Consider the following 60948-nt stretch of genomic DNA (forward strand, 5'->3'; position numbering starts at 1 on the left):
CCTCTCCTGTTCAGTAGAAACATAGACTGTATATAAAGAGATGGGCGGAGCCTCCGTGACGTCACCCGTAGGTTTCTGAAGAGTTGAACTGAAGCTCGGTGGGCGGTTCCTACCGTCGCCATCTTGGCAGGGTCATGTGCGTCGTCTCACCCAGCAAATATAAATATGGGCAAAGAGGCGGAGCTGAGAGGGGGGCTGTGAGCATCATGGTGGATGATTGACATCAAGCAAACTCTGAGCTGCCTGTAGCTAAGAGCTAACCTGGAGATAACAGGAGCTAACCAGCTAACGGAGGTAAGCAGGCTAAAGCTAAGTCCTGTTGTTAACCGGCTAATAACCGCAGTTGTTTTACGTTCTTCTTACTTGAAGCGGGAGATTGGTACCTGTCAATCAAAAGGACACGCCCCAAAATATGCCGAACTTCAAGATTAAATTACTTCTAAACAGGTGAGTTAGACAAAAAATTCACTCTCCCCATAGTTGTCATGTAGGTAAACCTGACCTATTAAACCTAAAATGATTTTTGAACCATGCTGTAAACATGTTTATTTCTTTTGTGAAGCTGGTCTTTTTAACATGGGAGTCTATGTTGATTAACTCTGTTTTGCAGCCCCTAGTGGATGAAGGGGGAACTGCAGTTGCTGCTTGAGTAGAATACAGCATCCAGAACAGGCTTCCACTTCAGACCAGGTGAAAGAGCTTCGGTCCAGAGAAGACTCTGGATGTGTTCACACAGCTTCTGCTTTGCATGATAGAGCTTAAACCTGCACTAGCGGATTTTAGACGGAACTGGACAGTCATTCTGGAGCTGTTCCTCAGCCAATGCAGCGACTTCTAATTACAAGCAGTCCTGACCTTTATGCTTTGTCCCTTTGCACAGAGATTCCTCCTGAATCTCTGTGTAGATGACGGGCTCTCCACTGTCTCATTTTATTATTACAAAACATATCAACCCTGTTTGTTGCAGATGAACGAACCTCTGAGAGGCTGTGCTTCTCTGAAAGGCCCCATTTATACGTTACTGATCTTTTTCCAGTTAGCCTAATTAATTATAACACACTCCTTCACTTGTTTTTGATTTGTGACGAATATTTTTTCAGCGTTTTTTCATGTTTCAACTTCCTTACAGATGTGTTGCTGCCATCAAATACAAAATAAATGAGAAAAAAATCTCAGTTTCAAACATTTGATGTGTTGTTTTTGGTTTCTTGGGAAGAAAATAAAAACAATTGACAGGATCATTCAATTATTTTTATTTAGATTTTATACATCATCCTAATTATTAGTAATGAATAAATGTAATTTCACTCCTGCTTCATATATTTATGGTTAAATCCAGTAAAACAAGGTCTTCGTTTGGACAAAAACCTAATGCAAATAAGTAAGAGAACATTTATTTTCTCACTAGTAAAAACAGCAGCCAATAGGTCCCAATTCCAATCATGCAGCTAAAATCTGCAACACGTTTGACTCCAAAACAGTGTCAAAACTCAATTCGAACCCTAAAAATAGCTCATAAATCCCTTTATTTACATAAAGTGAACCTACATGGGAGTATTTGTTTCTTACATCTTAAAATATTTTTCTGTGAACATTATTGTATAAAACTACATTACTTGAATCTGTATGTAGGACTTCATATGTATATAAACAGATTATGTGCACTGAAGTCTTTTTTTTAGACCATAATTCAGTAAATGTTGCCAAAATAACTTTTTAAAAGCTGTCTTATTGGTGAGTATTGTTTGCCTTTTAAATCAGAACTGAGCAAATATGTAGAAACACATATAGAAACACTGATTTAACTGCATTTCAGCTGCTTAAAAAAGAAGGAAAAATGCCCCAAAACCAGCATGAAGTTTAAGTTTTTGCTCATGTGCAACTAATTTCTCAATGTAAGCATCTTTTTCTGAGAATTTCTGCTTCTGTAAGAGATGAAAATCCTCCAAGTACGTCTTTGATCGACCGTTCAGCATTAACATGTACGTTGTTGTTCAGCCTCGGATGTTTGTTTTCCTGAAACATTTTATTTCCTCAACTTCTCTCCCATCATATACAGTCATTCCTCTTGCTTTTTCCCCAAATATGAATTCCTGCTGATAAACTAAAGCAGCTGTGGAGCCTGAGTCACTGTGACATCTTCCAACATGTTTAGCCTCCCGATGGCCTGCATGGCTGAAGCCTGTTAACAATAATACAGTAAATAACTTCTGTGTGTGATTATTGACCATGTTGCTGTGAATTACATAACAGCATCATGGTATAATCTAGCAAAAGAACTGCTGTCATGTTTGTTTTTTCTTTTTTATAGAAAAAAAAGTCTCTGTTTTTTACAAACTCTGTGAATAATCAATTCTTTATTTATTAATTAGTCCTTAAACTGTCTTTCCAATCCTACAAATGAAGAAAATCCTCCTTTAAACCACATGATTTGTTTTCAGTCACATGAATATATCTTAAATACGGGTCGATCTGGATATGTCTGCTGGAGATTTATTCACAGAGCACAAAAGTCCTGACAGAGCAGCCATGGAAATCATTCGCCTTGAACCAATTATGACAATTCAATAGATCAAATGATACTGCGTCTTCATTTGAACGGCCCTCATGCCTGAGTGAATAAGTGGCCTTCAGATCGAATATACAAAACTGTATATCATTTGCAGAGGAAGACTTTTTCAGCAAATTCTCCACTTTCCTCCCTGAGAGACGGTCCATCTGTAGAACCTGGGCGTCTGTCAGCACCGCTTCCTCCTGCACCGAGACAGGCCTGAAACTCACCACCAACCCTCATGAATTATTCATGAACACATATAATGTTGGCAAATTATTTTATATAGTTGGGAAAGATTCATCTTAGGAGCAGGAACTGGGTAGGGAGAAGCTAATGTGTTTATTATGCCAAGATAATAGCATGAAATAGAGGCCAGGGGTGGAAAATTTGGAGGAGTGTTTATACTTTATATTCATTGGAGGGTAGCATCTGAATGCCTTGTGGTCACATGATGGCAGATGTCTTCTGAATGCAATTTGTGTGTGTGTGCGTGCAGAGCCACATTTCAGCAGACGTCTCAGGTGTTTTGCGAGGACGCATGTGTGTTTGTGTAAGGTATAGATCTGCCTTTAGCTTTCAGCGCACAGCCAGCGTTGTCTGCCTTTATGGTGCTGGCTGAGAAAAGAATTTGATAATCATTACGCAGGCGCTTCTCTGAGTGGCAGAAAACACCATTAAGGGCAAAACAGCGGCTGCTGTTCGGCTTGCTTACCTAAGAAAGGCAGACGCGCATCCATACATGGATAATATCACCGCCATAACGACATCGCACCATCAAATAGAAAGGCTGGATTGGATCTGAAGGTCGACTGCTGTGTTGAAAAGCAGAGACGGAAGCTCCATACAGATGTAAGGAGTGTAGTGTGAGAGGAGATAGGAACTCGCTGTTCAGTCACCCGGAAATAAAAAGCTTTCCTCCATTATTTATTTATTTGTTTATCTTCCATCTGCACTCTTGGCCGCATCTTTTCCAGCTGCGTTTGACAGGCAGGTTGCGGCTCCTGGAAGCACGTGCGCAACTGTTTGTTCTGGTTTTGCATCTAAATAAAGCAGCTTTGTCTTATTTAAGTGAAGGCTGTTTGGATTCCTCTCCTATCCTTCAATATTACTCTCAACAGCCCACTGCAGGATGATAATATATTCATATTGTGCTGCAGGAATGTCTCTCTTCTACGCCTTTCGTAAATTGGGGTCAGGTGATATCTGTCACAGCAGAGAATGTGCTTAGAGCTGACAAAGTCGTGTTGACATTTTTTTTTCCTTTTTGTTGGTGGGAGAGAGAGAAAAGCACAAAAAATATATATTCTCCCAGGAGGCAGGCAAGAGGAGAAGAAATTAAATTGCCTCTCCAGCGCTTGTGAAGAATGAAAACCAATCAGCCAGCCCTCAATTCACACTCACAGCTCCACAAAGATTATGGCAAATATTGATATTAGCATTAACAAATGTTCTGTCCTTTTCCAGTCTGACGCTTTAGTCCAGTAGCAACTACACCGATAAGATTTTTTTTCTCTCTTTACGGTGACAAAACAGCTTAAACTGATGGATTCATTGGTATTTTACAAATATGACCATCAACCATGTGTGAATAGTCTCATAGGTTTTCTGAGGCTAAACAAAGATCCCTGCACCAATGCATCCCACTTCTATTCTCCACATTTCTGAACTTCCTGTCGGAGGAACCAGATCCCGATTGCAAAGCTCTGCGTGGGATTTTCTCTTTGAAACGTTTATGATGAGTTTTATTTTAGAATGACCAAAACTGTCAGCACTTTTTAACTGTATTCCCCACAGAGAGCTTTGTGCTTTTGTTTGGCCCAAATTGAGAATTCTCAGGATTATTTCACCATGAAATCCCTTCCAGTAACATGAGCTTACATTCAAAGCAATGGGAATGGGAAATAATGAGGTTTATGGACAGAAAACCAGTCACAGGGGCTTCAGAAAGGAGCATTAGCAGTGGTTATTACAGTTCATTTCACAGTGATCAGTTCAGAGAAATTCTATGACTTAAAACTGTGTGCTGGTCAATATGTGGCTTAGTGATGTGTGTGTGAAGGAGGACAGAGCGTTTGTTTACAGCCACAAACAACGAATAAATGTAAGCAGTTCCCTGTGAAATGTATTAGCTCAAGATTAAAAGCTCATTTTACAAAACACAGACTATAGCTATTTATTTTAATAAGTTCATCATCATTAGAAAACTCCAAATGAGTCTGCAGACCGGAGTGAAACAGGGAAATAAAAATTAATTTACATATAAAATATGTTCGTCATCACACAACAACTTCCAAAGAAAATGTTTAAGAATGCATCAGACACGTTGCTGTTGTTGACACAGGTAAACTCGCTAGAATTTAAACCTGGACTCCTTCCTCCAATCCATCCAGGATTCATCCATTTACTTCTTACTTTCCTTAGTTTACAATGAAGGTCACACACGACCAGGAAGAGACAGAGGCAACATCCCTTTTCCCATCAACACTCTCATTCACGGGTACATGACAACTTCTCACCTGATGTCTAAGGGTGCATTCATTCAAGGATAGTCCGCTAGACTCGGTCTGACTGGGGACTCGGCTCAGTTGTGGGGGTGGGGGGGGTATCTATGCGTCAGAGCTCGTGTTCACGCTGCATTCTGGTCACACGAGCCAAACCATTAGAATAATAAATCCCCATTCCCACAAAAGGAGGCGCTGCACTAGTATGTAGCAAAAGAGAGAAAAAAAAACACATGAGGAAGAAAACTTTTTCTTGTTTCTTCCACTTGCGAGTTAAACATGGAGATGAAACTATCACAGTTTTTATTTTGTTTTTATTGTGTCTTGTGCAAGTATCCTGCAGAAATACACTGCAACGATGGACGAGAGAGAAGACTCTTGACATGATCGCTACGTATTTACCCACAATGTAATATTACAATATACAATGCAGGAAGTAATTTTTTTTTGTAGTCCACTTCCTGTATTTGGTCCGCTTGACACAGACTGAGACCTGACTTTGTAGTTGGACTGAGTCTGCTTTTTAAATCCGAATCAGAATTTGTTTGGTGCATTTACGTTTCCTAAAAAACAGCGGACTTTCCAGGCAAACAGACTCGGATTCGGATCAAAAAGGCTGATGTGAAGTTGCCCTAAAGCTGAGCCTTCTCAAGGAAACTCATTTCATCTGCTTACATCCATGATCTCCTTCTTTCTGTCAGTACCAAACTCCTGTAACCACACGGTGAGGACTGGAGAGAAGCTCCGTCTTTGGTTCAGCTCACTCTCCACCATTCTGGTGCAACATCCTCATTACTGCTGACAAGCCCCGACCAGTCTGTCCATCTCTCACTCCTCTGCAAGATTTTAAGACACCTGAACTCCTCTGTTTGAGGCAAAGATAAATAATGCATCATTTCACAGAGCAAAAAATATGCATTTTAGCTTAACTGGGAACTTTAAGTTCACCCTGAGAGAAAGAGTGATTGATTGATTGTCTTATTTTTCTCTGTGTTGGCTCCGTGACGAACTAGCAGTGCGTCCAGGGTGTATCCTGCCTCATGCTTGATAGCAGCTGGGATGGCTCCAGCCCCGCCATGCAAACTTGAAGTGGGTTAAGCATCTTCAGCATTACTTCAGTCCCAGCTGCTTCACACCTCAAACAGTTTGCAGACGATGACGCGGTTCTGCTGGTTTAAAGAAACCAATTGAATCCAAAAAGCGGCTCTACAAAAGATGAAAAGATGCTTCCCAAACCAGACCCCTTCCCCCCCCACCAGTACCTCGACATTTTCTCTATTTACAAAAAAAAACAAATCCTAGGTAAGAAGTTTCATTTGTGCAGAAGCATAAAGACGATCACTCTTCATAGTGATTTCAGACTCGTTATTTTCTATCCCATCCATGTTTGCACACTTCTCCTATGTTACATTTTTCTGTCAGTCTATTTAACAAATGATGTGTAACTTAAAACTTTTGCATATGAGCACACTGCAGATATCTGTAGAAAGCCTTTTAAAGGATTTTAACCACTAACAGAAAAGATGCGTCTTTTTTGTTGCTGCTGCAGGCTCACAAAACTCTGAATTTATCATCTTGGACCTTAAGAATCGTTCTTACATTTCAGAGCAGACCTTCCAGTGATTATAAAGTTATTTTCTCTCTGAACCAGCAGGGACAAATGCTATTAGCATTCTTCCTTTGGATAACTTTGCCAGAAAGGCCTTAATGCCTGACTAAAGACATATTTCTCAGCGAGCTGAACAAGCCTCACAAATATTATCCTCAGTGCGAATCGATGCCTCTGCCGCTCATCTCGATGTAAAGCTATATCTCAAATTAAGGTATTTGATTTTGTGTCGATTTTTGAATCACAGGGGATGCAGCCGCTTGGGCTGTGATGAGAATCCAGCCTTTGTTGTATCAGATGTGATGGTTTGCATGGCACATTGTGCACAGATCTCATCATCACGCTCATTTGGGATGGCTTAGGCAAATCCCGAGCACAGACGGTGTTTTGCAGCTGAATGATAACTAAGATGTTATGCTGTGCTTGTTACGTGTTGCTGCAACTTAGGAGAGTTGGCAGGGATAATCCATTTTCAAGCATATTTCTGAAAACAACCAACAGGCACGCTTGAGGAAGTTCTTTAAGCTTTTATTATCAGTTTGCAGCTTTGCATGACACCTTGTAAAACCGGCACTGTGAACGATCTCTCTTCTTCTTTTGTCAAGCTGCTGCAGCAGGAATCCCTGCACATGCCAGTGTAACTCCTCTTCACATTACAGCGTGTGACATGCTGCAAGGACTGCTGTGTACACGCCAACCCCTCTGGTGTTCAACAGGATCAGCGACGGAGCTACCGATGGGCTGTATGAAGAACAGGAGGACGGCAGCAGCCGGCGCGGTGCGTCGCAGGGTGGGTGGGACTCTGAGAGCAGGGCTCGATGGTATCGACATCGAGCAGTTTCAACTTAATCGTAGCACCCGTCAATCATAATTGATCCTGAGTAACAGGAGTGGTCGAAGATGATGATGAAGCTAGAAGGAGAGAGCTAGCAAGCGTGCTCCCTGGAGGCAACAAGCACCTTTTAAGAAGCAGAGGCCTTGAGGGCTCCCACAACCTCTCCTCGCCTCAAGATCAAACCCAGTGCTCCTCCATCTCTCCTCATCCTCCTTTTCAAAAGACCTCTTTATTACAGTCTTTTGAAAAGAACCTCTTAACAGCTGGAAGTCAGAGCTGAGTATTAGGAGGCATCTAGACAAACTTCTCTTGAGACTTCAGTGTGAGATCAGGGCAGGGTGGAATACATACTGCAGCGTTTCCCTTTTATCTGCACGCAGAAATCCACGATTTTCCAGCAAGATGTGTGTTGCAGCCGCTTTTGTTAGGTTGTCTGTGTGAGGGAAAAAAAAAAGGTTTATTACCATATATCTTACACTCTCACTGTTATCATCTCTAATAGACTCTGACAAAAGCTTTTTTACTTCCTGTGTCCCTGCAGCTGCTAATACACCCAGCAGGGTGGGAATGCACTAATACACATCTGGTTACGCTTTTCCCTACAGTTACCATCATGTCTAAGACCTCACAGCGTTTGTGTCAAAGCGTACTTCATATCCTCGCGTTCATATGCTGCAAATATCATTTCCTTCTTGAGGATGAAAGCAGTTTCAGGTACACATAGGAATTTGTCAAATATTCTCTTCAACTGTGTCTTTGTGAAAAGTGAAACTTAACCAAAATACTGAACTAGAATCACAAATGTTCCACCTGCTGACTTCATTATTGTTGTAAGTCGGAGATATCATCAACATATTTCTCCGTTTTAAGCAGGTCTTACTGAATAAAAGCTGCTGTACATGTAGATCTGTCTTTCCTGTCCTCTCCAGCCCAACCAGTCCAGGCATATGGCGCCCCTCCCTGAGCCGGGTTCTGCTGGAGGTTTCCTTCCCACTGTCGCCTCATGCAGCTCAGGATGGGGGATTGCATCAAAGTCAAAATTCGATGCAATCTGTTGCTTTCTTTAGCCAACAGATTATGAATCAGCTTGAACTGATGTGTCTGTCCTGAGACAACATTGTTGTGAAGTGGCGCTGTACAAATAAAGCTGAACTGAACTGAATTAAATGTGTAAATGTTTCTGCAGATGATCCCAGTTATCTGTAACTGCGCAAACCCAGTACCAAAATGAACAGAATGGTTTGTAAAACCTTAGTAAAAACAGAACAGAAAGGTTTTCTGAGCTGATAAACTATTTTTTATTCAATTCAATTCAACTTTATTTGTTTAGCGCCATTTCACAACAATGTTGTCACAGGGCACTTTACATACACGGATCAACATACACATCACTTCAAGCCAATTCATACATATACTTTAATAGAAACCAACTGATTGCATCGAGTCATGACTTCGATCCAATTCCCCATCCTGAGCTGCACGCGGTGACAGTGGGAAGGAAAAAACTCCCCTTTAACAGGAAGAAAACCTCCGGCAGAACCCGGCTCAGGGAGGGCAGCCATCTGCCTCGACTGGTTGGGGTGGAGACGATAGGAAAGACGGAACAACATGTACAACTGCACTTATTCAGGAAGACCTGTGGAAAAAAGGAGAAATAAGTTAGAGACGGCAATAATGACATATATTTACACATTAATATATTAGAGAAATACAGTGAGGTACTTCTCAGTGCATCAGGTAGCATCCCCATTGCTACATAAGTAATGGTTGGCTAGACTACCCATAACTATCAGAGCAATGAGCATAACATGGATAGTTGGGTCCCGTACATGCAGACTCCAACTCAGGAGATGTTCATATCCTAACTATAAGAATCATGAAAAAGGAAGGTTTTCAGCTCCATCTTAAAGGTGTGGAGGGAGTCTGCCTCCCGAACCCACAGTGGGAGCTGGTTCCATAAGAGAGGAGCCTGTTAGCTAAAGGCCTTTCCTCCCATAGGACTCTTAGAGACTCTGGGAACCATCAGTAAACCTGCAGTCTGAGAGCGAAGTGCTGTATTTGGAATATATGGAACTATAAGATCTTTTATGTACAATGGAGCTTGGTTATGGAGAGCTTTATATGTGAGGAGAAGAATTTTAAACTTTATCCTGGATTTAACAGGGAGCCAGAGTAGAGAGGCTAAAACTGGTTAAATATGATCTCTCCTGCTAGTCCTCATCAGAACCGTCGCTGCAGCATTTTGGATCAGCTGGAGACTTTTCAGGGCATATTTGGGACAACCCATAAATAAGGAATTGCAGTCATCCAGTCTGGAAGTAATAAAGGCATGGACTCATTTTTCTGCATCTTTCTGAGACAAGATGCCCCGAATTTTTGCAATATTACGCAGGTGGAAGAAGGCGGTTCTAGAAACCTGTTTTATTCATGATAGAAGAAAGGAAAAGTATCAAATGTTGAAAGTGTTTTATTTAATTTCCTCATAAGCAGCATTAACGCAGCTTAAATTTGATGTTGTGTCTCAAAAGCAACAACATGGTGGTTTTTGTCAGGATTCTTGCTGTTCAGCAGTCCGGGCTTTTCTGTCATATTTCTGCATTCCAGGATGTGCAACATGTTTCCAGCTGTGTTCAGATCCAGCACTGGACTCTTCAGCTATACTACAGAATATTGTTGCCAGCACAGCATTGTCTTGCTGGAAGATGCAAGTTCTTCCCTGAAAACAATGTTGTCTGAGTCAGAGCAGATGTTGCTTTAAAATCTCTGCAAACTGAACGGAGGGACTCGGTTCTGATTGGTAGGAAGCAGAGAAGCTGCAGCTTCATCTGGCTTGTTTGGTTTTACAGTTTTTACTCGAGCAGACCAGACCGCCAGGTTGCATTTACAACAACTGTTTGCTGGAAGTGACATTTCCCAGGAAGACCCGGCTCATCAGTCGGCCAGGACAGAAAACAGCTCATTGGCTGCAAGTTAACAGGGCAGCAACAATAAATGTATTCTGTGTTGGGTTTCGGATTTTATCACAAGCTGTCCAGTGTGAGCAAAATACTGTGTTCTACATCACCCCTCTCTTCGGTTTGTTTATTTTCACACTGAAGTGAACCCCCCCCCAAGGTTTCCAAGAACTCCAGAGTTAGCTTCTATGGTCTGGATGAGCCTGGATGGGCCTGGATGAGCCTGGATGAGAGGTTACACTGCTCCAGACAGTCCGTACCATCCGTGGAAGCCAACAAAAGTTTATCTAAAGCAGATCAAACACCTTCAGTGTGAATTCCTCCCAAGATGCTACTTCTAGAACCAGTAACGGACCCCCATATTGTCAGAGGTGTGAAAAAATGGATGGTTTCTGGGTTGTTTTTTTTAAAATAAAATAAAATTTTAAATCTTTGGACCACAGATATTTTCCACTTTGCTTCAGTCTATTTAAAGTCGCTGAGCTTCCTCTTTGTACCACAGAGCTTGAACGGGTTTGTGGGTGGCACGGTGACTTCAGATGACAGACAATGACCTCCGGGGGTGTTCCTGACTCCATGCAGTGTTATCCATGACAGAATCACGCCTGTTTTCAACACAGTGCTGCATCTCGTGTTGACTGCATGTCAACGTCCCTGTCCCGCAGATCTCCATGACAATCAAATAGTCAATACGAATGTCTTTGTCTTTTTTTAGTTGAGGAAAGTTATTCTAACATGAATTTGTTTTTGGCTGATTGAACATGCGTCCATCTTTACTCCTGAAAGACTGTTATTTATCATGTTACTGTCTTGTTGCCTTACTGGCAGCGGTTAGCTTTTTTAATCACCGTCTAATTTTCCAGCTTTTTCTTACCTTTTCCATCAGCGTTTATGTTGATGCAATGAAATTCAAAATAAGCCATTTTTTAAATGAAATTTTTAAATACCATATGTTCAGCACTTTCATATGTTTTCTATCTTCTATTCCTGATAAAATATTAGTTTATGACATTACCAGATAACTGCATCATGGTTTTATTCCCAGTTTAAAAAGAACGCCCAGCAGTGGTGGAATTAGCTTGTAATTTTCTGGTAAAACCGAAAGTTTTATTAATGGCTCCCTGGAGTAGGGATGGTGCTTGATTGTGTGAGCCGTGGTGAGACTCTCAGCCTCCTCTAACCCCAACTAACCATTAATCAAAGTAGAGCACCCTCTGCCTTTTATCCCAGTCTCTAGTCCAATCTACCAGGAGCCCCGGGGTGAGGTAAGTGAGCCTAAATGAGAGCACCTGGGTTGAGCCTCATTAGGTTCAGTATGAGCACATGCTGTTGGTCTAATAGTGCTCATAAAAACCTGGGATGGAACGTGAAACAACACAATAACATAGGTTAAAAAAAAACAAAATCATTTGGTCAAGAAACAGCTTAATGTTAAATTAGAACTTGATCAAGTTGTCAATCCATCCAGACAAAGAGAGAAAAAGAGACGGAGTGCTTAGACGGCAACTTGTAATAATTTCCATGCATATGGAAATGTAACTACAGAGAGTAAGACTCCTCCAGGCAAGACATCTTCATTATCCAGCCATGCATTTTCTAGACCCATTTAACTCTGTTCAGGGTCAGTGGAGGGCTGGAGTCTACCCTGATAAAGAGGGGGGGTACAACCTCTACTGGTCCTGGTCCGTCATGGGGCCAAAAGAAAGATTAATGAGACAATCAGCTACTTGCACCCAGAGTCAGTTTAATGTGACCACCAACTAACATGCGGGATTTTGAAGCCAAAGTGGTGAAAAAATCGTGGAAAATCCACACAGAAAAGCCAGAATAAATAAAAAGAACCATTTTGCTGCAATGAAACACCGTTAATTATCACTCCACCGTGCTGCTCATCCACATTTCATACCTGTCAGTAACTTTTAGAGATATCTGCCATTACAAACCAGGAAGCAACCTTAAAATTTGGCTTGAATGGAAATTCAGACGACACACGTTAAGTGTAAGTACACCCCCGACTTTTAGCATAACTTCCACCCACCACTGCCAAAATTGGAAAAATGCTGGAAACTCCAGGTTGTGGGGGGTGTGAGGTCTGTAGGAATCAGGGGGCAGAGAGTGGGCGGGTCTTGAACACACATTTCTGCATGACAGACAGCTGGTCAACAGCCACTTGCAAAATGACAAGCGATTCAGATTAACAAAAGGACCGATGACGATGGCAGCATGGTGGTGACCAAACACACGGACATGGTGATCACGCAGCAGCAGAGGATAGACCCATTATGATGGAAATATCAGAAATAATGAATATATACAGCAGGAGAATTACCAAAGACACATGGAAGAACTGTAGAAAATATGGAAGGTGAAGATAACACAACCACCACCAGTAGTCATCGGAGCACTTCCCCCACACTGGAGAAATAACTCCAACAGAAAAAATATTAGACAGACAGACAGACAGATAGACAGACAGACAGACAGACAGACAGACAGACAGATAGATAGATAGACAGACAGACAGACAGACAGACAGACAGACAGATAGACAGACAGACAGATAGATTAATGGAGCACAAATCAGATTTGGAGGCTTTTATGGTACAGTTTAAACGTCACACATTAAGGCTTTTATGCCTGATTTTATCAGAGTTTAGTCTTTAAAAGTTGTTTTAAAAAAGTCTGTCAAATCTGCATTTTGATTCAGTATTTGCAATTCAAAACTACTTTCAAAGTATCTGAATCAAGTGTGAAAACTGCCTTTTCTTTGCTCTTTAACTCTTCCAGGGTCAGTTTAAAGTCAGTCAGCAGGTTATTTGCTGTTAATGGGAAATAAACTTGAGGCTAATGTTGGTGAAATCAAGCTCTGGTGGAACTTTATTTACCTCACAGCCATTTTGGCAGATGGCCAGCTTCAGCTTAGAGGCTTTTTCAGTCCAAAAGGTCAAACTTTGCTCTTGAATTTAGGATCTCAAAGCTGTTTGAGCCCGTGAGGAAAATATGTTAATTTCTCTCAAAATGCAAATATTCAGATATTTGTGCAGAGTGAATCATAAAGAGTTCAAGTTCAGTTTGGGGAAACTGAAATGAAGCTGAGAAGTAAAAAAAAAAAAAAAAGAAAAAAAAAAGAGCTGCTGATCAGTTGCCTAAGAGCCACAAAGAGAACTCCAGCTCATTTTTTCCTTTCACTCCTCTGCCACCCCTCATATTCCCCTAATGAAATGACCACTGGCAGAGTTCACCAAGTGTGTCCTTTGTGAAACAGGGATACTGTTGCAGCACAAAGAGTGTCGGTCCTCCCCGGCCTCTCTTTCTAGTTAATTTCCTCAGAGCCTGCAGGGCCAGCCGGCAGGGGGATTTGACAGAAGACTTTTGACAATCCTGAGGAGAGCTGACACCCAGAGCCTAAGTCTGTCCATTGCTTGAGGCCAGATTGGAAGATGCTCAGCATGCAGAGAGCAGATGAGACAACTATAGGAGCCAGCAGAGCTGTCCTTGCAGAGCTGGCTAAATTTAAAACCGTCTAAGAGGGGCAGTGTGAGCAATTACTACCACATGCAGGCTACAACTTACACTTCAGCCACTGCTCATAACGACATAAATCTGTCTTCGCAGTCATTTTAAAGCCCATTTTTCTGCCACTCAGAAATCAGACACTTATTGTAATAAATGTAGTAAAGTGGCTAAATAGACCATTGCATATTCGGGATGTTCAGTATATCTGCTTGTGATTTCCAGGAAATAGTTGAGTAAAATGCAGCTCCGCAGAGATGTCTGTCACTCCCATCTGATAGGAAACGTAATAAAAGCTCAGTAAGTGAGTAACCTAGCTTTTTGATGGAGTACCATTTGAAAAGCGGCACCATTTCCAGCCTGCAGCTCAGATACTTCAATCTTTTTTTAAAGCTTTAAAAGATGAATTTTCTCTTTTTCTGAAATAATAAAAATGTTTAAACATCCAATCAGAAATTCAATGTCCAAAGATGATGTGACCCACTTCCCAACTATTTCCACAAGTGTGCTATACTTGCAGTATAAACGTGACGGGTGTGATGTGCATACAGCCATTTGCCCCCATCAATGTCAATTCACAACAGTGTGTTTCTGACTCCAGGGAATACAAGCTAGGATTTTCAGACAGATGTGGAATACAGCAAGAAGAACAGAGGGAGTTGAGCTCAAACAGACAAACGAAGAGCTGCTGAAGGTCTCTCAGCAGACAGAAAAAAATACATCACTCATGTCGTTGAGTCAGATTAATTCTATCTGCAGCGTGGAAACAGCAGAATCTGTATGCAACAAAAAAAAATTTCTTCACTCCAAGAAAAAGTGGAGGAATATCCTGACAATAAGATGAAGGAATATTCTTCCTCTCTTGTGTTACAGTTATGTTTTGTATTCAGCTTACATGCTGCAGAGTATGAATAAAAATAAGATTCATTTGCCAGAGAGTAGTCAAACTGAGGCTCCAAAGTTTCCACCAAGATGGTTTAAACCAATTATTCCACTTGTTACGGCCCATTTTAGGAAATTTTCAAAGCTTTTTTTTTTTTTTTTTTTTTTTTTAATAAGCAGGGGGTGGCATTTTGACTAAAATTAGTACATATATTTATAGTAGGGGGCAAGTGAGATGCAACTGAGGAATGTCTCCAGAAAAAGTGTCTATTGAGCTTTTTTTACTGTTAAATGACATGTTCAGTGACTCAGAAATGAAAACAAGACCAAGATGATGAACGTTTCAGTTCTAGTTTCATGTAATGTAACTTTGTAGGGACTGGCTCTAAAAGAGACACCAGCAGTGAGCAGAGCTGTCTTTGGGTGCATTCACATCAGGACATTCAGCTAGACTCGGTCCCATTGGGGACCTGGTTCAGTTGTAGGGGGGTGTATCCAATGGTGTAGTGAAAAAAAGTAGCCTAGAAAAATGCTGTTTCAGAAAAAGTGACATGTAAGACTCGATTTAGTCTACTTAAAAAATCCATCAGTATATTTGCTCATTGTCACAGATTTTCTGCTCTTCGGTTTCAGGGAGAAAGAGTTATAAAATGACAAAACCAATACTGGCACACAGACTGGTGAGTAACAGGCTCATAGACATATACACATATAGCTCTATTTTGTCTATGTTCAGGCTAAATTCAATGCAGCTGTTAACTAACTGCACCAGTATAGCATTGGTAACCTTAGCTTATCTGCTGGGCGACGTATCTACATGTGTAGGGAAGTTTGTAACTGTAAAAGTTGCATCACAGGGGATCTAGAAGTGGGTATACTCAATACTGACCAAAAAAGAAGTGGGTATACTCCATATACCCGCATATACCCTGGACTACACCACTGGGTGTATCCATGCGGACCTGAGATCACGTTCATGTTGCACTCAAACGAGCTAAAACATTAGAATATTTATATTCTCACCAAAAGTGGTGCTGCACTAGTATTTAGCAAAAGAGAAGACGAAACCATATAATAGTTAGTGCTTTAACTTTATCACTCTACCTTTGACCACCAGCCATTTGTAGAGATTCACATTCGTTTGTTGTGATAGCGTTCCTCTATCATGCCCCACATTTTCCCACAATGCAACACTACGCATATTGCAGGAAGTGACTTTTTTGTGTGACTTTGTAGTCCACTTCCTGTATTTGAAACATAGGTGGACCGGTCCTCTTCTTTGATCCAAATCAGAACGCATTGCGTGCATTCACATTTCCCCAAACGAAGTAGACTTTCCGAGCAAACAGACCAAGATTTGAACCAAAAAGGCTGATGTGAAGGTGCCCTCATACGTTCCAGTCTTTGAAGCCCTATTGAGGCTACTGTACATTTTCATACTCGGAAATCCTGATAACAAAGACAATTTTAGCATCCGTCTTGCAACCTACCGTTACTCTGAGCTCTTTCTCTCCAATTCAAATCCTAGTCCGTTTGCTCAGAAAGTCTGCCTTGTTTGGGGAAACGTGAATGCACCAAATGAATTCTGACTGGATATTGGGCGTGGTTGGATGTCAAATGGGCGTGGTTAGTGTTAGAGTCAGGGTTAATCCAATCAATATGTTAAGGGGGTGGGGTTGGACGTCCAACCCGGACCAATATCCAGCCCCACCTCTTTCTCCAGGCTTCAGCCAAGAGCATCTCTAATGGTTTGGCTCGTTTGACCAAAATGCAGCATGAATGCGGTCTTGGTCTGAATGAATACACCCCCCTACAACTAGGGTGGCCAGATGTCATGCTTTGTGCGGGATAGTCCCACATTTCTATTACTTTTCACACGTCCCACAAAACGGGGCGCTGTCCCGCATTGTTACAACCAGTCTTCACTTTTGTGAAGGAAAAAACAAACAAAACAAAACGGGCTTTTACTAATTCTGTGTGGCAAAATATTTGACGGATGTCACATCACACCGCCTGCTGATTTGAGTAACACTCATATCAATCAAACTAGGAGGCGGGACTTAATGCACATCTAGGATGCACTGGTGCACCAACTAAGGAAAATAAATAAATAGAAAAATACACCGATCGATCATGGCGGACAGGGAGGCAACCGCTGTGAAGAAATAAAGTTTTGTTACAGCAAAGACTGGGAAAGCATATATTCCTGGGTTAGACCTGTTCGAGGAGACTGTGATGGTATTTTGTGATGTTTGTCAAAGTAATTTTTCCTTGCCACACGGTGGGGAATATGATGTGAAACGGCACCAAAAATCAGAGTCACAAAAAAAAAAAAAAAAAGCGCTACTCAGAGGGAGGCTCCCCAGTCAATGGACATGTTCCTGATAAAGCCTCAACTGCAAATTCTGTTTGATTCTTGATAAGAAAGGAACAAGGAAATAGTATGCAAGCTTTTACTGTTTCCCTTTGTCAGAGAACTTAAATTTCAATAAAAAAATAAAATAGTAAGAGATTGGTTATGTTTGGATAGTAATTTTATTACCAAAGAGCAGAATAGAAAGGTTTTTTTTCTTTAAACTTTGTCATGAAAGAGTGAAATCACACATTGTCCCACATTTTCATCATCTTTGTCCCACAATTGGTGGGAGAAGATCTGGTCACCCTACCTACAACTGAGCCCAGTCACCAATCGGACCGAGTCTAGTAGACTATCCTGGTGTGAATGCACCTTTACTCTTTTCTTTTCTTTTTATTCCACTTGTTCAGATAATGATCTCTTGCACTTCTATGATGAGCCAGAAGAGATTTTTGTTCAAAATGGTTAATGTATTGATATCTAGCTACTGGTGTTAAATGTGATTCCTTGAAGCCAAATGCAGCTGTGAAGCTGTGATGCTCCAAGTGCAGCATGTCAGAATGCTGGAGGGCAATAACAGCTCCATCAAAACAAGCCAGGAGCAAAAAGTTTGAAGGTCCAACAATGATTTAGGGTTGTCACAGCGTTGCTCTTCATTTGCATGAAATATTATCAATGCTGAACAGCGGGGGGGAAAGGGAAAATATGCATTTAAAAGACTGGCTCAGATACTTGATGGCAAATGTTTCTTGTTTCTGTGCATGTAAACAAACGGTTCTACAGACTTGTTGAAACTTGAGACACCTGGATAATTTACAGTTTACGTAAAATTATTTCACCTTGCAGAGCCTGAAGACTATTTCCTTTTTTTTTAAGTATGAGATTACAAGGTTATATTATAGTTGGCATGCTTTCCAAATGTGCCATTCACATCAATACTATCTTGGAATATCAACTGTACTTTCAATCAGGATCAGTCATCTTTGACCAGTCAGTCTGTCACAATAATGCAAGCTTTAAAAATGCACTGAAGAAAGAAAATCTTTAAATTACATACAAAAAAAAAAAACGATTAAAGGGAAAATCACTCGTCTTATGTGTTCAGATTGGTTTTCAGAACCATAAATCCAACTTGAGAGCTGTTACTCTTCTGGTTTAATAACATTCACCTCACAGCTGATCTGTGAGAGTCACAAAATACATTTAACTGGATTTAAATCTGAGGTTATTTTATGTTCAAACAGCTGTTAGTCTTGGTAATAGCCCCCATGAGGTCTTGGAGATATCTCTCTCCCTCTCTCTGTTCTGAATCTGTGTTTTCACACCTGGCTTCAAGGTGAGGTAGCTGGAAGGCAAATAATGATGTGTGGGAGTGAGAATATTTCCACAGCAGCCCTGGCCCTTTCAACTAACAGTGGTCATGTCCAGTTTCTGATTAATTAAACACTCCTTGGGGGTCATGGAGTCATGGAAGGCAATGCAATTTATCATCTGGCTCATGCGTAATGGAGTGTGGCCTACTGCAGAGTCTCTCATTAAGAGTGATAAACTCATTGGTTGCATCCAAGGCCTCTCCAGAATACAGCAAGGCCAGAAAGGAACAGGGCAGGAATAATCGCCTTGCAAACGCCTGACTTTCACCATCAAATGAATGCAACAATACCAGCTCTGACCATTTCAGAAGTACTCACAACCCAATGTGTCATTGTGAGGAAAAAATCTGTTTGAATTTGAGGCAAGGCAAACAAAACACAATGCATTGGATGGTTGAATTGGGCATATTGTGTCACATCCAGTATACACATCCCACCATCATCTGTGTGTCTTCAGATATTTGGAAAAAGTCAATTCAGTTCTGTCAATCTAGAAAATATTCACATTTATCAGCTAAACTGGCCTTTTCATCAACTCTTGAACAGTGGTTCAAGAGTATCAGGGGGGTCATATACTAAGACAGGAAACACTGTGTTCTTCACTCGAACACACACTAACATGCATTGCTGTGATAACAACAGTCACATTAGAGTGACATGAGAAATGATCTGGATCACCGAGTGGAAACGATATATATATATACACATATATATATATATATATATATATATATATATATATATATATATATATATATATATATATATATATATATATATATATATATACACATATATATATATATATATATACATATATATATATACACATATATATATATATTTATATATATACACATATATATATATATACACATATATATATATATATACATATATATATATATATATATATATATACACATATATATATATATACACATATATATATATACACATATATATATATACACATATATATATATATATATATGTATATATATATGTATATATATATACATATATGTATATATATATGTATATATATATATATATATATATATATATATATATATATATATATATATATATATATATATATATATATAAAACATATGTAAAGCATCTTTTATCCATTCCTCCTTTACCATTTCACACTCATAGCATAGTTTACTGGTGTATTGTGTAATCTGGTCAGTCCACTCAGATGGCATTTTTTGTTTATTTCCCATCGTCTGTGTGGGATTAATAAAGTATTTTTTATTCATACCAGACTTGCCCTATATTAGATAGCTGATGTGATTGGCCCAGCCTGGACCATGCTGGGAGGTAATTTGTTTGAAGGCAGGGAACAAACACATCCTGCAATGTGCTGCCAAGTTAGTGAATTTTCAAGAAAGCCCCATGCAGCAGATCCAGGGGGTCTGGTTTTCTTTGCATCTCCTATGAAGCCAGAGAAAGATGAAAATGTTCTGCACATTTCTGTGATAGAAATAAAACAAGATTGTGTTCCCTGTGAGAGACCAGTTCTGATGTAACTCAGTCCAGTTGTAGCCTTCCACTTATCTGTATGGGGACTTTGTCAGATTCAAGTCATGGTTGGAAATTCAAGTTTCACAAAGCAGCAGCTAAAAAACAAAGCATTCTTTTCCTGAGTGGGTCTGTAAAAGACTAAACTCACCCTGCCCACATCACCCCTCAGATGACACAGCTTGCTTTGCCTCATGTTTGAAGAGCTATTCTCAAGTGGAGGAAGCTAAATTATACAAGACTGCATGCACTGCCTGGCCAAAAAAAGAACCAGATGACCTATTTTTTGGCTGCATAATGTTGCATAACAAAAACCCTGACCAACTGCATCATCCTCAGATTGCGACACTCTCCCACACTGGCTGGTAGGTAACAGGCATGATGGGTGCAGCACCTCATCAACAGCCCTGGTTGTGCCATCTCTGAGAAACAGAACAGTCCAGATTCATCGCATCACCTTTTTTCTTCACCACTCCAGAGTACCAGCGTATTGCTCCCTATAGCAAACTGAAGCCTTTTTCTTTTCCTTTTAATTGGCTTCACTGATAAGTGGATTTCTTAAGGCTACAAAGCAATTTAGTTCTGTTCACGTTGTGCATGTGGAAAACGCTCCTACTGTCACTGTTGAACATTATCTTGAGAGTACCTGTTGATTTCCTTTTGTTTGGTTGACAAATATTTTTCTTCCAATTTTTCTTTTTATTGTCATTGTTATATTATTTGATCTGTTAGGGACCATATATAGTTTCATACGAATGTTATCCCTTGGAGCAGGGGTGTCCAGATCCGGTCACAATCCTGCAGACTTTCCAGGTATCCCTTATGCAACACACCTGACTTAAACTAATGAGGTATTGTGCAGAACATCATAGGCTGTTGGAACCATTTAATGTGATTCATGTATGTTGAAGCAGAGACACACTAAAACCCTGAAGGACAGCAGCACGTGAGGACAGACTTTGGACACCCCTGCCTGAGGGTAATTTACACTCCACTCCAAAACTATTGGAACACGTGACAAACAGGTGTGTGTTGTTGTCCAGGTATGTCCCATTATGCTGATTATCCAAACAATAAATAGAGCTGAATCTCTGCTCAGAGAAGCTGCAGAAAGCATTCATAGTGACTCGAGTAACCGTCATGACAACCAGAGAGCTGTGTATGGATGAAAAACAGGCAACTATTGCCTGAACCATTGCATCCTGAAGAAGAGAAACCCTTGGTGTTCTAATTAACACGTACAACAGGTAGACTAAGGAAAACATCAGTAGTTGACAACAGAAAAACCTCCAGAGGTGAGCAACATTGGCAACAACCTCCAGAGGACGGGATTGAAGGCACCACAAGCTAACGTTAGCAGAAGACGTTGGGAACAGAAGTACAGAGGCTACGCCAGAAGATGCTAACTGCTTGTTAGCAAGGAGAACAGGATGGAATTTGCCAAAACATTGTCCCAAACATTCTGGGAAAAAGTTTCAAGGACTGATGAAACAAAGAGATGGAAAAGTGAAACATCTACTCACGATCCCCAAGCATACAAGTTAATCTGTGAAACACATCATAGGTAACATCATGCTTCTAGGACTAATGATGTAGCATGACGGCAGCAAAGAGAACTCTGAAGTCTACAAAAGCTCTTTTTCTGCATCTTTAAAGAAGGATGCAACCAAAGTGATTGGAAGATTCTTCATCATGCAGCAGGACGATGACGCCAAACACACAGTTCATCTGAAGAGTTCTGATTGGGCAAGTCCGTCTCCAGATTTAAACTCCATATAGCAGCATCTTGCCTGCTAAAGAAGACACTGAAGGGAGCAACATTTTTACTACAGTGTCTCTGAATGGACAAACTACTCACACACACAGTGAGAGCAGAGAACCCTTTGAGCTTTAAAATTGCAGCATTGGCTTTGTTAGATGCCAGAGCACCGTTGGGGATAAATAAACCTTTAAAGACACATGGAGGAAGATAATACACATGTACACGGTTTTAAAGTAGTGACTCATCATGTAGTCATGGCTGCATCTGAGGCCGCTGGATCCACTCATAGATGAAAGAAAACATGTTTATATCTGGAGGGATTTTGTCCACTTACAGCTACCGTCCATTCACACCTGTGTTTGTCATTTGAAGTCATTTCTAAGCTTTACCACTAAATAGTAATTCTTAAAGATGTATCTTTGAAGCACAATCATGCAGGATTATCTTTCACTCATACTAATTTCTGAAAGATTATGGTTCATCATTATCCTTTAGGGTTTAATTATGCTTTGGACAGTTATTATACTTGTTTTAATGGCTTCAGAAATCTCTAGTTGTTCTGTTTGCATATGCAGATCAATAATATAACCTTTCTGAAAGAGAATAACAGCATTTCCATGACAACAGGATTAATAATAATAACCATTGCAGTCCAGGACAGAGAAGAGAAGCAAAGTGACTTAGAAGGGCAGACGGCAGCTGGCGTTGTGTCGTCTGCAAACAGGACTTAAGCCAGCACTAATTCTCCAAATGACCCACCAGCTCTGAGATTGATCTGGTTTCCCGGCAACTCTGCATGGCTGAGAAAAACTTAATCTCACATTCTGAGTGAGTTCATCATTATGAGCAACCAATTTCCCACGAAATTCTACTTTAAGCAATTTACTTGATAAAGAAATTAATCATTAGCAGCATTAATGTTGCTCAAAACATAGCCTGGAGCTGTTAAAGTAAGGCAGAAACACCAACATCTAGCTTTGCTGACATGTGCACAGGCCATGTACGTGCTGAATGCATGTGCAGAAGTGACATGGATGAACTTTCCCTCCATTAGACTAACGCAACAGAAGCGCAATCTGTTTCCCATTTCAAATGAGCCAAATGCAACCAGGGAGCAACAAGTTGCAATGAAGTCGGCACTTCATGCAATAACCAGGCAGCTTTGACAAATTACACATCACCATGTTTACCTGGAGGCTGAATCTGTAGCCAAAACAAAAATAGTCATCCTTCACTTTCAGTCTCGTTTCAAATATGAGTCATTTTGACATTATTCTGCATTTAATTTTTAGTCTAGCACCCTGACTACTTGTGTCTCTGTGGTTCATAGTCTGGCAAAGCAGATGTTTCTAACAGCAATTAGTCATCTTTCCCAGACAGATTCAGTCTACGGGCATCCGGAAGCTGTCTCCTTTAGTGACGGCTGATTCTAAAAATCCTTTACTGGACTAAATTCGCTCTCACTCATCTGGTTCAGGTTGGGGTCATATTTTCCTTTTACCGTGCAAAGCTTTACTCATCTACTCCACCATAATGGACATGTAACGCCATACTTCAGAGTAGACAAAGGGATGGACCGCGACCGATGTGATGTAACCATTACGAGAAGAGAGACTTTGAAGTCTCTTTCATCTCTGTGTAATGATGTGCTGGGAGAAAATCTCAGCCTGCCGCTTTCTAGAGGTCAGTCTTCTGCGCCTTATTAAATAATGAATTATTGATCATATTTACTCGATTGAGAATGTTATTTTAAACAGAGTCACTGATATGTTATAATGTCAGCAAGAGAAACATCATAATAATCTTCCTGCCTCCATACCTGCTTCTGTTTACTCAGATCCAACAGGCAGCACATGAAACGGATTATTTTGTTTCATAAAGGTCAAAAGCTAAATAATAACCTTACATTTTATTGCATATTTGGACAAAATCACAAGCAGAACACAGACTCCCTGATACTTTATAAAACAGTGTCAGCTGTGATCAGATCTTCCCTCATGTCCTCCATTGTATATTCAGCATCGTGACCTGGTGAAGCGCGCTGCTGCTCATTGCCTGCCATTTTCCTGGTTTCGCCCGCTGAGCTGCGGAGGCGTGACTCGAAGGAACTTCCCCCTGCCAGGCAGAGAACAACCACGAGGCCCCGCAGCGATACTCCTGCCGGAATATCAGAGCATCTGTCCCCCCCGCGGCTTGCCTTTCAAACCGCACGAAGGCCATCTTCCCCCGGCACCAGCAGTTTTCAAAGGCAGAGGCAACGCTCGGGGAATATATTATCATTACATCCCATGCCCATCTGGTGGAGCGACACCTGGGAGGGTGTTTTCACCGATTTTCAAGCCCACACAAGGAGAGAAATTCCTGCCTGCAACTTTAATAAAAAATCCTTCCATCATCACGAGCTGTTAATCACTAAAATTCATTTTCATGGCCGTCTTTTTCACCGCCTTTCAGTTGTGAAGAGTAAAGGTGACATTTGATAAGAAAATGACTTTTTTTTCTCCATCTCACTTCTTATATCAGACATTAACGTAGATGAAAGGAACGAAGGGCCATTTCCTTGTGACCAAAGCAAAAATCCACCAGTACGGCACTGAATAGCCAGTTGGCTGTAATGTGTCATAAAACTCAGCAAATTTTCATTTAGAGTAGATGACAATCAAACACAATGAAGGCTGTTAAGCTCCAATATTTCTTTAAAATGAAATCCCATTTTCTTTCTGACCTGAAAGGTGTTTTGCCGGGATGTACTGATTACATGCTTCACACCTCTATGACAAAAGAGGAAATTGGTTTTTTCTTATTGTTATTTTTTTCCACCAATGGGACACAACAGACTCCCCAGTGGACGATGATGGTCTTGACCTGACCTTGTAAATAATCCTAACGAGCATTTTTAACGGAGGACATTAAAAGGACAAGCGAGGGAGAGCATCTCATCGCGTCCTCTGCTGACTGTCTGAAGAAGAAATGAATGTGTTTCATCAAAAGGAGCTTTTAGGAAGGTGTGCACGGTAATTAGAGGAGGACTACTCGGTTTGTTCATAAACAGAAACATTTAGTCCATTAGCGATTGGGTATTGATTACCTCAGTAAAATGGGAGTAATTTGTCTTTTAATGCAAATCAGCATCATCAGCTGCACATGCACATTTGTATGCAGCGAGCTCACACTGGCGCCGTTAGTCAGATGGCGGGAACTTTGTGAATGTTCAATCAGGGAGACCGCCGGAGGTTTGCATGCTTCTTCATATTCATAGAGAAAGAATTTGGAGCAAGTACCCGCTATTGTTCGCGATTCTTGGGGTGGTACGTAATCAACTGATGAGCTTTTGTCCGGAAGTTTTCTCTGCTGATTCTGGGTGTCGGGACCAGGCTGATATGTGAACGCTGGAAATTATACCGTCTGCAACATGGTTTAGTTTCTGCATGTTCAAAATGATTTCATTTGCTCATCCTAATGGGGTCAATTTCAGATTCTCCAAGCTGAAACTTCATTTGTACGTCTATAAATAAACCGCGTCAGCCTGCAGCTGTAGGTATCGATCCACAGTCAGGGTGTAATAATTACTGTAATTGTTTGCACAATATTAATATTTCTTGTCATCATTACATCTTTTCTGCAGTTATAAATTACCTTTGAGGCTGACAAAGGAAACATGTAATGTTAATGTGTTGACAACACTGATGACATCATCCCTGGGACTGAACACCATGTGGTAATACATACTTTGACACAATAATACTTTTTTGCTTTATTATTAAATCCATGAGTTGATTTTAAGTCGCCTTCAAACCTGATATGAAGCTCTGAAAGCTTCAGCTGCTTCTGACTCTCAGCTGTGTGACCATGTTTATCTATAAAGCCAGGTTTATTAATAAAGCAAAGTTTTATTTTTAAAGCGTCGCTGATTCAGCATCAGGAAAGTCCCACACACGTTCAGCTGGAAGGAACAATGACTAAAAGACTCCGTGATTTGAAACTTTGAATGATGGGCAATGAAAGAACAGAAGAAGAGCTTTGCTTTGTCTTGTATTTAACATTTAAAACCAGCTAAAAGTTTCAGCATCTCCTGCTATCTTTGAGACTGGATCAGATTTTCTGTGTCTGGCTTTGACTGGAGAAGATTCAGTTTGCTGCAATATGAAGTTTCGCCATTAGATGGCACTAAACTGACTTTTAAAATGTATAAAACTTCCATTAGTGTGAGCATAAACCTTATTTACACATTAGACAAGCATCTGAGATCTTTCCTTATACTGGGTAACGTGTGTGTTTTAAGCATCTTATGATCCTAAATACTATCCTCACCAGAATGCGTTAAACACACACACCAGGTGTACTGGTACAGTACTGGTATGTTGAAGTAATGCTGGTTTGTTTTCATCTTTTAGCCTGCCTGGTGGGAAAGCATTATGAGTCCTCAGCAGGGTTTAATCTCCAGAAGAGATTTAATTTATGTCTGTTCATTATTGTCCAAACCAGTCATACATTTCGTTGGAACACGCTTCACTCCTCCTAATTAAAAAGTCATTTCTAATCTAAAATCTGCTGCAAATATCTCTAATAAAACAAAGTTTAAGAGGTGAAGTACAGAAGAGCTCCTGGGCTGGTTTAGGTTGCCTTATTTTTTTTATATATAACTCTGAAATGTCATTTTCATCTTATTACTTCTGCATTTATCATTGGCAGACAGACAGAATGAATATTGACTGTGGCTGGAATAATAGCTTGCAAAGCACAAAATCTGGGCTATTCAAATATATCTGCCTCACAGTTGCAGACTCATGAGCTCTGTTGAATCCTCCTCCCAGTAATTTAATTCCCTTCCATCTCTTCCTCTACTTCTCATATGTCCTCTGAACCTTTTCTCGTTTGTGGAGTTTTGAACCTGCTGTTCTTCCCCTCAGGATCTCGCACCATATGCCACTCTGTGCCTCCTACCTTCAGCGTGGCGCTTCTCTGCAGTGGAATTAATATTTCACAGATGGCTCCTCAGCCATTTTTCTTGCTGACGAACTGAAGGGGGAAAGAAAGATTTCAAGCAGCCGCAGAACAATAAATATTTAAGTGTTTCCCTTGGAAGTTCTCCAATCGGGAGCTCCTTGTGTACACTGTCGAACACATGCTCTCCTGCCATTTCTCTTTTTTCCTTTCTTACTCTGACTCCTTATTCATCTTTCCCTCCCGTCTCATCTGCTGCACCATCTGTGCAGCTGTAATAACCACGACTCCTCATCACTGCCTGACTTTCTCTTCCATCCTGATCCCTGCTTGCCCTCCTCCTGTGTGGGCATGGCCCACCCCAGCTTGGCTGTTTGACTTGTTTGGGTGCCACGACGAAGCAGTCGAACATGCTGCACAGGTCTGGGCGACTCCGGCTGTCGTCGTGCTAACCGTCTTGCCATGACATAAAAACAAGCTTTCTCTCATTTCTCTGGAGAAAACATGTTGCAAGCAGGTGGGCAGTGACCTCACATTTTCTCTATAGGTAAGATGTGCAGAAAACACAATCACTCTGTCACGCCTACAAAACAAGACCGTCTCACCGTGAGGAGTGTGCAGCCCACATGGAGCAGCACAGGCCCTCACCAACAGCAGACTATTGATCTGAGCCAGTAATCATACTGACACTCCACTCAGCTGGATGATGAAAAATGGGATGAAGGAATAAGATTCTCTTGTCTTGTGTTTCAAACAGCAGAAAGTCCACAAAGGCAACCTGAGGGTTTTTCACTTTGACCATGAAGCACCTGGTGAACTCCCAGAAGCAGGAAACACCCCTGTGCCACATTGGAAATACTGATATGCTGTTGTGGTGCACGTATTGATTAAAAACTCACCAGAACAAAATGAGTCAACAAGGGACATGATCCAGCACTGCAAAGCGCTCTACCACCTCACTGTGGTGCATTCAGAACAACAATCCTGCACATTAGACAGGAAATGGGTGTGTTTATCCCACTGAGATGTCTGTAACATTTCTAGAGAAAACAGAGCAGAAAAGTGGTTCTGGTTTGTTTAGCTCTTCCACTGACTGGAAAAAGATTAGTTCTATTATTATTTTTTGTTTGTAGGGGGTTGAGCATTGATAAATTGTGATGAACTCCAAAGAGTTTTTACATGAGAAGGTCTATTTAATTATTAAGTTTGATTATGAAACTAAAAACAGGCTATTTTGGGGCAATGACTTCTCCTCCTGACAGGTTTGGCTTACTGCCTGGTGATGTCTGGCCACGATGACTTGTGTGTGTAGCTCCACTGGGAACTGTAAGGACTGCTGGTGGGTCTACCACAGTCTGATAACTGTCCTTCTACTTTACAAAAAGTCTGAAATATCTCCCTCTGTCTTTATTCTTATATCTGTCTTTATATTAAGACTGGCTACAGGATTTATTTCTCCAAGGTTTCAAACTGTATCTTACTTTATCGACTAGCATCTTTGCTAGCTTCCTGTTTAACTGGATCACATAACTTTAGCTTTGTCAGTGCTAAGTAACTTGGACATCAATAAACTCTTTATTTCTTAGTTTACATATTTTACATATACTATCATTTTTCATCACAGGTATATTCTTACACATTCTTTCATTTATTAATATTAATCAATATATAATCAACTAATTCTTGTATTCTGACCTGATGTGACTTTATAACAGAGAAAAACAGGCAAACAAAGAGAGCGCAGAAGAAGCAGAAACAGAGCTCCTGACGTGAAAGTCAAGGACAGTGGCTGGACTGATATATCAACTGAAACCACACACACACACACACAGGGCTCGAGTGTAAGTTATCAGTAGTTTTCACACAGAGAGGATCAGACGACTCCTTAGGAGGAAGACAATAGCAGGTCTATGAAGCTGTGGGAAAAGAGTAGGGAGGATGCAACTTTCACAGGAACTTCACCTGCTGACTCAACGCCAGGTCCGAAGAAGGAGGAGGCAACAGTCCTGCAGAAGAAGCAACGCTCTCAGCAGAAACACACATTCATATGAATTTGCATGTTCATGCACGCACAGTCACATGATTTGTCCAGTATAAAAGAGGAGGGTTGACGTGTGACAGGCGAGATCTTCAGGCTGAACCTGTGACCCTCGCATTTGATGTATTAGCTTAGCAGCTAAGGGTATCAGTAAGGCCTCCTCTTAACATATGTACAATCTTCTTTTCCTTAACAAAGAATAGTCAATTCTAACTTGAATCCTCTGACTTGGTTTTTTTTCTCATTTCAACCAGATTTGACTGATGTAACCTTCTGATCAATGGTTTAATGTGTTTGCATTTTTAGATATTACAGATTTAAGACAAAAGAATGATAACAGCATCTTTGTAGATTATTTTCAGTCCAAATGTTAAAATCTGGATAAACTGAATTTATGTGTAGCACCTAAATACACCACAAACAAAAATGTTTCCTATAGTGCTAATAAATAGCTTCATGCTAACATCAGGTTAATAGTCTTACCAAGCGGCAACCTCCGGCGATAAAAAGCAAAGCCTATGTGGAAGTGCATAAAACTGCAGTTCCCCCTTCATCCACTAGGGGCTGCAAACCAGAGCAAATCCCCATAGACTCCCATGTCAAAGAGGCCAACTTAATGGCAGAAATAAACATGTTTACAGTCTGGTACAAAACCCCATTTTTGGTTTAATAGGTCAGGTTTACCTTCATGACAGCTGTTGGGGGAGTGAATTTTTTTCTAACTCGCCCGTTTAAAAGTAATTTAATCTCGAAGTTCGGCAAATTTAGGGACGTGTCCTTTTGATTGGCAGGTACCAATCTCCGGCTTCAAGTAAGAAGAACGTAGAAAAACCGCGGTTATTAGCCGGTTAACAACGTGACTTAGCTTTAGCCCGCTTACCTCTATTAGCTGGTTAGCTCCTGTTATCTCGGGGTTAGCTCGGTTAGCTTTTAGCTACAGAAAGCTCGGAGTTCGCTCGATGTCAATCATCCACCATGACGCTCACAGCTGCCCCCTCTGCCGAAACCAGGATGAGGTTTGCGTCTGATATGTGCACGTGTACTTGTACTCGGTTTACAATATGTAAACCTGATTCTAATCTGAAAACTAGAGCTGTCATAAACAGACTAGTCTGTGGAACAAAATATGTGCTTGTGTAATAATGTGCATAAACAATAAATTGATCACTTTTAACACATTAAAATCCATATTTAGCATGTTGTTGAAAGGAACTTATTTTGGGCTTGTGAATGTTTTGTCACAGCAGCAAACTGAATCCAACAAAAAGCATTTGTTCACCTCGCCTGGGACGATTCTGATAGTTTTCAAGCCTTACAGTTAAAAGACAGCTGCAGCTGATGTTGCTCTAAATTAACCACTCAGTTTTCGCATCAGTCATTCTGGTTCACACTCATCACCACTGAAGTGTGACGGGATGTGTTCGCACTCATATCGATAGTCAGAATCTCAACGTTAACTGCTTGTACTCGGTTTTAAAAACTGTGGTATCTGTGCATCCTAAGAAAAAACATTACTGATAAATATTCTGTCCCACTTTTTTTTTTTTTTTGGTTCAAATCACTATTAACTTCAGTCCTGAACAAAACTACCAAATATATCTCTGATCATTTAATCCCATTAAAGTGCCATGATGGAGGAGAGAAATAAAACTGAATTGTCGTATTTTAAAGTTATTTAAAGACCAATATCAGTGTTTTACTTATCCTTTGTATATTCAAGGATGAGTAGAGAAAAACCCCACTATTCCCAAACGTGTATTTATGTGAAATGTCTAAAATGTCTTTGTTTTTGTTTGTTATTGTTGGTGGTTTTTTGTTGTTTTTTTGCTTGCTTGTTTGGTTTTTGTCGGGGAGGTGATTTTTTTTATATTTATAAATTGTGACATTGTCTAACAAATTAATATTTAAAGTGTCTGACGATCTAAGTGATGATTCCTTTTTTTTATTTTTTTTTTAACAAAACAATGAAAAACATACCAAAAGAAACTGACAGAGACATAAAAAGTAATCATTTCTGACTGACAATAAAGCTGACTCAGAGAGCCAAAAGAAGAAAGTTTAAAAAAAAAAAAAAATAAGACAGACAGACAGACAGAGATAAAATGTCAAAGCAAATATTTCACCCATTTTTCTAAAAAAAAAAAAAAAAAAAAGTGAAAATTGTAGATTTCATCCAAATCAAAGCGTTTGGGGTAAAACCAGAATAAATCCAAGGCTTTACAGGACGGTATTATAGTAAGAATATGTAAAATGCATACTAAATGAATTTTTTGGGCTGTGAAGGGAACCGTTCCTGACTGAGCTTTTGTCCTCTGAGATTCCTCTCAGTCTGCAGTTCACGTCTTCAGGTAAGCAGATAACAGCTCCTGGCCTGCTGCTGCTGCTGCTAACCTCTCCATCCATTTGCTTTCAAACCCTCCTAAGCAGAAAAAAATTCTATTTGGCCAATCCTCAAGACTTATTGATCATCAAGAGTCTAATATCTCCGGACAGAGAGCAATCAATATCACTAAGCTATCACATATCTATCTGTATAATGCCTCCAGTTAGCTAATCCTTCCAGTTTAGAGGTCAAGGAGTTTATTTAATCTCCAAACATTTTCACTGCTAAGCTGGAAACATCCCATATATGTGGGAGATGGGGGGGAGGGGGGGTTGGGGAAGAGTCACAGTTTGGAGTCATTATTGATCAGTGTATTGAATGTTGGAATAGGAGCCATCATATCTGGCCCTGTGATTCCCCCTCACAGCTCAGACACAACCTCCCTGCACATCTCCACTGTGGTCTTCAAAGACTGCAGAGATGTGGGTGGGAGGGGTCGGGGATTATCCTGGCAGTGCAGAGCAGGGTTCTGCAGCACAAAGCAGCACGCGGTGGTACCGCCATGACTCAGTGGATAATGAACAGGTCTGTGATGTGGTGCAGGGCCGACTGAGCCAGGTAGCAGTAATGAAGCCTCCATCTACAGTTAAAGAGTCTACAGATATAAATCCGCCTCTATTATCTTCCAAGCCTCCTTTCCTCCCATCCACAGCCACCTGATAAGATTTCACACACATCTGCATATCATCCCGCATCTTTTTCTCATTATGGAAATCAGGGGCTGCTTTGCTGAGGTTGAAGATTCGGTGCTGTACAAAAGTCTTGAGCCACCTTTCATTTCATTAAATGTAGCTTCAAAGCAGCCAGACTGCGTTGTCTTTTTAAGTCATCTCGAGCAATAAATCTCTGGGTTTTCTGAATGTCTTTCAAAGTTTCTCCTGGGAAACTTGACTGTTTTTTCACTCATTTTCAATCCAGTCCTTTCAACAGACCTTTTTAGGAAGTATCTCCTCTTAATCTTTCTAACTTTAAAGACGAAGCACCATTGTGTCGACACAATGAACCAGTGTTTTGTTGGATCTTACACACTTTCTTGCAGCTACTGATTAAAAACGAACCAAAGATAATAGTCTGACAAGCATGTAAGAACACGTTTTGCAGAAAAAAGGTGATTCTAAGAGTCATATCGGCATCAACTCAAGTCAGTCACATGTTGACTTGTTTCATCTCTTGTTCCATCGCCTTCCGTCGCCTTCTTTTCCCGTCTTCCGCTGACGTTTCTTGAAGAATGAGCCACGGTGCACATTCAAAACGGTTAATGCATTGATGTCCAGTTGCTGGTGTGTGATGAGGTGCAACAGGGGCAGCGTCCTTCCTATGAAGTGCAGTTTTCTAGTCTTGTTGCTGGGGAACAATGACTCCAGGAATGTACATAACAAATGTCACTGAAACACCAAAACCAGTCAAGAATGCATATTTTTAAAGGTCAGAAAGTTACTAGTTCGAGTTTCAGGAAGGAAACGGTGAGAAGTGGCTGAAGTTTGTCAAAAGACTCAAAAACTGGACAGAAAATCAGGTCTGAACCTCAACCTTACTGAAGCAGTGTGGGATCAGAGAACGAAACAAGGCAGCAAAGATCCAAAGAAGAACTTTGTGAATTCCTTAAAAAAAGAAAAAAAAAAAAAAAAAAGCAGCCAGTGGAACCATTTCTGCAGACTGGTTTTCTAGAAAAGAGACCAGAAAACTCGTCTCAGAGTTCAGACTCTGTTTGCCTGTTCATAAATAAAAAGAAGGTAGACATGACTGTGTGCAGCTTTAAAGACGCGTGTAGAGACTGACACACACCGTCTCTACAAACCAAAACTTCTAAAAAGCAACAAGCTTCAGGACTGATAGAAACGTAAACACACATCGATGCTCATTTGTATGCAGAACTTCAGACTTAATGGTCACTGAGGACGAGACATCCTGACCTTTATTTGCTCAACAACATATAGAGCTGTTGTCACCGCTGCTTTACACTTCACACACTGAATGAGCTGCTTGGAATTAACATCCTCAGATTCATGTAATTAGATGCGCGCACACACACACACACACACACACACGCGCCGCAGCGTCACCTCATCGCCACTTAACTGCCGGGTGACTTCTTACACACTTTACAGCTCGAGCTCATTAACTCTGCACAAGACATTCCTGCTAAAACAGCGTGGTAATGTGAGAGCAGCTTTGGTGCGAGTTGCTGTTGTCAACAAGTGCTCAGAAGACGGAGTCTGCTTCAGCATCAATAAACACTGCATAAAACACATGGCTGCCGCCATTCCTGCATGAAGAGCCGCTGATAGGCGCCGTAGATGGAGGCTTGCAATAAGACACTACTGGAGTGTGATCTTCTGAGCTGCATGGACAGCTGCAGCTGTTGGCCTGCTGCTGGTTTAAATTGCTGTCAATCTGTTATGGCCACTCATCCCTTGGGTCTCCCATCGTCACGGCCAAGGAAGATGCAATATCCCTTTTTTTTTCTTCTTTTTTTTTTTAAAAAGATTTTTTTTTTTTTTTTTTTTTTTAAAAAGGCAATTTTCTCATTCGGTTTTTTTGTGACAGTCATTTGAATATGTGTAGGGACTTCATTTCATGCTTGACCAGCATGTTACCACGGCAGCAAGCACAAATGATAAAAGTAGAATGACTTGTTGGATGAATCAAGTGGCAACAAATGTCGTCTGTGTTTCTTTTTCATATTATTGACACTCTGCTAAAGTTCAACATGTACAAAGAGCTCTCAGATCCTACATGGACTATGTCGTCACCTAAATATAGCATTTTAGGTGTTGAATTCTGTGCATGTAAAACATCTGCTAAGTACCCAAACCTAAACCACGAAGGGTCACGATGAGCAGCTTGAATCAGCTCATTGGCAGTCCACAGTTTCCCCCGTTAAGCCGAGGATCCACTCGGTGGTCCCGGACTGTCTCAGATGAACGATGTGACCGAGTGACGCTGCTGGAGTCTCATAAATCTATCCCGTCAGGCTCCAAGCTATAGAATGATGGAAGTGTCACAAAATAAATCTTTTTCTTTAAAGAAAAAAGTAATTAATGAGGCAGAAAATGGATAAATGATCCACTCGTGAGTAAAATAGAATTAATGTGGAAATATTTAGAAAAGTTACAAAGCAACTCCATATTATCACGTTTATTTTTATTTAAAATTATAGATTTACCTGAGTTCTATTTTTCTCTTTATTTTCACATTTTATACATTTTCTCTATTTACGTAGATAATTTTACTTATATCTTTTTTTTTTTGTTTTCAATTTTCTGCATGCCCTTACCTTATTTAAAAAATAGCTGTATTTCTACTTTTACAGTGTTTCTATGATGCACCTTATCACCGAAGCAAGTTCCTAGTCTGTGAATTGTGTTCACAGACAATGGCAAGAAAAGTTTTCGGATTCTCTTTATCTTTATCGAACTTCAGGCTTGGATAAACTGATTTTCTACAGATCTACATAGCAGCTTTCTACTACCAAACCCAGGAACAAAGCAGAAACCAGTCTAACCTGTGGCGCCAGATACAGCTCCTCTGCTGTGATTCTGCAAGGGCAGATTTATTTACATCACTGCTGGTTCGCTCACATGTTTGTTTATTGGTGACAAAACTAGATAAATGTGTGACTGGAAGACTTTTCCAGACCACACAGGGATTACTGAACTGTACAAAGTTAAAAATATGGGGAAGAAAAACAAGAAAAAGGAAAAGAATTTCAGAAAGCGAAGCTGAGCCGTAACAATATGAATAATTGGATGAAATCTTCAGACTGCTGCTGTAGGTTCTGTGGCAACTTAAAATCGTGAGGTGAGGAAAGTCAACCAGAAAATAATTTATTGAATTATATCTATTAATGGACTTTCAAAACAAACATGAAATAGTTCAGAAAATTAGGGACATTGTTTTTCCTGCAAACACTGTACAGAGCAGGTCCATAAAAACAACTCTGAAAAACTTCACAAGACGATTTGTGATGAGTTGAGAGATGTTCAGTAGAGATGTGACGATATGCTTTTGTCCCGATTAGATTTGATTCAGACTTTTTGGGTGCTGATTCAATCTAAATTGCGATTCTCACAATTCTTCGATATTGCTGATTTTTGTAAATTAAAAACAGAAAAAAAAATTTATAAAACTTTTTTTTTTTTTTTTTTACTCGTCATTTTTCTTGATTTCAACTAGGAAAAAACAACACAGTAGCCAGACCATCATTCTGCTGCTGTAATCCCTAAGAAGACAAGTAAAAAGATCAATAAAATTAAAAAATATATATATGACCATTTTTAATGGATTATTTTTGTTTATTTAAAACAATTTTTTTTTTTTTTTTTAATTCATTTTAAAAATTGGGAAGCAAAAGAAACAAAATCACAATTTTTATTTTTCTATTCGGTTTTCTTACCCTTAGTGTTTACAGCACGGAGCAGACAGCGGTGTTGTGTCGATGTGAACCCTGATGGTTCAGGTTTTGCCCGTTTCTGTTGCCATGGCACATTAAAAGGAATAAAACACTAAAACATGCATGTAGTGCAACTGTTAACATGTTTTCTGCTGCTCTAAGCTGTTTATTTGGCGAGACTGATGGTAAAAATGGCTAATTTACCAGAAAATTATTGAGACCACTGAACTAGTCCATACTGGTTACAATTTTATCTGCATGTTCAAATAACTTAAAAACTTTTGGTAGATGGGAAACACCGAAGGCTGGTCCTGCCAGCAGATCACATTTCTGCTGCATTTTCTGGAACACGTTTCATTTTCTAAAAAATGCTCGGGTGGCTCCTAAACTGCGACGTGGCTGATTATCATATCACAGATTATGTCCGGTCACTAACATGAAAGAATTTAAAGAACGCGTTTAAACGCAGCAGGGGATGAAGGCAAGGACATGACAACCACTGAACCAGGAACAGCCAGAAAGTACCATGAAGTATGGACTGGATGGACATCTATGAATCAGTCAACAGGAATCAAATGATAAATGTGTCAAAACAAGCATGATAAGCTAAAGGTTTAGTTTTCCCACAAGATGGAGGAACAACCTGCAATACAGTACAAACGGACACGGTACAGTCATATGTTAATCATAATGCAGTGATGGAAGGATGGCAGGGGGGATGATCAGACAGAAGCACAAGCTTTACTAGTTGCATCTTATTGTAAAGGTGACTGAATAATAATAAAAAGGACCTTCATATTACAAGATGCACAAGCTCAAAAACACTTTAATGCATTTTAATACCAGCATCAGATTAACCACATCATCTAACATCTTTTTGTTGACATTTTAAAGATTTAGCAATAAAAATGATGTTTTATACATATTTTATGTCTAAAGTTATTCTTCAGTGTGTGTGCCGGCAGAAGGACTGTGTGGGAGTCCAGTTACAGAACAGCAATAAACTGCATGATGAGGATGGTGAAAAACTGAAATCTCTGTTCAGTATCTGGAAAAGGTTTGTGCTGAAAGCAGGAAACAACCCACCATATAAAAACTGCCTAAATCATCTGCATTCCCTCATAATACCAAGGATCATTTACCTCTGAATTACAAAAATACTCCAAATCCTCAACCATGAAGAATCATATCCTGTTAAAGCTGTTAATTAAAGTTATTCCCCATCACTCAGGATTTTAGGAGACGTGCATGCTTTAGTCTCTTTGGTAGTGTCATTATTTTCGTGGTGTAGCCGTCTGTGGACAGGGCTGATTTAGTGGAGTGAAAGCAGGAATAATTTTGACACCTCAGATTCACTGGAGCATGAGAGTGACTGAGACGACCAGAGGCAGCAGGAGGTCAGCACACACACGTCTGCCTCCTGAGGTGAGCGTCGCCCCGTACTGATCCAGGAGCTGCAGGGCCACACCGTTCGTCCAACCAAAACCCAGCTGCGGAGGAGGAAGCAGCAGAGAGAAGAAAACTTCTATTTTTATTTAATAAAAAAAAAATTAAAAAAATAAATAAAAAAACCCAGAAAAACAACGGAACAGATTGAATTCTGAACATTAACACTGAACGTCTGGACTTAAACTTGCAAATGAATTCAAGTTAAGAAGCAGATGCATCGAATTATAAATCTGCCTGATTGGAAAAACATGAGATTCAGACTTTAACATAAAAGAGAAAATACCTGAACTTCGTATTCTCCTCCACCACCAGGTTTGCCATCTCCGTTCACATCATACTGTCAGAAAGAGGAAAACTGCAAAGTGAGAACTGGTTGTGTCCCAGTAGCAAAACTGGACTTTTATACATATCCTCAGCCCCATCTGTGTCCTTATTAACAAAAAGTCAGAAATATCTCCCTTTCACGTCATTCTAACATCTTCCTGTACAAATCAGACTGATTCCAGGATATGTTTTCATGTCATAGCTTATTTTAAAATCAACTAGCAGCCTTGCTAGCTTCTTGTTCAAATGTAGCGCTAGCTTAGTCAACCCCACTTGGATGCAGAGGCATCTTTGGAGTTTATCTTCAGATCTGATGTGAAAATCTTAATAAACTGAGTCCATATATACTCCTAAAGTCCCTCACTGAAAGCTAAATATGGCATGATTTCCACTTATTATCTTAAAACTGATCTAAAGCTACCATGTAAGTAGATTAGCACTGCTATGTAGCTTCTTGCTAACATCAGTTTAATTATCCAACATAGTTAGTAGCAGGGCCAGATTAAAAGTGCACAGGCCCCTGGGCCCAGAGTGTTCCATGGGCCCCTTCCTCCACCACAACATTGTGAAAATTGTGAATGATACACTGTGAAACGACATTTCTACATCTCTCAGCCAGTGGTACCAATAGCAACACAATGGACACTGTGGTGTAACTATCTGGCTTTTATTTACATTTTGTTTTATGTCCAAACTGCTGGTGTTTGCCCCACAAGTGGGCGTGAACCCCTGGGACTGTGCCCATAATGCCCATTGGATAATCTGTACATGCACAGTGACAAAATCTCTTCTAGAAATGTGCAACTGCATGTGAATGTTTTTAAGGGCTGAATAATCTGAAAACAACATTTACTTGAAACTGGTGTAGTGTTACTGGTGATCCATGCATGTCTGGCCTGACATCTCTGACCCCATCCGGTTACTTGTCAACCACCTGGGGTGTCCAATCAGATGTCAGAAGTCACCCTTCCAGCTCTGAAGTTTAGACTCACCTTTTCAAACATGGCTTCATACTTAATGTAAGCCAACCAGTTTGTCTTAATCCAGCGCTGAGCCAAATCAAAAGCTAGATGTTTGGCTTCCTCTGAGGACAGTTTGGACAAACCTAAAACGACAAAAAGGAGAGATGTAGATACTCAGAGTTGGAACACTGCACTAGCAGCATCTTTTCTATTACGATTTTAGGCCCTGAAGTAACAAGAAAATACAATATATCATGTATTTATGTTGGATGCAGGAGACTGTACTAGGAGGAGGATGTAAAGACCAAAAAGACAGAGCCACATTCCAGATCTGCAAGACTGGATTCTCCAGAAGAGATGGGCCTGAAGCAGAGAACCCAGACTAAGGTCACCACTCCCCATTGACCTGCGGCGACCATAAAGAAGGTCCAGCTGACATGTCATGAGAGGTGCAGGGAAGTATTCTATCAGCATCTTAACGGCACCACAGTTCACAGTTAAAATAACAGCAGTGTTTTTATTTGTGATTCTTTTCAGTGTTCAGACTGAATGAAGACAGCACCAGTGTAAACCATCAGTACTTCTGAAAACATCTTGTTTCTGGTCAGAGAATAAGTCTGGATTCTGATCCAGGATTTGGGATGAGGATCTGGGGTTTCTGATGGAGTCAGACTGTAGACTTCAGCCTGTCCCATAGAGTCTCAGTGGGGTTCAGGTCTGGACTCATGCCCAGTTTCCTGCTGTTTCAGTGTTTTGAATTTAATTTTTAAACCCTTCAACACATAGTATAACTATATTTATTGGAAAGTTGGAGAACTTAGCCCAATTCTTTGCAACAAACTCTATGGTATTAATCCTTTGTATTATAACATAGGTGATATTATGGGGTGGGAAAGAGGTAAACAACAAAACAAAAATAAAACAAAACAAAAAAAACAAAGAAAAAAAGCCTTTTGCACTTTATGGAAGGACCTGCATCCAACTGGACAGTCCACCAGCACCTTCCTACGATGTCCTCTACTGTTGGATTTAGTGCTTGTGTTGTTCTCTCTCAGATGTACGTCGCTTTGGATAAAAGCGTCTGCTGAATGACTGCAGAATAGAATAGAATCCCTTTCTGTCACTATAACATATAGTGTGCCTTTAAACACCCTCAAATTAAACATAATTAGTAAATGAGTCCAACATTAAGATGTTTAATCAGTTATGTCAGGCCTTGAGCTTTTTCACTGACAACTCCTGATCAGGGCACCGTTTCATTGCACAACAGTACAAAGCCAGAGCAAGAACAGCGTTTTGTAAAATCATTATGCAGAGGTTGTGCAGAGCATATCCTGAATCATGGCTGTTTTCAGGGAATTCTAACCGCTGCAGACCAAGTATTTGCTTCCTACCTTCTATGAGCATGTGCTGCAGAGGAGCCCATGCGTTAGGATAATCCCATTGCTGCCCAGACTCCCTCAGTGACGTCGGGACTCCATTGGGGAACCGAAGAGCACCGCTCCCCTGTGTACACACAAAAACCAGAGGAGTAGTGCATGTGTGCCATCTGCTGGAGAAACTAAGCTCATGTGTTGAATCACATGAAGCATCCGTGTGGAAGTGGGCTTCTGAACAGAGTGCAGACTTGTGGCTGAAAATCCAGCTGTAGGGGTGAGGAAGCGCTGAACTAAACATCCAAAGCCTCAACTGTTGGAGGAGCTGTGATGGCTGACAGGAGGAGGAAAATAGTCCTACAGAGGCGTTGGATGCACAACACTAATAATCCTAATTATCTGATCTGTTTTTTTCTGGCTTGTGATCACAACTGTGTATTTAATGTTGAGCCTGATCACAAATTATAATTAAATTCTGTTCTAGATATATTTATAAACATAAAACAGATGTAAAAAAAATTATAAAAAGACTGACTCAATCTTGCTGTCATTTGTTCCTTTCCTGATACATTAGGATCAAAAAGTCCTGAGTTCTTCTACATGTCTCTCCGTTTGGCTCCCAAGCAATCAGACCTTTTTGTAATCTTTTAAAGTGGACTTGAACAAAAGTTTTGCAGTGTTTCTGAAGGTCTTTCATTGTCTTTTACTTGGACATTGGCTGCTTTTTCATTTAATTACCGTCCAGTCCTTGGACCCAATCAGTTTCAAGGGGATGTGAGCAACTTGGCAAAGAACCAGTTTAAATCAAATCCTCAGGCACTTTGTTGTTTTCTGTCAAAAAGAGACTAAATTTGTTCCCATTTTATTAGTTTTACCGGTGAAAAATATCCAAGATAACAGAGTTTGACAGAAATTTTGCAGCCACAATGTGAGCCCTAAGGAGCAGGGAGCTAAGAACATCCAGGGTGAGAATGAGTGACATCTACTGGTAAAGACGGGCAAAGCAAAGACTTCACATGCCAGGCGAAGCTATGAACAGTGGACGTCAGTGGCCACAGTTCTTCCAGACAAACCAGTTCTCTGCGAGTGGCTCCAGTTGCCTCCGGTGCAGCGATGACTAACAGGTAACTGCTATAACATTAGATACGCATGTGTGGTCTTCTTCTGTGGTCCTTTTAAGGTCTTACTTATCCTAACTGGTGCTTCACACCCATCAAAGCTGGTACCGCCGTTTTCACCTTTATGTGTTGCTGCCATGTTTTTGTCCACATGCAATATTTTACATCTTTAAACACGTACAATGATGCGTTTCTAGATTTTCTGTATTCAAAGACACGCAGGTTAACTATTGAAAATAACTTATTTGTGACATTTTACCCATCTTCAAAATATTTCTATACGTTTTATTTTAATATAGCTGTATAATTTCCTTGTCATGTTCATCACTGAGGATAACAAGAATATAAGCCTTAAATTTTATAAATATTCTTCATGGAGTGGTAGACGACTCAATGTCTAATGAAGTTAACCTAATGTACCGTGCTCGCCTATGCACATGGTAGAAAACGGCTTTTACACAAGTGTCCACTGCAGTGACCTTTTTGCATTTGAGGATGAAAGCTCAGAGGGTTCTCATGCCACACACACAGAGCTGTTTGTCCATTCACAGACACTGTAGTAAAACAAGCAACTACAAATATAGCAGCTGCCATGTATGTGGACACAGAAAGGAATAAAAAAAAAAAAAAAAAAAAAAAAAAAAAAGAAAATATAAATATTTTCGTAAAGTGATTTGAGACGGAGATGAAGAGTTTCTGATTAAATATCTTGTTTTGTTATTGGCAAGGGTTTCACGTGCTGCACCTTTAAGCCGTTTTTAAAAGGGAGACAAAGTGAGGAAAGGCTGAGATACAAAATGATGGAAGGTCTGACGGAGGGATGGATCCTCCCCAGAACCCAGACCTCGATGTTCCTGAAGCCGTGTGGGATCAGGACGGAGAACGGAACAGAAAGGAAGCCAACGTGAAAAGCTATCTGGAAAGTCCTTCAAGAAGCCCGCAGAACTGTTCCTGAAAACCTCTAAAAGAAATGACAAAGTTGTTCTAAGTGGGTTCAGCCTTTATTTACTGCATTTCACTTCATGATTGCATGTTTCCATAACTCTCAGACATATGAAGAAATCTGCTCAGGACTTGTGCACACACACCAACCTGCAGGTACTTCACCGCCTTCTCTCCCATCTCAGGCTGAGAATAGCACTGGGCCCAAACAGGGGCCAGGTTGGAGGGGTAGAACTCCAAGTGTCTGGAGTGTGTCAGCAGGCTGTAGTCGAACCACGCTCCTCTCTCTGCATCCCACAGGACCGACTCCATCGCCTTCATTCTGCGGGCTGCAGCTCGATCGTACTGAGCAGCTGAGTCACCATCGCCTGTCAGGAAGCAGCACATCACCGTTATGTAACACCAGTTAGGAGCTGAAGCTGTGTGTGTGAGTGTGTGTGTGTGTGTGTGTGTGTGTGTGTGTGCAAGGTTAGAGGCTGCTCATGTTCTCACCCAGCGTCGAGTGAAATGAAGCAAGAGTTTTCTCGCTGCGGCACAGCAGAGCGTTGAGGTCAGCGGGGAGGATCTGGCTGGTGCGGGTCCTCTCTGAGGGTACCGTTGTTGTGTCCGTCGCCATCGATGTACCAGCGGGAGGTGAAGTCCCACCCAGACTCTGCACCTGCTTTCAGATCCATCCACAGCTGCTGTTTATCCTCTGTAGGCCGGGTGGGGGTTGTGGGGGTCACAACACATTTAAAATTCAGCACCATTTCATGCATTCCCCTTTTTTTTTTTAATAAGATTCTAAAGAAATGAAATATGCAGCCTCATGCTGAGTCATGTTCGCTTCATTTTGCAACATTTTTACCAGCTTAACAGACAAAATGTGTCTTAGAAGAAACAACTTAATGAACCGGAATAAAAATAACCGTAAATAAAATACTGATATGAAATGAAAACAGCTTCAGTGATGAAAGCAAACATTTTGGCGTCAGAGAAACCGAACATTGCAGCAAACAATAACCGGCTTCGGTGAACGCCGGGCTCAGAAGGAGGATGTGGGGGAACATTAATTATTCATCGCAGCATAATGGGGAGGTATTTTCAGAGCAAATTTGTTTTGCACAAATGATCCTGGAATCCATGGGAACATATTTCGGTTTTTAAAAAGCATCTCTGGCCGTATATCTCAGGCTCACAGAGGATTCGCTGAGCCACATAAAACCACATTAATAAGCCATTACCATCAGCGAGTCCTTCAGCTAATTCCAGATCGTCTGTATAGGATTCAGGCCTGGAAGGAAAAATAATCAGAGCTGTGAAGCCGGTTTTCCAAGCATTTTCACAAATTCAGAAGGCCTATTTATTCAGCCTCCTGTCTGAAATGACACACTCAAAATAAATGAATATCTTCACAACTACAAGGGCTGAATGCATAATGTGGGTGTCAATAGAAAGCTGAGTAATGTAAGGTTACTACGGAAGCAACAGGATCAAGATGTGCCATCATGGCAGAGTAAATCCACCTGGAACACAGTGGAAAACAAACAGTTTAAAAAGAAGACCACTTGACATTGAGTGAAAAATGAAGGAAAGCGTCCCAATTCGTCCGGGAAGGAGCAAAATAACGTCTGGTGTAGCAGCGCAAAGGAAGATGCCAAAGAAAGTGAACGCAGCCTAATCTTTCAGGAACCCATTAAGCACTGCTGATGATAAACACATTACTAGTCCGAGTCAGGAGAATCGAGGTACGCCCTCCAAATTCCCCTTAGAAACACCATGAGTATGGCTATTTTTCCATGTGGGAGGCAAAACAGTAGTTTTGATTGAATGTATCGACAATGTTCTCATTATGGACTGATTTTTATTGACAGCTTTGAATGTGTTTTACATAATTTTACATTTTGGTGTATATATATATATATATATATATATATATATATATATATATATATATATATATATATATATATATATATATATACGTATTTGTATGTATATATAAAAAGGCACATATGTGTAACTTTTAATTTTGCAATGCAATGTAAACTGTATACTTGTGCAAAAGCCCATCTAGAGACGGGAAAATTAGCCTTGGCTAAAACGCTGCAGTGTGCGCCATCATTCATGGAGCATACTTGTCCCTATCAAATAAAAATAAAATAAAAATAAGTAAAATTATGGTATAAGAGCATATGAGCTAGGGTATGATACTTCACCATTTAACCCCTTCATCTCCATGGTAACTACAGGACCTTCTTGATTCACTTCAAACAACGATGGTCACAAAGCACATCAGAAAAGGTTGTTTTTCTATTTGGAGGTGGAATAAAATATAAAAGTTTGACTAGAAACGAGCCAAACAGACGTCTTTGCCTGCTGACTCAGAGTTTTTACGTTTGTTTTGGAGTGGTGAAACAGACATCTACGTTACCAGCAGAGGTTCTTTCATGTGACACCTGACTGGTTTGCGCCCAATGGAGGAATGAGCAGAAGCTCTGAAGCGGACTGTTCTCAGGTTTTTGTTTCACAGGGGTTAGACTCTGGTCTGGATGCCAGCGCTTGGTAGCCTCTTTTAGCAGTTTTTCCACATGATATCTGTGTGCTACATGTTAAAACGGGTTCTTCTGTACTGACTTGTGCTGTGCCTGTATTCAGCCGCTCATTAAAAGATGAATATTCTGGACATTTATTTCAACCCTACCTGGGTAAATGTGCTGAACCGGTTTCACGTGCAGGCGGCTGCACGTGAAACCGGTTCAGCACATGTTCTGCTCCGTTTACCTTCACAGTGACAGAACGGTTCTGCATCCAGAACTGGTACTCCTTCTCCAGGACTGGTAAAGCTGCTCTAAACATGCAGAAATTGGAGAAAACAAGTCAATATTTTAATTCAGAGGGGGAAAAAAAGTTAAAGGTTTCTCATTCCAGCGAAGAAACCCAAAGCACAGGCGGGCACAAGCACTGCTCTTATGATGTTAAATATTAAATCCTGGAGGAGCCACAAGGCAGCTGAGGAATGATAATGTGTCTGGCAGGACGTCAGCGTCAGCCTAAATATCACCTGAGGAACTCTTTATCCTTGGTTGCTTGATAGTAGCTCTCCACCATTAGAGTGAGGAATGGAGGCTGACTGCGTCTTTCATAGTAAATCCACCCACCGTTTGGAACGAAGCCATATCTGTGGGAGGGTGAGAGAAAATCTTTTATTCCACAAATCTTGAAACCCCCCTAAGAGCTCCATTTCCAGGGCGCATGACTCCAGTAGCTAAATGACTTATTCAAAACATGCATGCAGAATTTCCCTGCAGCGAGCTGGAGTTTCTCTTCCAGGCATAAAGGATGAGCGAGATTTAAGACTTACCTGTCGACAAGGTAGAGAAAGTTACGAATCATCCCACAGGCCGTGTCTGTCATCTCTGACAGGAGGAGCCCGTTGATGACCCAGTAGGAGTCCCTGTTGGGCACAGAGGCGCTCAAGTCACAGTCTGCACAGACAACCCCGATGGGTTGGAGAAGACCCAGGTGACGGATCCCCCCCCCCCCCGTCTGAGCTGTAAGACAGCTGAGCGAAAAGCTTCACCATTCACTCACCAGTAGTAGAGTTCCCTGAAGCGGCCCCCTGGCACGATGACGGGATGGGGGGTGTAGATCTGCGAGTAGAGCTCTGGGTGATCTTTGACACTGGAGCGAATCTGCCGAAGAAACCGCTTTCATTCATATTCATATAAGATGTGTGAATGCAGTGAACAGGGGTGGTAAAAGTAAAAACAACAAGCTCTCAGTTGGAAGACAGCAAAATGATCATCTTCCCAGACTGGATGCTCCAGCGAGGTCCGGCCAAACCTGGACGGTGCATTGTCCAGAGAGACAGCAAAGCCAGACTCTCAGGTCTCACACCTGAACGGTGTGTAACGGCCTGACGGGGTTGATGCGTTGCGCTTTCATTTGCAGAGTGGTGGGCGGAGCTCATCAGGCCAACAGGGAGCACTGGTCCGCCTTATAGCCAAACTGGCCATAAAGTTGTAACATGATGGCCCTTGGTTCCTTCCTGCTTCCCTTTTCGTTTTGGTTTTTGTTTGACACGTTGTGTAGTTGAATAAATTATGTTCTCTTTTTGTTGCAACTCTGCTTCGTAAGCCGGGTCACAACAGGCTTGACTGAAGAATGGCTTGTTTGGAAAATCAGCAGGAGAAAGCATCTTCACCGAAACACACATTTAGACCATAACACACAGAGCAACAACGTCCGTCATACCAACTGCCAAGCATGGTGGTGGAGGGACAATGATTTGGGCTTTGCAGCTACTGGTTCTGGACACACTGGCTGGATCATGAACTCGTCTGTACAACACATTTTGGAGTCAACCAACAGCTAAAACCTTGCTGAAATGAGCTTCGGCAACCGGACAATGAACAAACACAAATCTACAACACAATGGCTGAACAAGAATCAAGGTGTTGAAATGGTCCAAAAAAAAAAAAAAAAAAAAAAAAAAAAAAAAAAAAAGGCTGGAACTCAACCTAAGTACCGCAGTGGGACCTTCAAAGCCTTTCTTTAGGTCGCTGCTAGACACGGTGAACACTGGTAATAAGATGATTGCATCTGTGCAACCACAAGGTGTGTTAGAGCACCGTTAGTTTACTACTAAGACAAGATGTCCAATGATCAAATATTTATTCATCTTGAATCTGTTTCCTGCAACATGCTCCAATAACGCTGGAAGAGGCCCAACAAGAGACTGGGGAATTTGAGGAAAGTTCACACACACATCTGTTTGCAAGGTCACACAGTGAACATTTGGCTCATTTGAGACAGGCAAGTGTCATGATTTGGTGTGAAAGGAACTTCCCTGAAAGGTTCAGTTATTCACTTTGTAAACAACTGCGTGAACATCCAGCCGCTTCGCTCCTGATCTCTGGAATTTCCTACCACCAGACATCGGTAACATCGACTATTTACCCGTTTAAATCCAACCTTAAAACACAACTGTTCAAGCTAGTATACCATTTCTACTCAGTCCCACAGTTTGCCGTTGTTTTCTCTGCCTGGTTTATTGCTGCTGAAGGCGCTTCTGGAAGCCGTTTAGCTACGAGGTTTAACTCCAGGATGCATTTAGCTCATCTCAAGCAGTTTTTTGGAGCTTTCATTTGCATCAAACTAAAGATGGAAGCCTCTTCTCTCATCGTGTCTCCAAACACCAACTAGAAAAGGGAAAACTATGGAAAGTCACCTTTCTGCCCAGAGACTTCCACAGGTTGTGTATGTTTTCTCCCCAGTGTCGCAGTTCATCTGCGATGCGGCTCAGGAACTTTGGCCTACGTGTGACAGATCATTGTTTAATAAGAAGCTTTTGCTTTTAACAGGCTGATGTGGCTCCTATGAAACAGCTTGACCTCACTTCTCGTGCCAGTCTGGTGGCGTCCACGACTCAAACTCCGTCCCCGGTTTCTCAAAGTGCGTACTGAGGAACTTGTGCAGCTTGGCAGGAGGGACAGTGGCATTGGGCCACTCGTTTGAAAGGTTGCGAAACGCCAACAAAACGACTTCTGCAGAGGAAAAAACAAATGGAGCAACTGAAGCAGATGTGTTAGTCATGATAAAAGCATCTACCGCCATGACTCACCAGGAGCTGACCGCAGCTTCATGTCAACAAAGTATTTGTCGTCATCGAAGAATTTAGCTGTTTGGACCTGATGCAAAATGGACCCAGAACAGTAGATCTCACTGCAACCAGTTGATAATTAACATTAATTACATATTCAATAAAAAAAATTCCCATCTGTATTTGTATGATATACTTGTACTACAACAGCTGGGAAGTAATAAACCCAATCAGCCCGACTGGATAATAAAGCAGGTGAGAGCAAAGGTTTTCTGCAGATTAGATCAGGAAAATGGCATTTTATGAAATAAGGGGCAAAAAAAAAAAAAAAAAAAAAAAAGTTCAACCCCATTTAACAGCAGATGCTCTAAAAAAATTGAAAAAATAAGTTCTAAAACTACAAAAATGATCCAAAACAGTTTGTTCTTTAACCTGAATCCTCACGGCTCGAGTATTTAGGATTTTAAGAGCTGTGTTCTCGCGTACGGAATAAAAAAAAAAAAAAAAAAAAAGTAGTAGTTTTTCTTACCTGTCGCATGGTGGAGGAAAAAAACCCTCAACAGAGAAAAACGCTGGAAAATAAGCCCACCACCACCAAGTTCTGCATCCCGAAACACTGTCTGAAGCCAGTGTTACGAGGTTGTTCCGAGACATGCCTGCAGGTCATAGTTTACATCACGATAAGAGCCAATAAAAGATCCACACAGCCGCGGCGGCGTCCTGACCCCCCCCAACAGGACGAGTACAGCAGGAATAAAAAGACACAATAAATTTCAGTGAGCTTTATTTAAACCAAACTTTTACTCCAATATCCAATCATGTTTTGACATCTGAACTCGTAAAATTTGCATCACTGAAAACTGCCAATTACATCATGAGAAAATCCAAATAAAAGAAATGAACTCAGGTTTTCCACTTAAATTTGGTAAACTTTAAGTAAAGGTGTACTCCACTGAATCACTTTCATTGAAAACAAAAATCTAAGGGCAACTCTGAAATCTTTTTATACCCCTTTCCAATCCTTTGGAGTTTTTATTCTTTAAATCACAGCATCTTGTTTCAAGTGCCCATTGATCCCCCCCCCCCCCCAGTTTATCTTTACTGATGCATCTGTTGAGAAGGAGGTCCTAAAAAGGGACTCCTCGTGCATTCTCTGATCGGAAGTGATGGGAACGCCGAGTCACGCACAAATCTGTGAATGAACTGCACGGCAACAGGAGCATCAGGGCAGCGAACACCAAATTACCCACCCAGACATTTTTTTAAAAGACCTTAAAGAACGAGACAATTTGGTTAGAGAAGCTACAGAATTAGTCACCCAATCTGGAGTAAGATGCTCTCGTCTCAGTCTTTAAGGTTCTCAGATAGCCGGCGTCTGGCAGCAACGCGGTAAACCGCCGCTTGCCACACTAAATCTTCAGGGGATGAAGGTTTAACTGTGAAACTTGCAGGGTGGCGATTACTGCCAGACAGCTGGCAAAGACAAAAAAAAAACCAAAAAAAAAAAAAACCAGACAGCTGCCAAATGTCTGCAGTTCGATCGCCGTCCTCTCAGCCATGCTTCACTCAATTTGGATTATTTTTATTGTATAAATACAGCTCCCCCCTCCCCTTAAAGATTCTCAAATCAGATGCGCAAGTTATTCATGGGACGAAGAACTGAGAGAACAGGGATCTGAGTTCTAACCAATGAGAAGCAGGAATAATCAGATCATCGTCAGACTTTGGAAATGAGCTGAAATTAAAAAGGAGTTCTACTTCTCAATGATCAGAACCTTCAAAAAGCATCTCACCAGGACAAAGGGAACCTCTTTGGCAAGAAGATTCAAGCCGAACAAAAATATTCAGAGAACCTTCACGCAAATAAAAGGTTATGCTGCTTATAAATACCCCCAAACCCTAAAATATAAAGCAATAAAGGGCAAAGAAATGAACCAGAAACTCAGCAGGCCAGGGTGCCCCAAACATTTTTGTAATCCATCATGCCCATCCCCCTCAATGCCAATTTATCCATGTTTCTGCACGACGATTCCCTTCTCCCACCTGGGCATTGTGAGCGTGTAAAAAATAAAATAAAATAAAAAATAAAGCCATCCAGTTAGAGAAGCTGGCTGAAACCACCTCTGTTAAGTGCAACCCAACCTGCTCAGGTCAATGCGAGTGAAGTTTCTTTGGTTAGCCTGTTTTTAGAAAGCCGGCTAACTTGCAAAGCACAGAGGATTACTTCCTGCTACATTTTTAGGTCAGATGGTTTCACTTTGATGCTTTCGGCCAACATTCTTTGAAAGGGGGACAACAAATCAGCTTCTGCCCAACATCAGGGTTTTTACGTAGCTGTGCTTCAACATAAAAATCAATGTAACAGCTAATACCTCGCCCCAGAAAAGAAATTAACTGCCAATTTAGCTGCACTGCAGCAAGTAGTACGACTACGTGATAGATTATTATTTTCTCTTTAAACACCAGCGTTCACTTTCACTGAAAATAAGTCTCAAGAGTCAGTTTCACAAGTCAAGGCTGGTGACAAAGACTTAATCAAAATGCACAAGCTTCAGAAAGCCATCTGTCTTAACACTTGTTAACACTGGTAGCAGGAGGAGGAGGGCAACCATTTTAAACACCAAGTGCATCTTCGACACCTGCCTTCAAATTCTGGAGATGCTAAAAAGTTTGTGATAACTGTCTCCAAACAAACATTTCATGAACAAGATCATTTCAATGTTTTTTTTGCAATTTCTAAAATTATAAATAAACTCGCAGGCCAAAGATGCAGAACAAACAAACTGGCAGTTAAAGAAAAGGTCTCCAGTGCTAACAAGAGAGAAGGGGCGGGCGGCTTCCCAGTTCCTCAGCCAGCCTGTTGCACTTGTTTAAAACAATCATAAAAGGAAGGTATATACACAAGGTGTAAGGTGCACCCCACGCGTCGGCTGCACGTCTTGCAGAATTAGGTGTGGCCATCCATAGGAGGGTGAAACACAGGACAAGGAAAAGCGCTCTCTCCAAATAAACTCCACGTTGACAGGAATCCTCATGACTTGGTGTTGCTTTGCTGCGTTTTTCTGTTTTTTTTAGTGTTTCTAGTCTGAAGACAGAGGAAAGAGTCTGGGTCTCTGAGAAGCATGCGCTTCTTCACAAGCGACTAGAAAGTCTGGCCATCTCTTGGAGAAAAAAAAAAAAAAAAAAAAACAACATTTCCAGCATTTCTGTCCATGGAAAATCCAAGTTTGTCCTCATGTACCAGCCAGACTCTGGTTCAGCTAAGCCAGTGAGAAAGAATTCAGACCAGCCTCCCTCCATATGATCTCCATTGCTTACAAATGAATGACCCAACCAAAACAAGTTATGAATTCACCTTTTTGGTCAGACATTAAATCAGTTAAATTCTCAATTAGGTGAACGTGAGCGTGTGACATGAAGTGAGCTAAATGGTGGATAATGAAGGGTTATTACTTTAGAACGAGTTGAACTGCTTGTTAAGGCACTTGATACAAATTGGTTAAAACTTTGAAAATAAAACGTGGAGAATGGAGGGTGTTGTCTCAGGGCCTGTTGGTGCTGGCTTTGTGTCAGTGATGGATATGGATCATCTGTGCACTGATATTTTCAACTTGGTCCCATGCTTTCCCCCCAGTGCTTATGTCTTCAGAACTTTGTGATGCAACGCAGGGCCTTAAATAAAAGGCAGATGAGTTCTTCCAAAAAGTGTCCATCAAAATACACATTCCTAATGGTGGCATCCAAAAAAAAGACAAACTGTACATTTAAAAAAAAAAAAAAAAAGTCCAAGATGGTTGGGTTGAAGGGAGGGGAGAAAAAAAAAAAAAAAAAAAAAAAGCATACAAAGGGGAGTGGAGGATGGACTGATCTGTAGAGAAATGAAAAGGAAAGTAAGTTACTCATTTGTTACTCTTGCACATCTACATTCCAGGTGTCAACAGGCAGATGATTGAGACAAAAACGGCACACGCACGCTGACTCAATGTACCAGCAATGAAATTCAGACTAACTTGACATTTTTACCACTGCTGGTTAACGCTGCATTACTAAGTTGACATGTCACAGCTTTATGTCATGGCCTGTAAACAGCCGGTAAACATAACATGTTCATAACAGTTCATTCCTTGTCAGATCAGATCGCCATTGGCACATAACCAATACAAACTAATTGTGACCCTAGGAAAAAAAAAAAAAAAAAAAACAGCCACAGAAATCCCTCCTGCAGCTGGTAGGGATGGATATTCTGCTCTAAATGTTTGATCTGCTATTAGCATGAACTGGAATAGCAGGTCTGACACCATTAAAAACAAGTTTTTATGAATGAGTTATGGTCCGAATCTTTACAGAGCCTGATTCTACCATTTTAAAAGAGGATTTTCCAAAGCAAATGTTCTCTAAAGAACAAAAGTTCAGGCAAGAATAGTAAGAAGTTATTAGATTTTGTTTAGAAAATTCCAGGGCTCTTTCCCGGGATCTCAATTTCCAGTCCTCGAGGGCTACAACCTGGCAGGCTTTCATCATTACTCTGCTTTGGTCTGAAGTTTGAGGCCCCAGGTCCACTTATTTAAACGTATAATGAAAAAATACATTTAAAAAAAGTCACAATGGCTGCTAACCCCTCCGTTAATCCTAAAAGTTTCTTACCAAAATAAAAATGCATGTATGCACATTAAGTGTGTACTCACTGGCTCATGGTTTGACTTCTTCGCCACTCTCACTGTGGTACTCTGCCACATATAAGCTTTTGTCAATGATGCCAGGGATGGGCTTTATCTCTGTTCCAAGCTGCTCCTCGATCCCTTTAAGGTTGAAGCGATCATCATATGTAATTAAGTTAATGGCTAGACCGAGGTGTCCAAAGCGTCCTGCCAATCAAGGAAGAAAGGGGTTTCAGTAACTGGATTGTAGATTGAAATTAAAACAAAAACACTAAACACATTTGTGAGAAAATAATCACAAGTTAGAGGTAATAAAACCGATGTAGAAATGTAAATTAAAAACAGTTTGAGGCTCTTACCAGATCTACCAATGCGATGAAGGTACGTTTCTCCCAGCTTGGGGAAATCAAAGTTGATCACAACATTCACAGCTTGAATGTCAATTCCTCTTGTGAAGAGGTCTGGAGGGGACAAAGACAACAGTCACATATTAAAAGAAGCTGTAGTAAAGGCTGCAAATAAAGCCAGAAGCCACCAATTATAAACAAATTGGACCGAATTCTAGTAAGAAAAAAAAAAAAAAAGCCCCCCCTGAAATGACCGACATGAACTGGCACCATGAGAACTAAGCTGAACTGAATTATCTTAAGCATGGAAGATGAGGAAGACTCCTCCATCTCTCTGTGCTTTAATAAGCTGACAAGAAGAACAAATACCCTCACTTACCAGTGCACACAAGATTCCGGCACAGGCCATTTCTGAAGTCATGGAACACGCGGTTGCGATGCTCCTAAAGAACAAAACTGATGTTAGATTCCAGATTCCCTGATGTGTGAGATCCATGACATTGTGCTCTGCTTTGTCACTGTTTAAATTAAACCTTAGCTTGAAAGAAAAACACATGCAGAGAGTCGCATTAAAGGAGTGCAAGAGTTGTTTCTGCTGTTTTTACAGGTGTAAGCAGCTTCAGTTCGCATCAGGACACAGAAACATAACGGCAGTATAAACTTTATCAGCACATTAAGTGTTGAGACATGCATATCTACACAATGCACTGCTTTAAGGAGCATCTAAAGCAACTGCAGCATCTGCCGTTGCATGCATAAACTGCCATCTGGGTTTTGTTTTTAAATGTTTTTCTTGGGCAGTACGCCAGCTGACCTGTCTCATCTTGGCATGAATGTAGAAACACGAATAACCAAGCTGGGAGATCTTCTTGGCAAGAAGCTCAACTCTCTGAGAGGAGTTGCAGAAGATTATAGACTGGTTGATCTGGAGCTGGAAAAAGAAATTTAGGGAAAAACAAGTTTAGAAAATTTTAAATTGAGGTGGGAGCTTTTTTTCCATTTATCCCTCCATAGACTGAAAACCATAGACTAAATAAAAAGATGGATGGAGCCTCCGTGACGTCACCACCCATAGGTTTCTGAAGAGCTGAATTGAAGCTCGGTGGGCGGTTCCTACCATCGCCATCTTGGTAGGGGCATCTTGCCCGGAAAATATAAATATGGGCAAAGAGGTGAATGATTGACGTTGAGCGAAGTCTGAGCTGCCTGTGGCTAAGAGCTGACCCAGAGATAACAGGAACTAACCTGCTAACGGAGGTAAGCGGGCTTAAGCCAAGTCACGTTAACCGGCTAAAAGCCGCGGTTGTTCTACATTCTTACTGGAAGTGGGAGATCGGGTACCTGTCAATCAAAAGGACACGCCCCTAAATATGTTCACTTTTAAACGGGCGAGTTAAAATAATTCCTCCCCCCCAACAGTTGTCATGAAAGTAAACCTGATCTATTAAAATTAATTGTTGAACCAGGCTGTAAACATGTTTATTTCTGCTGTGAAGTTGGTCTTTTTAACATGGGAGTCTATGGGGATTTGCTCTGTTTTGGAGCCCCTAGTGGATGAAGGGGAAACTGCAGTTTTATGCACTTCCTTATAGGCTTTGCTTTTAACCACCAGAGGCTCCATCCACCTTTCATATAAGGTCTATGCTTAAAACCCACATTTCATAAACACTCACAACAACAGCATGAAAATAAGTTGGCTTTTGGACGATTGTTCAGACAACTGATCCAATTTAGAAAGTAAGTGCAGACTAACAACGCTTACCCTGGAAAATAAGGTGTTAAGGCAATGAACCTTTTGCCTTTCGGTTACATAAGCATAATACTGAGTCACGCCCTTCAGTGTAAGCTCTTCCATTAGGTTGATCTCATACGGTTTCTGCAAGTGTGCATTCTGCACGAGAAAGAAAACAATCAGGTGACTCCTACAGGTCTTCAAAGTACATGTGTTTAGTATCTTAAGGCAAATGAAACATTTGGGGAAACAATTTTACCATAAACTTCTGCACGCTGAGAGGGAAGGTTGCAGAGTAAAGCAAAATCTGCCTCTGTTTGGGCAGGAAGCCCAGCATCTCCTCCATCATGACCACAAAGTCCTGAGACAGGAGTTTGTCAGCCTTTAGACACAAAGAGGAAGAGGCCATTTTGAATAGTTTCCACAGCTGTTCAAATATTCATGCAACACACATTTAGAAAAAGCAGCATAGCCTGAAAAGAATGAGGAAGAAATTATTTAACTCACTTCATCCAAAACAATCATCTGCACTTGATTGACTTTGGCCACTCCTTTCTTGATGAGGTCTAAAATCCTCCCAGGAGTGGCAATAACCACATGTACTGTAAAAACAGACAAAATCACACTGTTCAACTAAATATAGCCCAGATTAAGACACCGGAACCAACCAACCTCAGACTGGCTGAAAGCACACATCCACACGGAGCTGTACTGCAGAGGTGGCAATTCCTGGTCCAGAAAGTAAAAGTCTTGCCATGTTTTTGGATCTACCTGTATATTTAGAACAGGTGTTTTCACTAAAAGGCTCGTTTACCTGGCAAATATACTCTGCTCATTAAATTCAGCTCGTTTGGCGACTGGTCGGAGCAGCTGCCGGACAGGCCACCTCTGCATTACTGCCAATCACTATAATATACATTTCACTGACATTTTCCTATATCTGCACTTGTTTAACGCATTTCAGATCAGCCGCTTTTTTCCCTCTAAAGCACAAAAAACAGTGAATTATATAGTTTTGATGATTTACTTTTATGTGCTAATTATTCACAAAATAATTGATCATCCAAGCAGGATGATTTAAAGTCAGAGTTTGAACATTTATATGCACGTTGTTGATGCAGCACTTCAGGCAAGAATGAACAGTTAAAGCACCATCATCGTCGTTGGGGATACAATTCATGTGAGTTGCAAAGATTACCCGTTTCATCAAGTCTCATGATGTCATCCCGAAGGTTGGTTCCACCTGTGGTTGCCATTACTTTCACTCCACCCATGTGTTTGCTGACCTGGATACATATTTGGCTTACTTGCAGTGCCAGTTCTCTGGTGGGCACTATGACCAAAGCTGGAAGACAGGAAAACTTGTTCAAAAACAACCCGAACCAAGGTTTACTCCTAGTCTGACCGCAAATAAAGTAGAAACTGCACAGCGTTACGAAACAGAAAATGTGTGTACACTGGAAATTGATATAAGGACTCCAGACAGTACTATTTGCAACATGAGAATGAATTATAAGAAATAGATTAGTCTTTTCAATCTTTTATCTGGCTATCTGTGTGTGTATTGTATTAGATGGTCTAATTTTATTCTCTTTACTCTATATATGTTGAAACTTTGCAATTTCCCAGTTTGTGCTTCTAACTGAAGATTTATCACTAGAACCATATTTTAGTGCATTAAGACAATTAGGATGTTTAATTTGAAGTAACCTCAGATGTCCTACAACAGAGCACCCCCCACCACCTCCAAAAGCATGCAAAATAGTTTTACAAAATCACACGGTTTTCTTGTCAAAACAAAATCTGCTTTAACATATTAAAATGACTTCTGTGGGAAATTAAACCCTCAGGACTAATTTGAGACATTTTCTACAGTGCAACCATTTTGGTAGGATACACACTTTCATGTCTGTATCCAAACAACACTGAAAAAAAGTTCAGATTTGTCTAAATAGATAGTTTCATAAAACACTGAGTCCATTTAGGTGTCAAAGTTAGTCGGGGAATAATTGTAATCTAATGTCACTCATCTACATGGAGTTATGAAATGTAACAAAACGGCATTTCCCCTGATCCACAGCCTTAAATCGTGCAATTAAATGCGTGGCTGTGTGTGTGTGCTCAGATCTCTCCAAACTTCAGTTTGCAAGTTGGGCGACATCATCGGAAAAGGTGACTTATAACGGTTTAAGATTGATATTGAATCATTTAAATTATATCCTAATTGAGTGATTTATTAAAACCCGGCCTTGTCTGCATACTTGTTAAGATGGCAACTGTGTCCACAGCAACGTTGCAGGGTAAATTGCGACATTTTCCCAAATTTGCCTTCAGAAGCAGCAGAAGCGTGCGGGTCATTCAGAACAAAAACGGTGCAAAATATGGCAGATTTATCTTAATAGTTTTGGTCAACATCAGTTTTTTGTTAGTTTAGAAGCCAAATCAAAACCCAATATATTTCACAGCTTTAATCTAGAAACATGATGTGCTGTGTGTCATTTGACACAGACTGGTTCTTTCAAATCAGGCTATTCTTTGACACAGGAAGCTTGCAGAAAGGATTTTCACCATCATGAGTTCCTGAACAGATGCACCAAATGCTGCTGTTGCAATTCTTCTTGAAGTGTCTGAACCCTGGTAAATCATGCTGCAGCACCACCAACATTAAACACTTTAAAATTAATCTTGTTCCAGTTCTGGGTTTACTGACGACATATTTTCCATTTTAAAAGGTGATAATCTGAGGCTGAGAGGTAATTTTCTCTTAACTAAACACATAAGCAGCTGCACGTTAGCTATGGATCCAACACTGTTCCACCCAGCTGGCCCTAAATCTTTACACAACCATGTCAACAATATTGGCTTCAACAAACTCACCTTGTATAGAGTCCTTCTTCAGGTCAATGCGTTCAAGTAAGGGAATGAGGTAGGCTCCACTCTTCCCTGTGCCATTCTTGGCTCTGGCCAAAATATCCCTTCCTGACAGTGCAATGGGAATGCTTTCCTCCTGCAGACAAAACCATTATAACCCATCAATAATCTACATGTAATACCCTGTCGTCACACAACACTTTAAGATTCAACTTGGAGATTTGTCATGGATAAATCTAAGCAGAGAGGAAAATAAGTTTATTCTTAAGTCCAATTATTTTGCCCCTCTACATGTTGCTGCACTGTTGGTCCCGACTCTTCTCCTCTCTCTCTCCCGACACAAGACAAACATACATGTATTCAGACAGTGGGGTGAAACTTGGACTTAAGTTTTCACCAACCAAAGTCTGAATTGTGACACGCAGTTAAACAGTCATCTCTAGGGGAGCTAAACTTGTGTCTGATCTGTTTGGAAGACTGTCAATATTTTGACCAATTTATAGGATCTGAGACAAGTGAGTTCATCAACATGGCTAAAGACTTTATTTCCACATAATTTCACTGCAAACTTAATGTTGACAAGTTATTTCTGTCTGGACCTTCAAAACACACACGGACATGCACCAGAGTCATGTCTCTAGCAAGGCTAAAAATAGCTTAACTTCAAGTGCAAGGGCTCCCTTTTTTTCTTCATTTGTTATATCACTGAAGTCTGACCAATCCCACTCTGAAGCTGTAGACATTTCAGATCTAAACATAAATTCCCACAAGAACTGCTGAAGATTCAAAACAGACACTAGAATAAGACACAGGGAGCTAAAATCTATGACCATTTTGAAGATGAGCCAAGTAAGAACATTACGAAGCAGCATGTGATGCAGTTTCACCTTTGCAATGACAAAAAAAAAACTTCTGAAGCAGAGAAAAGATTTGCAATACCATAACTGCTTTACAGTCAAGTATTTCATGATAAAATGCAAGTAATTTATAGAGCACAATGACACTTAACAGGGAAAAAGCATCAAATCAAAGATATGTCTGAAAGTACCTGAATAGGAGATGGCTTTTCCCAGCCCATTTCAAAGATCCCCATTAGTAGCTCTCTCTTTAGGCAATAATCTTCAAATTCATTGCCTTTAGTTGCAGTCACATCCTGCAATTGAAGAACAGAAAAAGAAAAAAAATTACCTTATGTATTCTTTATTTTCTATTCTACAATGATTTAGCAGACGCTTTTATCTAAAGCAACTTAAACTGTTTTTTCATATGTATTGTAAAAATAAACAAGCATTTGGCTGTTGATAATAATGATCTTGTACGCACCGAAGTTTTCATCCTCATGTCTTTTGGGGGCAATTTCAAATTTTTCTTCCAGTCATCTCCAGGCCTGTGGAAGATAAAGTTCTTACATATGTATATTCTTTTTAACAAAACTTTATTGAAACAACAAAAACATACAAATTATATATGCAATATTGAGCAAAACAGTTATGTCAATACAGATAAGACAAACAAGGTTATACACAAAAAATAATTAGAATTCAGGTTGAAGTAAAAACCAAAACATGAGAGGGTACAATTTTATGACAAAATATAAAGTATAAGTTATGAAAAGGAGGGATCTACACAATTAGAAATCTTTTCATAAAAATTGAGAAGCCTCATATTCTTCATATTGCTTTAAAGGAGTTTTAGAGATTTAAAAAGCGAGTAAATTTCTAATTGGAATAAGGACACAGCAGTAGTTGTTTGAGGAATCTTTGTTTAAATCTTGAATAAAACATTTTGCTTGTAATATGAAATAGTTAACTACATGTTCAAGAGGTTTATTGTTGGTGTTTTCATAATAGAAAATTATATCGATTAGTTTAAAGGAATACACAAGATTCAGGTGATTAATTAGGTGACTTGAGAACAGTTAAACATTTTGTTTTCTCACAACCAAATTAAATGTGTTACAGTTTCATCTTCTGCCTCACATTAGGAGCATTTCTTAGTTATATTCAAATATTTGGAGATCACAGCATTAACTGGGTAAATATTATGAAGGATCTTAAAATGAATTTCTTTAGATTTGTTGGAACTGCAGTATTTATCAGGGAGAAGCCAAGCTTTATAAAATTTTATAAAGCTCTTATAAGCAAATACAACATCTTGGTGATGCCATCACACACATTAAGCCAATGTTGGTAGTTTTCATTTGACAAGAACTTACTTGATGACAGCATTTGTTGTTGGGGCTGGCTGGGAATTCCCATTGATTGTGCCTTTCATCTGGTTCAACTGCGGCTGAGGACCTCCTCCACCTCCTCCGGGAGCTCCAGCTGGCCTCACAGAGCCTCTCAGCTGGCCATTCTGGTTGGACATGGCCAAAATCACTGGGTTCTCTGTCCTGGTGGTGCTCATGTCTATCTAGCTTCACTACTGTGTTCCAATAGCTATGAAACTTAACAGTCTCCAGATGAAGTGAGTCCACTCGCTTGGGACCACTTAAAAGTCAAGTGTGTTTCCCTTACCCTTTAAACTTTAGTCATTAACAAAGGGAAAATACTAAATCTGTTCTTTCTCAATATGTTAGAGCATCAAGTGTCAAGAAAAAATCCTCTTTATGAGAACTTTATAAGACTTCTAAGCATAGAAATTTCGCATCAGGTTAATCTGCCAGTGTTATCTGGAAACCTCTCCACCAGGATGGCTGAGCTAGCTTTCAAGTGTTAGCCGACTAGCCAGCTAGCCATCTTGTTAGCTTCACGCAGCCTCTGTGTCCTTTTAAGTCTGTCCAACCCTGAAACATATACAAACAAAAGTTAGAATTTGCTTATTCAACCAAAACACATACCGTACAATTAAATAGGAAATGCACTGTGATTTAATTTGTGACACTTTAATATTAGCATTTTGCTAATAAAACGCAGGAACAGCGGCTAGCTGGCCTGGAGTCAAATGTTAGCCGACATTACGGGACTTTTTTCCCCCTTTAACTGCGGTAAAAATAAAAATATTGATTCAATAACGTCGGCGTAATAGATAAATGACACGACTTTTGGTAGACAAATGTATGACCTGACCAAATATGTACTTTATTACTTGTTTAGTTTAAAAAACAAACCTCGATGGAAAGTAGGCTAAACGCGGTTAGCATTCGATGCTAAAGCTACATGCTAATTACGTTCGGTTTCGGTAAATTAACTTTGCAGAGTTCATGAATACTTCGTGTTTTCTCCGTCTCACATTAGAGGTGTTAATTATCCGAGGTTACTCTGAAAATATATTAGCTTTAGCTATATTCCAGTATATAAAACAGGCTGAATCGGCCCTTTAGCGGAAGCTGTGCGAGGTCTTTTATCGAGCTAACGATGGCGAATTAACATTCAGCAATTAGTTGTAAAACTCGCAGCTAAATAATAACATACACGACAAAGACACATCCATGTAATTTAGTCTATTCGGTGTCAGTCATTTACCTTGAATTACTAAGAAATAAGCTGTTCCGTTCGCAGTATTTGTGCGGTGTACTCAGTATTTAGCTGACTACGAAAGAGTCTTGTCAAACGACCATTCAAGATGGCTTCCAGTCGTATTTAAACCCGCCCCATCAACAAATCAGCTGATTCAATTTCAAATCAGCGTCTCAAATAAAGTCACCTCACAAAGTAATCCTGTCATACATTAAGTCTGAAATTACTTTATATATTCATCTGCTGACAATAACTTACATAAATTGCAAGTTGCACAGAATAAAGCAGCGAGGATTGTATTAGGTTGTCCATGCAGAGCTAATGTAACTTTAATGCACACAATAATTTGGCATGGTTATTGAAATGAAATGAAATGAAAATACTTTATTAATCCTCAAAGGAAAATTCAATATTGTAGTAATTAACTTGAGGAGGTCTTGTTCCAGATGCTGATGGCTGCTGGCAGGAATGATCTTCTGTATCTTTCAGTCTTACATCGG

At 40.5% G+C, this 60948-nt stretch overlaps 2 protein-coding genes across 2 annotated transcripts; both read right to left on the minus strand.

The window, feature by feature from the left end:
- Nucleotides 1-36979: 36979 nt before the first annotated feature.
- treh (trehalase (brush-border membrane glycoprotein)) lies at nt 36980-48036 on the minus strand (the record flags this gene model as incomplete). Its single annotated transcript, XM_079246055.1, is given in 16 exon segments — nt 36980-37117; nt 37360-37413; nt 38393-38505; nt 39757-39868; nt 41949-42166; nt 42291-42378; nt 42380-42492; nt 43022-43071; nt 44482-44628; nt 44842-44958; nt 45142-45234; nt 45372-45472; nt 47011-47095; nt 47179-47326; nt 47404-47504; nt 47912-48036. Coding segments are annotated over 16 exon segments (1803 nt in total).
- A 408-nt stretch (nt 48037-48444) lies between these two features.
- On the minus strand, nt 48445-60537 carry ddx6 (DEAD (Asp-Glu-Ala-Asp) box helicase 6). Its single transcript, XM_079246239.1, has 14 exons — nt 60455-60537; nt 59206-59775; nt 58314-58377; nt 58039-58143; nt 56997-57126; nt 55318-55464; nt 54627-54721; nt 54379-54501; nt 54150-54278; nt 53202-53318; nt 52767-52830; nt 52400-52501; nt 52068-52247; nt 48445-51250 (listed from the first exon to the last, which is right to left on the minus strand). Exons 2-13 carry the CDS (start codon nt 59394-59396, stop codon nt 52072-52074), a joined length of 1443 nt encoding a protein of 480 aa, XP_079102365.1. The 5' UTR covers nt 59397-59775; nt 60455-60537; the 3' UTR covers nt 48445-51250; nt 52068-52071.
- Nucleotides 60538-60948: the final 411 nt, after the last annotated feature.

This window comes from Telmatherina bonti (assembly GCF_933228915.1).
Source record: "Telmatherina bonti genome assembly, chromosome: 9".
NCBI classification, from domain to species: domain Eukaryota; kingdom Metazoa; phylum Chordata; class Actinopteri; order Atheriniformes; family Telmatherinidae; genus Telmatherina; species Telmatherina bonti.

Excerpts from the sequence above, each read along its gene's own strand:
- ddx6 (XM_079246239.1), bottom strand. The coding sequence starts at position 59,396 with ATGAGCACCACCAGGACAGAGAACCCAGTGATTTTGGCCATGTCCAAC. Across the intron at positions 57,127-58,038 it reads AAAAGCCATCTCCTATTCAG|GAGGAAAGCATTCCCATTGC; the intron begins GTACTTTCAGAC and ends TTTTGTCTGCAG. Across the intron at positions 53,319-54,149 it reads TTAACACCTTATTTTCCAGG|CTCCAGATCAACCAGTCTAT; the intron begins GTAAGCGTTGTT and ends TTCTTTTTCCAG.